We start from the raw sequence: 60948 nt of genomic DNA on the forward strand, positions 1-60948 counted from the left end.
TGGCTATAATAACAATAATTTCAATAATGGAGAACGAAGTCGAAATTCACAAGCACCAAGAGGGTGCAAAAGAGGCAACTCATTGTCAAGGAGTGATAAATCTCACATTAAATGCTACAATTGCAACAAGTATGGTCATTATGCCTCTGAATGTAGATCAAGGAGGGTCGAAGAAAGAGCCAATTTTGTGGAAGACAAAGGTGGAGAAGAAAGAACTTTGTTGCTTGCCTGCAAAGACAAAGATGAAGCTCAAGAAAATAAATGGTATCTTGACACTGGCGCTAGCAATCACATGTACAGAGAAAGAAGAATGTTTGTGGAGCTCAACCAAATGGTAAAAGAGAATATCTCTTTTGGAGATGAATTAAAAGTACTCGTGGAAGGCAAAGGTAAGATTCTTATACGCTTAAAAAATGGAGGCCATCAATTCATCTCAAATGTCTTTGTGCCCAACATGAAAAATAATATTTTAAGTTTGGGTCAATTACTAGAGAAAGGTTATGATATTCACTTAAAATAAAATAACTCTTTCTTAAGAGATGATAAAAGTATTTGATCGCCAAAGTTCCCATTACAAAGAATAGAATGTTTCTCTTAAATATTCAACATGATGTTCTGAAGTGTTTAAAGGCCTGCTACAATGAGTCATCATGGTTTTGGCATCTATGCTTAGAACATCTCAATTTTGGCGGGCTTAAACTCTTAGAGAAGAAGGAGATGGTAAGAGGCCTTCCATGCATCAACCAACCAGATCAACTTTGTGAATGATGTTTGCTTGGAAAGCAATCCCGAAGAAGTTTTCCAAAGGAGTCACAATCAATAGCCATAAAGTCGCTTGAGCTCGTACACACTGATGTTTGTGGCCCAATTAAACCAAACTCATTTGGTAAGAGTAAATACTTCCTCCTCTTTATTGCTGATTTTTCAAGAAAAGTATGGGCTTATTTTTTGAAGGAGAAATCAGAAGTGTTCGAGAACTTCAAGAAATTTAAAGCTCTAGTTGAAAAAGAAAGTGGTCTTCCTATTAAGGCCATGAGATTTGACTGAGGATGAGAGTGCACATCAAATGAGTTCAACAAATACTGTGAGGATCATGGAATTTGTCATCCATTAACAGTGTCAAGATCCCTCCAACAAAATGGAGTGGCAGAGAGGAAGAATCGAACCATACTCAACATGGCTTGCAGCATGCTAAAAAGCAAAAGAATGCTAAAAGAGTTTTGGGCTAAAATGATAGCTTGCGTAGTCTACTTGGTGAATCGCTCTCCAACAAGAAGTGTACATGTAAAGACACCTCAAGAAGCATTGAGTGGAAGAAAACTTGGAATTTCTCACCTCAGAGTCTTTGGAAGTATTGCTTATGTTCATGTTCCCGATCAGAAGAGAACGAAGCTTGATGACAAAAGTGAGAAGTACATCTTCATTGGCTATGATTCAAGATCCAAAGGCTACAAGTTGTACAACCCAATTACTGACAAAACTATCATCAGTCGCGACGTAAAGTTTGATGAAGAAGATTATTGGAATTGGAACACAGAAGTAGACGAGTATGATTTTCTTCTTTTCTTTGAAGAGGAAGATGTAGTGGAGCAACCAAGAATGGAAGAAAAATTTCAAGAACCTATTACTCCACCAATCTCACCAACTAGAAATATACAATAAGATTCAAGTGAGAGCTCAAATGAAAAGATGTCTGATTAATGGTAAAAAATACACAATTATTGGTCTTAAATTTAAAATAAATTTAGTTTAAATTAATATTTTCATGAAATTAATAAAATATATTTTTATATTAAAATATTTTATTAGATTTGATTTATTGTCATTTTATAGGAATTAAAGTGTTGTTATTGAAGGAAAATGAAAAAGAGATAAGAATGAGCAAATATGAAAAAAGAAAGATGAAAAAGGGCAGCCCAGAAAGAATGAAGAAAAGCCCAGCCCAATAGGCCTAGTTCTCTTTTGGACCCCGCCTGCCTCATCACCGCTAGTTGGCGCTATTCAATTGGTTTTCCAGCCCAGTCAGCGCCCGCTTGGCGCTTGTTTCTTCTTCAGCACATGCGACACTTGGCGGATTCTGATTGGTCAACCGCTTCCCCTTCCTTCCCTTCAGCTCTCCACACGTGCGCCACATGGCATCCATATATTGGTTGCAGCTGCTCCCATTTCCTCTCTTCTGCTCCAGCACGTGGAGACTGCCACCCATCAATTAGCCCTTCAATTTCTCTCACACCAAAGCTCCCCTACTGGATTCTACTTGATTGATGCATGCATGTATACGATTAATAAAAAAAAACTTTCCACAATCGACAAACATAATAATCTGACAACTTATAATTTATAGGCTAATTAGTATTTTTGCCCCCTGAACTTTGACATGTACTCATGCCTCCTGAACTTTTAAAGTCATTGAAAATGCCCCATGAACTATTGAGATTGTTGGATTTAAGGACTTTTTTCTAATTTTAGTAAAAAAGTCTAACATGGATGAAAGTTCAGGAGACATAATTTAGTGCATTTCAAAGTTCGAAGGGCATGATTTGGTAGATATCAAAGTTTGGGGAACATGGTTTAGTACAAAAACAATCATTGAAATAGTAAAATTGAATAAAATTAGACAAAAATCCTTAAATCTAACAATCTCAATAGTTCAGGGGCATTTTCAATGGCCTTAAAAGTTTAGGGGGCATGATTTGGTACATGTCAAAGTTCAGGGGATTAAAATCGTAATTAGCCTAATTTATATGAAGTTAACGTGTTGTTGCATCTTTAAAATTATATATTATCATTATTATTATGTATTTTATTTTGTGACCCAAAACTATTATATTTTGCATCGAGGTTGTATAAATAGGAACTTATTGTTAGTTTGTAAGTGTATAATTTTTCAGTGTAATTTTTAGAGTAAAGAAATTATAGCAAAATTTTTCTCTATTTTTTTCTCATCTTTTAATTTTCTTTAGAAATTTTACGAGAATGATTAGCATAATGGTCTAATCTTCATTGGAAGGTTAGGGATGATTCCATAGCAAAGTGAAGTTATTTTGTATCTTTGATTCACTTTTTGTAATTTTTATTTGAGTAATGCAAGTTTTTATTTCACTTTTATTTTTCCAGCTATACTACTATATATACTATTATATACTAAATATATATAGACTGTTGGATATATTTTACCAGGATCTAGATTTACTAACAAGTATGTTTCATTAACATCCTAATATGAATTCTAAAACAATGAAATAAACACATAAGAGTTTAAGAAACCTTACATTGGGTGCAGCGGAATATAATGACTACTTCCGTTCAGATCTCTAGCCCTCGATTCCTTTCTGTAGCAGAGCATCACCAAGATCTGAACCTGGATCTCTTTCTCTCCTTCCTTTGATGCTGAATCTCCTTCTTGTTGGTTGTTTTTCCACAGTCTTACACACTATGATTGAGATACCACTTCATGTGTGTGGGCACTCACTCATTCACTGAAGGATTTCGAAATTATTGAAGAAGAAAAGAGAAGAAGAGGTTTCGGCTATAGAGAATAGATAGAGGCTCAGTTTTTCATCTGACAAAGTTAAGTGTGAATGAGAGTCATCACTATCTATTTATAGGTAACCACCTAGGTTTAAGTTAGAATTATTTGGCATTAAAATAATGAAAAAATAAATGATAAAACCCTATAAGTGTGGCAGGCCATGGGCCTTGGATAATGGGCCTCACTTATGCAATTTTGTTGTTTTATCATTTCTGCATCTCATTTTCTCAAAAACGCTAATTTTCAAATTCAACCATTTAAATGCCAATTCTAATTATTTAATAACTAAAAATTAATTATTAAATAATATTGTCATTTAATATATTTATTAATTAGACATATAAAGTCTCTTAATTAATAAATAAACCTAGAATCTTTTTTCTTTACAATTTCGTCATTGCTTAGTGAAAATTCATAAAGTAGACATAGTCTAACTTTAAAATTATAATAAATTAATCAAAATCAATTAACTGAGTTTTACAAGCAGTATGGTCTCAACTAGTATGGGGACCATGGGTCTATATATCCGAGCTTCCAATAAGTAGATCAAGAATTTATATCTTAAATTCACTGACTTATTAATTCTTTGTTGAATCCACGCATAGAACTTAGAATTGCACTCTCAGTATATAGATCGATCTATATGTTCCACGATATAGACACGTCATTAGTTATCCATTGTTATAACCCTAATGTGATCAATGATCCTCTATATAGATGATTTACACTGTAAAGGGATTAAATTACCGTAACACCCTACAATGTATTTTATCCTTAAAACACTTAACCCTGTATAAATGATATTTCAGCTAAGTGAAATGAGATCTCCACCATTTATTTTCGTTTGGTTAAGCTCGAAGGAAATCATCCTTTACTTTCTATTCGCCAGATAGAAGCTATAGATTCCATATTTATGTTAGCGCTCCCATTCAATTGCACTACCGTGTTCCCAAAATGTACGTATCACCCTGACCCAAAAGTAGGCTTAACTAACAAATCAAAGAACACGAATAACTCTCTTGAGATTGAACCTAATCATATCAGGATTAAGATCATTTGATCTAGGATCAACATGTGATATTGAATTGAATAGATATTACGGTAAATTTTAATATATCTAATCAAAGTTCAATATCGGTCCCTTCCGATGTATACTCCATACATCCGATGCTGGTAAACTTTGCCAATGTCCTGAAAAGGACATACCACTTATCCAAGGTGTAAGAATACCTATCGCTGATTATACCATGTCAGTCTAAATCCAGTGTTCTGACAAATCAGGGAATAAACTTTCGAACATATAATTAAGATTATATTCCATTGTGTTGACAGCACTATAATCATTAACAAATTGATATGTTCTGGACTTAAATAGAATTCATACATTATGTACATATAATCATGAAATAAATCATGTGAACCATGTAACATTAAATGTTATTTCTGATCTATATTAATAAGTAAATCTGATTATATTGAAATGAGTTTTATTTAGGGCATAAAATCCAACATAGACTTAGTCATGCTCTTTCTATATATTTTTATTTAGTGATTATAGTAATGGTAGTATTGCACATTTCTATCTTTTATGTTCATTTTTATGTATTTTTTGTTAAATGATATATAGGTTTAGTCATGCTCTCCCTATGTGTTTAAAAATTAATAAAAATAATATTAATGTTCATTTCCTTCACTATCACCACCATCTCCATATCTATCTCTTTGTAATTATTTTTTTACTAAAAATATATAGGATTAGTCATGCTCTTTCTATGTGTTACCATTTAGTAAAAATAATATTGATGTTTAGTTTTATGTTTAATCTTTTATTGCATTATTGCTTGATGTATAATGTTATTTTTTAGGTTCTACATAAGATTAAATTATTTCTTTTATTTTCAAGAACTTGTATACTCAAAATATAATGAACTTTAATGTTATATTATTTGTGTCAACTTTGTGAATCAAAGGTACAAAATAGCTAAACAAGCATATGGATGATTCTTGAAACATTTCTCTCTTTTACTATTGATTACACCTTTATTTGCTTTCTTTTAATATTTATTAGCAAAACACAAAAAATCCTCAAACTCATTGGTTACTATTGTCACTCTTTATTAACCTTTTGTGTTTATTTTTATACTAACGCTTTTGTCCATAATCACCTCCCTATGGAATTGACCGTCCGATCTATACTACAACTACTGCTAGTGGAAGTCACATTTTCGGCGTTAAATAATGCCACGCTTTAGAAGCTTGGAAGAACTTTATGAGGTAACTAAGAATCAAAATGATATTTGTAATACCCTGGAATTTAGAAATGGATTAGCAAAACTCTAATTAAATAATTATGAATAATTGAGGAATTATATTATTATATAGTTCAATATATGTGAAATTATATGAATTTTAATATGTTAAGACCCCGTTGGTAAGCTAGGGGCATTTTGGTAATTATGACCCGAGAAGGGTAAAATGATGGAATTAATTTAATTACGTGCTTAATAGAACTATATTATTATATAGTATGCCTGTGTTGTCTTTTCAGGTGTGTTTTGACAGGTTGGCACGGTATAGTCACAACCCGGAATTTCGGGCCGAACCGGGTTCGGGCCCGAAATGCAAATTGGATTGATTTAATTGGTATTTTATTTGATGAGTGATAATCTGAAATTAATTGTGAATTATTTATGCATGAAATGGCTAAATTACCCCTGTGAGGGTGTATGTGTATTTAAGCCCTAGGGGCAAAATGGTCATTTGACCATATTTGATTTACATTGAATTAAATGGATTTTTTAGGGAAATAGATGGATTTTTCTGGTTGTTTCATTCTCTCACCTGAACCCGCTCCCTCTCTTACCATCTTGTTTTTCAAAGCTTGATTTATGAGGAATTTGGTTTGATTGGAAGCTAATTTTGGGAGAAAATCTTTGTTCTTGCTTTGTTGTGATTTTGAGGTAATTTTCTATAATCTTGACCTTATTTTTAGTTGCTGAATTATATGATTGAAAGTATGAATTTGATGATAATGATGATAGGTTGCATGTTCTTAGATTTTGTAGTAATTTTGATGAATTAAGTGAGAAAGTTCATGGATTGGTTGGAATCCATGTTTGTGAGCTTAGATTGTAATTACAGGGTATTTTTCTGGTTTGAAATTCATGTTATATTGTTATGTGATTGCTGGAAATTGGTTGAGTTTGAAGCATTCTTAGCTCAAGTTCTTGAGCTTGTGTATAGCTAGTGTAAGGCATGAATTTTGTGTTTATGCAATCTGAATATTGGTTTTTGTTATGGGATTTTGATGCATGAGATATGTGTTTTTGATCTTTTGATATATGCTAGCAGCTCTATTTCATGATTTTGAGATATATGCATGTTTGGGTTGATTTGGGGGTAAGTTTGGCATATTTTCGAAGCTGAAATCTAGGTTTTCTGGGTTTTAAACCCAGTGGTCGCGACCATGGTCGCGACCATGATAATGGCAGATTGTTATTTTTTTTTTTTAAGTTTTTGTTTTTGCCATAACTTTTGACTCGGGACTCCGTTTAGGACGTTCTTTATACCGTTGGAAAGCTCTTTTCGAGCTCTATGTGATTATCTGTGATTTGGATGCCAATTTTATATTTTTGTGGAAGTGGATTTAGGGATTAACCCTATTTGTGTAAATCCTAGTATTGTGACTAGGATTACCGGCACCTGGTCAGGAGCACCCGGGGATTTGGAATCTCTACTATTGCGGGACATCAGGTAAGACAGTAGTTAGCACGTAGAGTTATGCGCGGTGGCGCTTATATTGGAAATGGAATATGTGGGTAATTAATAACCGAGATTAGGGTTATTACCCTAATGTGAGCGGTTTGATAGCCTAGGGTTATTACCCTAGTGATATATGTTGTGAAAATGCTATGCCATGTTATATATATGAATATGTTGAGACTTAGGGTTATGTGTTCAAGGCATAACCAGGTTGGACTCGGTAACTAGAACCGAGAGGAACCATTCTAAGGCCTTATAGTAATTAGACGTGTGAGCGCAACACGTAGGTCTACGCTACGTAGACATAAATAGGCATGTGAGCGTAACATGCAGGTCTGTGTTATACAGGCATATGTGAATGGCATTACTGATTATATAGTGTGATAAATATGTTTATCATTATTTTATACTGTCTTGCTGGGCTTGGCTCACAGGTGCTCTACTGTGCAGGAAAGGGTAAGGCTTTAGCTGATCAGCCATGAGTTTCAGGAGCTGGGCGAAGAATGTACATGTTCATGCCATATCAGACCAAGCGGGTTAAGGGTCTACCAGCGATGAACTTTTGAAATTCCATTTTGCCGCTTAGGTTGGCTAGAAAAGAAAAGACTTGTAATAAAGTTTGTAAATATTTTTGGGATCCCAACTGTTTAAAAGTTTAAATTTATTGCAAGTTTTATTTTCATTCTGTTTAATTTAAAAGTTTAAATTCTGCACTATTTTGATTGCTAATCCCAATTACGGGATTAGGGTTTCATAAGCATTTAGGGTAGCGTGCCTAATTGTTTAGGGCGTTACAATATTTCTCTTACGTGTCTATGGTGATTGTGAACTTCTAAACTACAAAGAAGCAGTAAAAAGCAAGAAATTGAGAGATGCGATGAATAAAGAAATCAATTCAATTACAAAAAAAATGACACATGGGAACCAGCTACTCCTCTACAAGGATACAAGCCAATTGGAGTAAAATAGGTGTACAAGGAAAAGAAGAATGCTGAAGGCGAGGTGGAGAGAGATATAAAGCAAGATTGGTAGTAAAAGGCTATAGTCAAAGGGAAGGCATCGACTATGATGAGGTATTTGCTCTAGTTGCTCGTCTTGAAACTATTAGACTAATAATTTCTTTAGCAGCCCAAAATAGATGGAAGATCCACCAAATGGATGTAAAGTCTGCTTTCTTAAATGGTTTCCTCGAGGAAGAAGTCTACATCGAGCAACCATTGGGCTATGAAGTAAAGGGGCATGAAGGAAAAGTTTTGAAGTTGAAGAAGGCTTTATATGGCCTAAAGCAAGCACCGAGAGCTTGGAATACTTGAATTGACAAGCACTTTCAAGATAAGGATTTCACCAAGTGTCTATACGAGCATGCACTCTATATCAAAATTGAGAATGAAGATATCTTGATTGTATGCTTGTATGTGGATGACTTGATCTTCATGTTGGAAATTATTTTACCAGGATCTAGATTTACTAACAAGTATGTTGGATTAACAACCTAATATGAATTCTAAAACAATGAAAATAAACACATATGAAGTTAGAAAACCTTACAGTGGGTGCAGCGGAATAATATGACTCCTTCCGTTCAGATCTCTAGCCCTTGATTCCTTTCTGTAGCAGAGCATCACCAAGATCTGAACCTGGATCTTCTTTTCTCCTTCTTTGATGCAGAAATTCCATAGTCTTACATACTGTGATTGAGATATCACTTGATGTGTGTGGGCACTACTCATCTCACAAGGATTTCGAAATTTTCTCTCTTTTTCTCTCTTGAATTTCGTGGGTTTAAGCTTACAAGAGAAGAGAACAAAGGTTGTTTTATATAGGGAGAAGGGAGAGCACAACTTTCCAAATAAAACAGTTTCCTTAATTACTGTGTAATCAATTAACTGCCTTATTTAGTGTGATCCACCACTTTCCTATTTTTGCTAGGCTTTGATTAGCAATTACATGGCAATAAAAAATTGAAAATAATAATTGGGAAACTCAAACCATGTGGCCGGCCATAGGGTGAAATGGGCCTCACTTGAATTTTGCAGTTTCCTCAATTTTATTTCTATTTCTCCAAAATTGCCATTTTTCCAATTCTAATCATTTAAATGCCAAAGCTAATTATTTAATAACTAAAATAGATTATTAAATAATATTATCATTTAAAATAATTATTAATTAGACATACAAAGTCTCTTAATTAATAATTAAACCTACAATTTCATCCTTAAACTGTGAGAATTCATAAAGTAGACATAGTCTAACTTTTAGAATTATAATTGATTAATTAAAATCAATTAACTGAGTCTTAAAAGTAGTATGGTCTCAACTAGTATGGGGACCATGGGTCTATATAACCGAGCTTCCAATAAGTTGAACCGAATTTACCAAGTAAATTCCCTAACTTATTAATTCCTCATTGAATCCACACTTAGAACTTGGAATTGCACTCCCAGTCATATAGAAACGCTCTATATGTTCCACGATATAGACACGTCATTAGTTATCCATTGTTATAACCCTAATGTGATCAATGATCCTCTATATAGATGATCTACATTGAAAAGGCACTACTGTTACCGCTACACCTTTAATGTATTTTATCCTTAAAACACTTAACCCTGTATAAATGATATTTCACCTAAGTGAAATGAGATCTCCACCATTTATCTTCATTTGGTTAAGCTCGAAGGAAATCATCCTTTACTTCTATTTGCCAGATAGAAGCTATAGATTCCATATTTATGTTAGCGCTCCCACTCAATTGCACTACCGTGTTCCCAAAATGTAAGTATCACCCTTACCCAAAAGTAGGCTTAACTTAACAAATCAAAGAACACGAATAACACTCTTGAGATTGAACCTAACCATATCAGGATTAAGATCATTTGATCTAGGATCTGTTAGACATTTATATGTATAAACTGAAATATATATGTTTAAGTATAAAGTGCGGAATTAATCAAACATATATACACTATGAATAAGGATCGAAATACCTCCAGCCATTGAATCTTGAGCTTCAAACCCACATAAGCTTTGATCTGCAAAGGAAATTGACTACCATGGGTAATCGGGCTTCCTCGCTCTCTCAATTCTCTTCAGATGGAATTTGCTGTTATGAACAGAATGAGTGAGGAGCTCGGGGACCGAGACCCTATATTTATAGGTGAGATACTCCATCAGTATCTGCGCCACATTAATTGTCAGAATATCTTGACAATTAATTCAGGAAATCAAATCAGATAATAAATATAGAAATCTGACCATATATAGAATATTACATAATTGATTTTGTCCAAATTCAATGAATATAAAATATTCATTTATCAGAAAATCAATTATTTATTTATTTCCTTAAATAGAAATTAATTTCTTTAAATAGAAATATATTTCCTTAAATAAAATATTCTTATATTCTCCAACTTGGTTAGCATTTAGACTAAAACATTCAAACCCAAACGTTCCCCATTATATAATAAACATACGAATCATAGCGACATGTCCTCATTATAAGTCGAGTATTATCTTCCATGTATTACGATATATTTATTATATAACAATGTACTTTATGTGGCAATGTACTTAAGCGAATAAACCCTAACCCTTATGTTTATTCAGGTCCTCTTACGATAATTTTCTCAGATGAAATTAAGGTGCACATAAATATGAGAAAATATCGAAATTAGAGTTTCATTGAATAATTTTTGGTTGTACAAATAAAAAACTGCATATGGGTTAACTGAATCCCACATTTACTTTATGATCCTTGAATTTTTGTTACGGCATGCCTTTAGTCAAGGATATGCGATTACCCAATTCAGTTTGCGTGATTAATGACCACTTATCACGCCTTTTTATGGCTAAATACTTAATGTCGATATGCTAGCTTCGACCAGTACTTTATAGTTATTAGCCATAAATATTGTAGCTGAATTTATCGCAAAATTTTCTTAATGGCCTAATGAAACTGTAATTCTGAACTCTAGGCCTACTATGAAACTCTATAATACATCATACGAGATGTATCCTCAAAACAATAAATGAATGTGACTTCTATAGTGGAAATAACAATCAAGATTCTCCACAATATAACTTATTGGTAATCTTAAGGTTGTAATAAAATATTGACTTACGTGAATTAATATAACCAGTGAAGTGTGGAAGAATCTAATTGGTTAACTATACTTCTAGATGGTCAATTCATCTTAACAAATATGTATGATTATAATTTTTAGTATCTTAAAGACACCTCATCACTTTGTATGAAGAATAAAGTGGTCTTAACTTTAGTTATTCTGATACTACTTACCGATCCTGAAACAAATGTAATGCAAAGTCTTATTCAGACTCTTAGGCATACATTAGGCTTCTAAAATAGAAGCAAATGAATGTTCTTAATTTATTCTCACTCCAGATCATTTTTCAGATGCTGGTTCGAGTTGAATTTATCACACTTAAAGATAAAAGTTATATCAGATGAATAATATATAATTTTATTTAATCAGAGATGCTGTGGCTACTCTCTAATTAATTAAAATTATATATATTATTTATATTCCTTATCTCAAAATAATAATTTGAGATATGAATTATTTCAACTTATATAGAAAACTTTTATCATCATTTGCAAGTAACATATTGTCTACGTATAAAATAAATATTACTCCCACTAACCTTCTGGTATATAATTATTTCCATAATTCTTTTTTCAAACCTAAAGGAAAAGATGATATAATACCAATTTGTGAGATGTTTGTTTTAATCTACAGGTAGACACTTTAAGCTTGCATATGTTCACCACTTATTAGAGGAAAATCTTTATGGAAATCTGTATACCTTCTCCTCTAGTTCACTGTTTTGGAATTGATTAATGAATTAAAACAAGCAACAAATGCCAAGGTCTATAATAGAATCTTTTATAAAAACAAGTGAGAATGTAAATCTCATTTATTACTGATTCTTATTTCAAAATGAACTTCTTAGCAATGAATATTCTTTTATATCTTTATGTTTCTCAATGTTGCCTAATGAATATTATTGGTGAAAAAACTTATGCTTAATTAATGTTCTCCACCCCATTAGGCAACTTTACTAAAGATAAACTTTATTGCTCTTTAAGATATTCATTTCTTCATTCATGGCATGTTGTACTACAACTTCAATTCTTTATCATTCTATAATTTAATTTGTGTCTCAAATTAATATTGTAGTTGAACTCTTATTGTACAAAATGTAATCACTAGAAAACATTGATCTTATTGTTCTAATAAGTCATCTTAAGGATGGACCAACAAACTCTTAAAAGAGCAAATGGTTCAATATGCATGTTATTTTAGAAATTATAAGCAATTACTAAATAACATAACTTATTAGAATTTTATCAATGACTTGTAGACTATTAATGATTAGTTATGAATTCTCAATAACCATTAACCTTAAGGGTTGTTGTACTAAATCATAATTAATCTAATACTTGAGGTGGAAGTTTGAGAAAATATGAATGATTTTTCTCAGAAACTAGGTTCCTAGATTGATCACTCCCACTGATCAAGTCAATTCTTAATTCCACAGTTCTAGTGTTGTGAGATGGATAATAAAATATGTAACCCTTAAACCTTATAGCTTTTCAAATGAAATATGCTCATTTATGGTTTAGGACCCAGATCTTTTCTTTGACAATTGTACTCTAACTATATATGGGTATTTATAAAATGTGTACATGTCATCAAGTCGGTTTTCAACCTTATCACAACTCAAAATATGTTTGAGAAACAACTTTGGTTAGAACACGATTCGATATGTACACCCCATTGAAGAGTATCAATAGACAAAGATTTAGGAAAGATTGGAGTTTGCTATGTAGGCTCCACCCCATGTCCAAAAAATACTTAGTTTCTTAAATCTGTCACACACTATAATTTGGGTGTACCAAGTATATGTATCGGGCAATGAACCCATGCTTTTAAAGAAACTTTGCAAATAGACTGGGAGTTTATCCATACTCACGAATTTTAATGTAGTATTCTCCATTTTATTTTTGATCTCACTATCTTAATATGCAAAATGCACCATTTCTCTACTTAAGATTTAAATGTCTTTGAAACATATAACTCTATACTTTTGTAGAAAAATTATTTATGTGAGTAATCGTTAAAAAAGAGATGCAAAATTTGAGTCCATGTCTTCAAAATTAATTGACTTGTATGATTTCTAATATGATAGAATTCTAGTATGCACCGATTTTGACTTGTTGGAATACATATTTTTAATGAAATTCACACAAGTTCTAAATAAAGTTAGTAAAATCAAGTGTAATGAAATCAAGTGTAATGAATATCCCCACCATTTACTAACATTTATTCTATTTATGGAGATATGTTCCATAATTTTTGGTGCTATAATGTAGAAGAATTCTTATTAATAACACATTTCTTATTGTCAGATTGAACTTGCATATCTGTAACGTCCCCGCTTCAAGCCTCCATTGGGTCCTTACACCCACGGAATGAATGGCTCTTATACACAAGTACGCCACTCTGGCTGCTTCCTGGATTGATGACTAGCCCTACAGACCAACACGAGTGTTTCCAGCGTGCTTTGTCCTCACTCGCACGCTTCCTGGGAAAACTTCCCAGGAGGTCACCCATCCTTAAATTACTCCAGGCCAAGCACGCTTAACTGTGGAGTTCTTTCGTGATGGGCTACCGAAAAACAAGATGCACCTTGTTGATATAGGTAGTACCAATCAATCCATTTAAGCTCTCTTTAACTGTGTAGTCCCATACCTACACAGTCTCAGAATCATCCCACTTGACCTTCCCCAGGCGGTGTGGGATTGCACAGCTTACCCGGTGTTTCCCCTTACGGATCACGGGACTACTGACTGTCACAATCACCCCCCCTTACGGGGTCCGACGTCCTCGTCGACCACACTTCTGGCTGGGTCAAGGCTCTGATACCATTTGTAACGTCCCCGCTTCAAGCCTCCATTGGGTCCTTACACCCACGGAATGAATGGCTCTTATACACAAGTACGCCACTCTGGCTGCTTCCTGGATTGATGACTAGCCCTACAGACCAACACGAGTGTTTCCAGCGTGCTTTGTCCTCACTCGCACGCTTCCTGGGAAAACTTCCCAGGAGGTCACCCATCCTTAAATTACTCCAGGCCAAGCACGCTTAACTGTGGAGTTCTTTCGTGATGGGCTACCGAAAAACAAGATGCACCTTGTTGATATAGGTAGTACCAATCAATCCATTTAAGCTCTCTTTAACTGTGTAGTCCCATACCTACACAGTCTCAGAATCATCCCACTTGACCTTCCCCAGGCGGTGTGGGATTGCACAGCTTACCCGGTGTTTCCCTTTACGGATCACGGGACTACTGACTGTCACAATATCTTTATGAGTGACATCATTTGTAGTAAAGACCTCTAAATGTGTCTAAATCAAGTTTCAATAGAATCTTGGAACATAAAGGTCTTTGCCAATTTTAAAACAAAGCCACTACTATATTGCTTGTTCCTTAAACTTCTAAATGTGAGAACTTATCTTGTCTGTGGATAAGATTTGCTCACGATTCTCGACTTTCTTAGGTTTATTTGTAAACCTTGCAAGAAATTATGAATGTGGAATAACAATCTAAAATAATCCACTATGTGTTAATAATCACATTAACTATATTAGAATGAATTCATACACAATAAATTAAAATTTATTGGTGATAATAAAGTGTGATTTATTTTTCTTAATTATACAGTAAAAATTGTACATTTTAGATTAAGTTATCAGAATAAATTTTTGGAAATTTCTACTGGTATGGAAGAAATTTATGAATAGTGATGTAATAAAATTACATATATAGTTTTGAGGTTTAAATGAATCATGTTTTTACCAATGAATAAACATGCTTACATATGAAATCTTATTAAACAAAAATTGCCTGTGGGCTAAATTTTTAATTTAATAAGATTAGATTTAGATGTAGATTATGATAGATTTACACAATTTATGAAAAACTTAAAGTTTAATATTTCTATCTCAATAAAAGGTATGAAACACTTAATTATTTATAAATGTTTCAAAATTTTATACTTTATGATAAAATTATTAAATTAAATCTACATAATTTCCTGTGGGATAAATTAAGAGAATTTAATTTAACATATTAATTATGTAAATATAATAAAATCCATGTAGGGTAAGATTATTATGTTCACATAATTCATGTCCATTATGTGATCTTAATCCACTTAATATATATAATTTTATATAATTAAGGATGCTGTGGCTACTCCCTAATTATTTAAAATTATGTGGTTCACTAGACACCAAAGTATAAACTGAAGATTAAAATTTTACTAAATTCAAAATTGCCTGTGGGCTAAATTTTAAATTTAATAAAATTAGATGAACCTTATGATAGATTTAATTAAACAATTAGTTTAGGAAAATGAAGGTTTATTATCTATCTTTAATTAAATTTGTGATAACACTATTAAATTAAATCCCCATAACTCTCTGTGGGGTAAATTAAGAGAATTTAATTTAACATATTATCCTAATTAATTATACAAATATAATAAAATCCCTATGGGGTAAAATTATTATACCTATATAATTAATTACAATTTATGTCTATTAAGGTGAATTTTAATTAATATATAATTTTATACAAATAAGGATGCTGTGGCTACTCCCTAATTATATAAAATTATATTTTCACTTTGACATTAGGTATTGGGCTCTACCTAAAAGTAATTTCGTTATTAACATAATAGACAATCACTGAGATTAGTGCTCCTAGTGTGGTCGTCCGAAGATCATTAAAAACCGTTCTAGATATGAGCATTTGTCCCAAGTTCATGTTTTCTTATGTCAAACCAAAAAATTACTTACATTTTATTCATATTTTATTCATTTTAGGAAGTTTTATGAATAATTTTATGAAGTTTTATGAAACTTAATGTGCTATATAAAATATTCAACCTATCTTAATGTTTGAATATTTCTAAATATATCTAGCACTATAAAAGGAATTTATGTATAGCATTTAAATCATACAAATCAAAATTAATTGTATTAAAAATAAGTTTGCCAAATAAATACAAATTAATACCATTATTGTATGATAATAAATTAAATGCTTAATTCCATAATATATAATTAATTATGCATTTATGACCATATAATATCTTAAATATTTGCACTAATAATTAATTTGTATAAATAAGGTAAATATACAAATTAGTACAATTAATTATATGAAATGAATTAAATACAAAATTAAAGAATATACTTAATGGCAGATTTTTTTTTTCAACTTTTATTAATTTAAACAATAAATTACATAAATTTGGTAATGAATAATTAAACGCACAATTATTACATGCCTAAATAAATCATGTAATTAATTACCAATTTAAAACAAATTTCTATTTTCAATTTATACTAAATAACATATTAATTCTAAATATATGTATTAAATTAAAAATGGAAATTGAATGAATGTAATTTATTGACTAAATTAACACAAAATAGGAAAATAATTAATATTCCAAATAAATAAAAATTTGGAATTTTCCTTTTCTTTTTTTTTTTTTGAAAAAAAAACTGCCCCGACCCAATCCCGAACAGGAAAACGAATTCCGACGATAAAAATTCATGGAATCACTCCCATTTGAATCTCCACGCATAAATAAAGAGATTCATGTCGGTTTTAGGCAATTAAAACACGTAAAAATTGGACTTTAATTTTAATAAAAAATTTCTAGTCCGTATGAGTTCTTAAAAAATTAATTTTCAAATTTCAATGATTTTTCACATGTTTAGATTGATCTATAATACTATATGAATATAGTGATGTATATAGAATTCGAAATAAACACCGAAAAAAGAAAAATGAAATAAAACAACCAACGGACCAAAAACTCTAATTTTTTTTTTCCAAATGAATCTAAATGCAAAAATTAAGACATTCATATAGATTTCATGCATCGAAAACACGTAAAACAAAGACTTTAAAATCACCAAAAATTTTCGGTCCGAATTTTTTTTTTTTTTTGAGCTTTCTTTGTTTTTTCAAAATGAGTTTTCATGCTTTAGAACAATCTATATTAATATATGAATGTATTGATTCAGAATGTATAATGTATATATAAACACATATACATATATATATATACAGAAAATAAAATAATGTACCGTATGTATATATATATAATCATGAAATGTATATATGTATATATTTATATATAGCATTTAGGTATATAAACAATATGATATAATGAATATATGAACATATATATATACAATATCTAATGAAATGAAGAAAATATCTATATATATATATAAACAGTATATGAATATATATATAAACTGAATGTATATATAAACAGAATGTATATGAATATATATATAAACTGAATGTATATAAGTATATACGTATGAAAATGTATATATATAATATGAATGTATATACGAACCCGAAAACGAATATATAATATATATATGAACACCGTATATACGTATATATATATTAAACTCAAACTAAATCAAGGCAGAGATATATAATCCGCTCTGATACCAACTGTTAGACATTTATATGTATAAACTGAAATATATATGTTTAAGTATAAAGTGCGGAATTAATCAAACATATATACACTATGAATAAGGATCGAAATACCTCCAGCCATTGAATCTTGAGCTTCAAACCCGCATAAGCTTTGATCTGCAAAGGAAATTGACTACCATGGGTAATCGGGCTTCCTCGCTCTCTCAATTCTCTTTAGATGGAATTTGCTGTTATGAACAGAATGAGTGAGGAGCTCGGGGACCGAGACCCTATATTTATAGGTGAGATACTCCATCAGTATCTGCGCCACATTAATTGTCAGAATATTTTGACAAATAATTCAGGAAATCAAATCAGATAATAAATATAGAAATCTGACCATATATAGAATATTACATAATTGATTTTGTCCAGATTCAATGAATATAAAATATTCATTTATCAGAAAATCAATTATTTATTTATTTCCTTAAATAGAAATTAATTTCTTTAAATAGAAATATATTTCCTTAAATAAAATATTCTTATAGGATCAACAGGTGATATTAAATTGAATAGATATTACGGTAAATTTTAATATATCTAATCAAAGTTCAATATCGGTCCCTTCCGATGTATACTCCATACATCCGATACTGGTAAATTTTGCCAATGTCCTGGAAAGGACATAACACTTTTTCAAGGTGTAAGAATACCTATCGCTGATTATACCATGTCAGTCTAAATCCAGTGTTCTGACAAATCAGGGAATAAACTTTTGAACATATAATTAAGATTATATTCCACTGTGTTGATAATACTATAATCTTTAACCAACTCATATGTTCTGGACTTAAAAAGAATTCATACATTATATACCTATAATCATGAAATAAATCATGTGAACCATGCAACATAAAATGTTATTTCTGATCTTTATTAATAAGTAAATCTGATTATATGAAATGAGTTTTATTTAGGGCATAAAACCCAACACTTCACTGGAAGCAATTTAAGTATGTTTGAGCAGTTAAAGAAAGATTTGGCAAAAGAGTTCAAGATGATAGATATTGGGCTCATGTCTTATTACCTCGGTATTGAGGTGAAGCAAGAAGACGAAGGCATTTTCATCACTCAAGAAGGCTATGCTAAGGAAGTACTTAAGAAGTTCAAGATGGATGATTCTAATCTAGTTAGCACACCATTAGAATGTGGAACAAAATTGTCAAAGCATGACGAAGGAAGAAAAGTGGATCCAACACTTTTTAAAAGCCTTGTTGGAAGTTTGCGCTACCTAATTTGTACAAGGCCGGATATTCTCGATGTTGTTGTAATCGTTAGCCACTTTATGGAAGCTCCAACAATAACTCATTTGAAAATAGTGAAGAGAGTACTTCGGTACATCAAAGGTACGACCAATTATGAGCTATTTTATTCATCTTCTAATAATTATGAGATAGTTGGATATAGTGATAGCGGTTGGAGTGGAGACTTGGACAATAGAAAGAGCACTACTGGATTTGTGTTCTTCATGGGAAACACACCATTTACTTGGATGTCAAAAAAAGCAACCAATCGTTACACTATCGACTTGTGAAGCCGAATACGTTGCTGCAACTTCATACGTTTGTCATGCTATTTGGCTAAGAAAGTTGTTGAAGGATTTGAACGTGCCACAAGAGGAGCTAGCTAAGATTCGTGTTGATAGCAAATCAACAATTGCATTAGCAAAGAATCCAGTCTTTCACGAAAGAAGCAAACACATCGACACCCGCTATCATTACATAAGAGAATGTATTGGAAAAAAAAGTAGTAAGAGTAGAATATGTCAAATTTCAAGATCAAGCAGTAGACATTTTTACAAAGCCACTCAAGAGAGAAACATTCATCAAACTACGAAGTATTATTGGAGTCACAAATCAAGTTTAAAAAGGGTGTTGAAATATTAAACTTGATTTAATATAGTTAATTTCTAGAATTTTCTTGTTGCTACTAAAGTTTCTAGACTATTCTTATAATTACTAAAGTGTCTAGAGTTTTTTTGTTTGTATGAGTATACTTGAATTTTTTAGAATTATCTTTCACTTGTGTTAGTAGAGGAAACTATGTAGAACAATGTAGAAGCTAGCCATTTAATAATGTTTCTAGATTAGTTCATAGAGTCCTATAAATAGAAATATAATCCCATCATTTTATACCAAGTCACAAATCACACAAGTTGAGATATAAAATATAACTTCTTCCGTTCAAGTATTCTTTCCAAAGTTCTTTTTATTTTCCAACAGACCATATGCATTCTTACTCTTGGTCGGGACAAAACAAAGAGAAAAGCTTCACACAGAAGCAGAAAGAAGACATTGAGATAATTCGGGTGAATAGGAGGAGACAATTAATACAGAAGAGATAAAAATTGTGTTTAAATTCTCAAAGCAACAATGTGGCAACCAATAATTATAATAATAATAACAACGAAAGGAGTTTCTACTCACCAAACCAGGTGAGGTGTTGAGCTCCTCATTGACTTCAACCACCTTTCCTTTCCTAATATAGGAGAATAAATATCACTTGATGCCTTAACACTTTCAAATGCACCAAAACTTTCTCTCTACTTCTTTGGTAACTCAACCGAAAAATTTAAACACACAATAAAGAGACACATTTTGTGTATATAGTACTTAAGACAAAACAAGGAACACCCCTGTATTTGAGGAATAGATGGGTTGTGGCCTGAAAATAAAAAACAACCCGTGTGAAATGGAGAGCTAGTGATAACTAATTTCCTATACATACATCTAATATAATAGTAGGGTCTTCTTCTTCTTCAATTTCTAATTCTTCCTTTATCGAAACTGAGGTTGTGGGGTTTTTGAGGGGAAAGTGAATTGGATTTTAATGGAGTCTGAAGACCTAAACCACCGACCGACTCCATCTGCTGATGAAACAATGGGGTTGTTTTTTTAATTTTATTTAGAATAATAAACACGGAGGAAAATAAAATTAAAAACTTAAAGAATGACATTCTAATTTTTTTTTAGAAAACTATGGCATACAAAAAATTATAAAAATATAAACAAAACAAAAAGTTCTCCCCCATTAATATTATTTAATTATGTCATAAAAAATTAAATCCTCAAATTTTTTCATAATTCATGTAATTTCTACTTTAAAAAAAAAATTGTGGACAAAAATATTTTGTAAACAATTCAAAAATAATTTATTGAAAAATTTATGAATGAGCTAAATCTGATATAACCCAATTTTTTTTCAAAAAAATATATTTTGATTAAAAGACTCTATAATAAATTTATTTGTACTAAAAATACGTTTACTTATTTATTATATCTTAAAAAAAAATATTCAAAATAAATAAATTTTAATAAAATAAATAATATTTAAATATTTTTTTTATTTTTTCTTAAAAATATTTTATATTTTATATTTTTAACATTAACATTCTACACCAAGTTAGAATTTTTAATTTTTTTTTTACATGTGATAAAAATATAATTTGAAAATACTATAATTTATTTTTAGCAAATGCATATAAATTTATATTTTTGGGAGAAAATAATAAATATATATAGAAAAAAAAATAAAATTTTATATAACATAAGTTTATATATATTTGTGATTATAATAAACTAGATTATAACATTAGGATTTTTCTAAGGTGGAGAATTTAAGAAATACCCCTTTTGTAGGGCATTTAATAATTTGTTATAATTGGGCAATTGCACTGTAATACTGTGGTCTTGAATACAACATATTTAAACTAAGATTGATTAAAATCTTTTGTCTTTTTTAAAAAATTAATTCAATGAGTAGTGCTAAGGATATTCTCTTTTACACTTTTTTTTGCATTCTCTCTTTATTTTTAGAACAAGTGTTAATTATTAAATGATGTCTATTTTTACTTAATATTTAGTCATAATATTATCATTTTATTACACTTAGGGGGTGTTTGGAATGGGTTAATGCTAATAAGAGAATGGTAATGTGAAACATTACCTTGTTTGTTTTGAGTCTTTAGCCTTGGAATGTTATTCCCTTAGTATTATAACTACCCTTGAGGAGGGTAATGTTAATACTTTAAAAAAGGGTAGGATTGAATCATTACCTTCTATTATATTAATTTGAATAGAATTTTTGAATTAATAAATAAATTTAAATACCAATAATATTATCATTTATTATAAATAAAATATTACGGTATATATTTAGTTTGTGAAATCGATTTTTTTAACTGAGTTATTTTTATATTATTAGCAATAATATATGTATATTCATTATACATAAATTTTATGCGGATGGTGTACATAAATGACATAGCAAACAAAAATAAATAATATAGTGATAAAATATATAGAAATATTCATTTTAATTAATAAAAAATACAATAAATTTAATATGGGTTTTTGCATTTTTACGAAATTCTACATAGAAACTTCTATTGCAACTAACGCTGCGACTTAAATTGCAATAAAAAATCGTATAAAACCCATATTGCAACTAGCGCTGCAACCACTTTAGAAATCCAAACTGTAAATTTGAAAAAAAGTTAAAAAAAACAGTATATGGGTAATTCCCCAATTTAATATTAACTAATTAATAAATAAATTTCTTTAATAAATAATTATTTTATTTTTATATATAATTAATATTAAATAAATATATAAAAAATATTTTTATTTTTATTTTTTCAAATAATATATAAGATTTCTGTACTCAACCAAACAACTTAATTTAATTAACAGGAATATGATTACATATTACCCTACACAACCAAACACAGTTTACACATTTTCCTATAATTATATTCTCCTTCATAATATTCCCTATAATCAAATTATTTTAAACACCTCGTACCAAACGCCCCCTTATGTCATTAACTAAATCACTTCACTAATTTATAAATAACTTTATATTTATGTTTAAAGGTCGCATTTTTTACAGTTTTAAAAAATCACCACCGTATAATACATAAATTATTATAAATTCTCTTAAAAAAATTTAATAGAATACACACATCAAACATGGTTAATATACTATATATATATACAATTATAATAATTCTATACATATAAATGTATATATAAATACTATAATATAGGGGTTTTTACACCACATACTAAAATTTCTAACGTTTTTACTGTGGGGTGGAATTTTTTTCGAAAATGTTGTATTTTTTTTCAAAAATACTATGTAAATTTTATACTGTGTACTGTGTTAAGTTTTTAATGTTGTTCTACGTTGTTTTTTAGTTGTTCCACTGTTATTTTAATTGTTCAGTTTTGTTATTTTATAAAAAGACAGTATTTTTGTAAAAAAATTCCGTGTGACAGTAAATTCTAAATTTTTGCCCAAATTCTAGTATTTTTGTGAAAAATCCTATAATATACCTACTCAAACAGATAATAGGACCAAACAAAAGTCATACTACTAATTAATTCTCTTTGATGAATTTGTCTACTAAGTCAAATGTTAAAAATAAATAATCTAATATTTTAAAAATAAAACAAAACTATTCGTCCTTTTAACATTACATTTAGATATATGATAATTTAAATTATAATTAAATAGTAATAAAGTAATATCATTAAATATTAATATTTAATAATAATTATCAATATATTTATTTAGTGGGATGTTTCAAGACGATTAGAAATTTGTTTTTCAAATTATTGTATGTTGTGACTCATTAAAAATTTGTACTGAAAAACGAAAAAAATTAATTTTTATTAATGTAATATAATTGAAAATATAATTATAAAAAAGTTTAAAACTGTGACTTAAAAAAATAAAAATGTGATATTTTTAAAATGAATATATAATTATTTATAACTAATTTAGTTTTAGCAACTAAAAAAAATAGAAGTGATTAGTTAAAATGGCATAAGTGTAATAAAATGTCAAAATAGTTTTTTAATCAATCTAAAAAAATAACTGTTTTAATTTATTGTGTAATTTTTATAAAAAAAAAATGAGTGTTTTTTTTACATCAATCAAATATAATATTAAATGAGTGGGACTCATGTTAAAAATCAGTTCCAATATCCTACAATACATCATATTTTAGTGGTCATGAACTCCCTTTATATCCACAAAATATAATAAAACTCAATTTATTTTTAAATCCCTATAGATAGTGTATTTTTTAAATCCCCACAGTAGAAGAGTCCTATAACATTATCATTATCATTATAATAGAATCTTAATCACTCACAACACTTTAAAATTTTTAATTTACTAAACACTATGCTCAGCTTTTTTTTTACAGTTCTGCTATAGTTGTTTTTTCTAACAGCACAACTACAACTAAGGGTGGGCATCCGAGCCAATCTAATATTTTTCCTCATCTGATCCAATTTAATTAGACCTCAAAATCCAATCCAATCTAATCCAATTAGTAATTAGATTTGATCAATTTTTTAATTAGATATCCAATGACACCTAAATAATATGAAGAAAAATATGTATTTTATTTAGGTTTAATACTTCATAAACATACTAAAGTTACAAGTGTAATGTAGCCAAAAATTTTAAATAATTAAAACAATAACATTTTTTAGTAATAAAATAAAATAAAACATCATGAAAATAATATACAAAACAGCCAAGTGTTACAAATTCAACATACAAAAAAATATAATAAATATATATTATATTTTTCAATATTTTTTATTATATAAATAATTTTTTAACATATATAAATGCAATTGGATTGGATCGGTTTTTAATTGAATTTGAGATTGACATCCAATAACCGATTCAATCCAATTAGAATCTAACTTTTAGCATCCAATCCAATCCAATTGTAATTGGATATCTAACTTTTTATAATTGGATTAGATTAGAGCGGTTCGATTCAATTGGATTGGACTGAATGATGATCAGGGGCGGAGGTACTCTTTGGGTTGGGGTGACCATGGTCCCCCCTCAATTTTTCAACAAATATTTATGTATTTTGATGATATTATTAATTTGTTAAAAAAACTTTAAAGATACTCTTATTGTGATTCTTTTTTGGAGATATATGATTGAAAATTGTAATTTAGTAAATAGAAAACAGGTTACTCAAATTACATGTAGTACTTTTGTATTCCATATCCAATAGAATTTTTTTTCTTTTATGGAAATTATTATTTTGTAATCTCTATTATGGCTACACAAAATAATCTTTTTGATCTCTCCTTACCGAAATGAAAACAAAAAAAAAAAACAAAATCTTTTTATCTAGAAAAAGAAAATAAAATATATTATACCTCTAACACTTTGCATGAATATTTTTGGAAGGAAAAAGAGTTTTGACTAATTAATTACTAATGTACAATATATTGAAAAATATTTATAAAATTTATTATAATTACTAAAAAAAATTTGTGTTAAATGCTTTTTTTTTTAGAGATTATGTGTTAAATATTAATTATTATATAATATAATTTTTTTATATATATAATTACTAATTATTTTACTAAACAATACAATAAAAATTGATATGTAATTATATTTTTACATATAAATATACAATTTATTTTAAAATATAATATAATTATTAGACCGTTTATTTATGAAATTAATATCATAGTAATTATACAATTATATCCAAACATGTCCTTATTAATAATTTTTGTGATGTGCAATTCTATAAAAATATTTTCTTCAAAATATAAATTTTAAATAATTGGCCCCCCTAAGTATTTCGTTCTGGCTCCGCCCCTGATGATGATCACCCTTAACTACGTGGAAATTACATTGTATACCTACTTTACTTTATTTGTTTTCATTTTTACCTTCAATTTTCATATTCTTTAAAATATACCCACTCTTATAAATGATGTCCCCATTATATCCCTTAGATTAATATAAATCATGTGCTACACTTAAGTGTAGGGCAGTGGTATATTAGGAAATCCACTCATAAAAATGGGTAGATTTTAATGAAATATAATATGAGGGTATTTTTGATTAATTGATACAAAAAAGAGGTATTCCTCAACTTATCCCCTTAACTACAATTTTTTTTCCCACAGTACAGTTGTGTCAAACTGACCCTTAATGTAAAATTTAAAAATATATATTAAAAAAATAAAACTATATTTTTTATCGGGTAAATACCATTTTGGACCCTGTGTTTTGCAAAAGTTACTAATTGGACCCTATGTTTTGTTAAATGACAAAATGGACCATGTATTTTCTAAAATAGTACAAATAGGACCTTGAATTAATTTTTAAAGTTTAATTATAATCCGATCTAAAAGTGCTATGACAAAACTGTTTACATTTTTTGTATCTGTTCATATTAGGAATTTTCTTCAAGTTGGTTGTATTAAAAAAAAAAATTGTCAAAAATTAAGCTCAGTGTCCTATTTTTACCATTTTAGAAAATACAGAGTCCATTTTATCATTTAACAAAACAGAGGGTCCAATCTGTAATTTTTGCAAAACACAGGGTCCAAAATGGTATTTACCCTTTTTTATCTTACAAAGCAATTGCATTTATGATAAAATTATTACAAACATAATTTTATTAAAAAACCACTAACACTAAAAAATATTTTCTTATCATTGTAAAAGAAATTTATTGTTGTAAAAGATTGATTGAAATCAATTACCGTTGGTTGTTAATTTTAGTTTTGATAAAAGTCAAAGTAATAAATAATTTTTATTTATTAATTGTTGATAAAAATGAATTTTTCAATTTCAAATTACACATGGCATTAACATCAAGATAACATATTTATTCTATATAAAGTGTAGTTATGTAACAGAATTTTTGGTTTAACAATATTTTTTTTTATTTTTACGTTAACTTTAATAGAATATTGTATTACTTAACAGAATATTCTTTATTAATATTATAATATTATTATATATATTTAAGAATAAAAATTATATAGATATTTTATATAAATAAATTTTTATTTTAATTTAAAATACCTAAAATATTATTAATATTTTTAATCTTATTTTTAAATTTATTGGTTTAACTTTGAATTAACATAAAATGAAAAATTATGTAAATATTTTATATAAAGAAATTTAAATTTAAAATATTATAAATATTTTTAACCATATTTTTAACTTTATTATTATTTATTTTATATTTTAAATTAAATGCCCACACCATATTTTTCGGAAAGTTTCGAAATAAAAAACCTTTATATCAAATTTACGAATCCAACCTATATATAGACACACTCAAATTTGTTTATGTGAGTTTTGGTTAAGAATAAGTAAATTACAATATATGCATTATCAGATACGTTACCTAATTAAAAAAAATTAAATTTTTTTTAAAAAAATACATATATAATTATATTTAAATGACACACCAATGTAGCAATAGCTAAAAAAAAAATTAAAGATCAAAATCTCAAACTCCATTTCAAAAATTACAAAAAAAATATTACCTAATTAAAAAAAAATTAAACATACATGTATTGCACTTAATATCACCTTATTGAACCGAATTAAAAAAAATTAATTATACGTTCATTGCACGTAAAATAAAACTATATTTTTTATCTTATAAAACAATTGCATTTATAATAAAAAGTATTACAAACATAATTTTATTAAAAAACCACTAACACTAAAAAAAAAATATTTCCTTATACATAATTTTATTGTTGTAAAAGATTGATTGAAATCAATTACCGTTGGCTGTTAATTTTTGTTTTGACAAAAGTCAAAGTAATAAATAATTTTTATTTATTAATTGTTGACAAAAAAATGAATTTTTTTAATTTTAAATTACCCATGGCATTAACATCAAACATGAGATAATATAAATATATATATATACTAGGTAGGAGTTACGTGCCGAGGCACGTAAATGTTAGTTTTAGGTAAAGTTTAATTTTTTTTTCCCTTCTTATTTAGATTGTATGTGAAGGTATGATTATACGAATGATTTGTTTTAGCAAATTAATATTTGTGCTATTATAATTGGTTGGTAAAATATAATTAGGTATATATAAATTATAATAAAATGATACTTATTATTTACTTCTAGAAAATTGGGTATATGAAATACTTGCATACAATACTCCATGTAAATCCATAAATAACAAGTCAATAGAAAGTGAAAGAAGCTCGGCACCAAGAAAAGTCTTAACACTAAATAAAATAAAATTACTGTAAAAAAAAAAAGGTAACTTCTGCCTAATCTTCCATTGGTTCAACTGCTTGAATGGTGAACTGATTGTACTTTGAACTCATTGTTCGGTTTGCATCTACGTACAACTGAATTCTCCATTTTTTGGCTGATAATTGCTTTGTAGTTTTTTGGACAAACAACTTATGTTTCCGAAGAAAAAAAAATGATTAGTTATAAGTTTTAATGTATTTCTATGTACGAAAATGTATAAATTTTACATATTTATTTTTTTATAGTTCCCTCGTCCGAATATGATCTTAATTGAACTGCAGTACATGAGAATATGTTTTCTGCAACATCACAGCATCTAGCAACTCTGTACCATCGTCGAGTTGTACATATGTCCTTGCACTAATAATTTATACAGAATATGTAACGGTTAGTATGAATATGCAAGAAGTTCAAATATTAATTTAGTTATAATGTGCTTACCGTGGTGTAGGAAGACATCTTTTTCTGCATTTTGGATTTTCACAATCTGTTTCTTCGTTGTCGTTTTAGAACATAAGTTTCTTATTACAAAAATCACACGACATGTAATAAAAATCTTGGTTGATATTTTTTAATATGATTTCAGCTTCAATCCAATAATATGCTTTCTGCAAAAAAAAAAAAAAATAATAATAAACTACATATGTAATAGAATTCAATATTATATTAAGTACAAAAAAATCAATGTTTTTTAATTAATTTTTTGTGTATATTAATTACAAAATAAATCAATGATTTTTAATTAATTCAATATTATTAAGCTCTTAAAACACCTAAAACAAATAAATAACTATACTAATTATAAAGTCTGAATTGGTTAGTAATAAAAACAAAAATCAAGATAGTAATTAGTAATTACTAAGCAATATATATTATACATTTAAAAGTATTAAGTAGTACTATATATTTTCTTTTTACCTGAGTTGGTTTTAATTGCTTTACCAAATCGGTAACTTCGTTGTTCTTAACATATTCTCGTTTTGCAGCAGATGAATTTGGAGAATACTGAGATGTAGGTGCTTGAATAGTAATATTATTTATGTCTGCTTTGTTATTTTCAGCCCTTGACATTGTAATTTAAATGTTAGCTTACTTATTAAAGTAATAAACAATCAATATTATTTAATCAAAAAATGATATTTAATGAAGGTAAATCAATTTGTTTAAGAGTTGTACCATTGATGAAGAGTAGTTGCTTCGTAATTGTCAGGATTGATTTCGATTGTACTTGATTCACGGCTTGACAACGACAGTCCTGTAGGAAAATAATATTTTCAGCATATTTAAATGTACGAAATTGATAGAAATATATACGGTGGTAGTTAGTATATAAGTACCTCTCTTAGTTTGAACAATCATCTTTGTTTCCATTATTATTGGGTTGTTTCCAGTAACTTCAGACAATTTTTCACTAATATCTTGTACCAAAGCACCCCACAGAGTTAAACATATCGGGTGGAAGCTACAACTGTAATTGAAAATAGTAATGGTAATTATTAGTTTTGCTATGTATCATAATTTTTAATCCATATGAAATTATTATGAGTGCTCCAATGAAGATTATCATTATGTATTTGTATGTTATATTATATATACCTGTCATCGATTAGATAAATTTCTTGTATGGTTCGCTGTCCATACACTGTGTTCACCACTTTTGTTGGGTTTATTTTGACAAACTTACTCCTATGATATCTAAAAATTGAATGTGATGTTAGTTAAAACTTCGTAAATCATTTGTCATGTTGGTATATTGTTGGGATCCGAAGTTACCTTGTGGTGTGTTGGAGTATTTGTCAGATGACAAGTTCTTAAACGAAACGAACTCATGGACTGGCTTAGAAATTTGTTTGTCTTCTTCTTGGACTTCAACAACTTGTGTTTTTTAGTTCAGTGTCCAGCTAAAATGGTAATTTGTGCCATTTTTAAGGTATCTGGCAGGGGTTCTGTTGACACGGGCATCACTGATGTGGTAGGTGTGTAACTCATGCAAAGTGTCCTCCAAAGCTTCAATATCTTCAGCGAAAATTACTGCATCTACTCTCGTCCCCTGTGTGAAGTTTATCAATATAAGACATGCAATTAGATTTTGTATTAGATAACTATTTAAATTAAAACTTGTCTAGCAATGTGCAACTAATATTATTGAAAAAAAGAGGAATAAATTTACCTTTGGATCAGATAAAAACAGCTTCTGATATCGGACTGGTGAACTCATGCTTGTTCGTGGTGGAAATTTTTGTAGAACTGTCATTTTTATTTTCCATCCAACTGTGGTTGGAGTGATGTCATCAACTGATTGGTGTAGAGTCGGCATCTGAAATGCACATTTAATAATTATATTTCGTTAATTGTTAATTAAATAATATTAAAAATTATTGTGTATAAGTAGCATTTCAAATGTAATAAATTATTACTGCAATATAATGTTAATATGGTAGCAATTATAATTCATATGAAAAAAGCACTTAGATTGATATGCATGAGTTTAGGATAGCTAATTACTCGGTCACTTTGCATGTTGTTTGAAGAGATTAACTTAAACAAGATAATGCTAATAACTCTGTGTACACGATGTTTTTAGTCGAGTTCTTATCTTGTTGCGAAGTTGACACAGGTCGGATCAGGACTCTAACTGTTGATGACATCTTTGCTCGTGATATTGCTACATATAACTGACCGTGTGAAAAAACAGGTTGTGGTAAATAGATCCCAACGTAATCCAATGTTTGTCCCTGGGACTTATTTATAGTCATTGCAAAACTCAATCTGATCGGGAATTGCGTTCGTTTGAATGGAAAACCACTATTTTCATCCACATTTGGCAGGAATGGTATTCTTGGAATGAACACTTTTTTTCCGATATGGTGTCCCTCAGCAATTTCAGCATCTATGACATTTTGGTCGAATGCCCGACATATTAAACGTGTTCCATTGCATAAACCTTCAGAAGGATTAATGTTTCTAAGCAGCATTATGGGATAATTTTTTTTGAGTTTTAATTCATGTGGGGGTAATCCATTCGGAGTTAGAGTGTTCAAGAAGTCCTCCATTACCGATTGCTCAGTATTATCTACCGTCTCATCCCTACTATAATATAGGTGGACTTCTCCTGGGAACCGTCCAATTAACAACGAATTTATTTCATCGACAAAGCTGTTCTTTGGTGTCAGTATTGCACGGTTCATCATGGTAGACACATTTTCTGGATATTGCTGAATGTTGTGGAAAACGTCTTCTATCAAGATATTTAAGGAACTGATGTCGTCAACATACGGTACAAGCATTTCATTTGGAATTTTTATTATGTATATTTATGAGCATAACTAAAAATATTCAGTTTCTTATTCATGATGATATTTATGAGCATAACTAAAAATATCCAGCTTCTTAAAAAAAAAAAAATATTAACAATAATTTGAATAACATTCAAATAACTTTTAAATAGGAAACACATGTATATTTATATTTATTTAATATACACGTATATTATTTTATTTTAAATTCATATTTAAACAAAAAAAAAAAAACAGAAAAATCTAACTAAATGGAACATTCCATTAGATAATGTGATCAGTTGCACAAAAACAAATTAATATAGTATTATAATGTGGCAAATAATGATACTGTTCGGTAACCTTTAAAGAAGTAATTTTTTATGCAATCATAAATCTGAAAACAACAAATCAAAATTGTTTATAGTGGCTGTTCGAAAAGGGAGAAAAATATGAATAAAAACAACAAATATAACATAGTGAAATCGAATATATATTTTATACTAAGAAATCTGAAACAACAAATATAACATAGTGAAATCGAATAAAAACAAACTCCACCCAACACAAATGATACCCAAAACGTAAATGACTCATACAAAGAACACATAACTTATACAAATTCCAACATAAATGCTCAAAAGACATGGCACAACATCAGTGAATATGAGAATAATATACTGACCTGAAAAGAGGTAAATTGACTTGAAAATGCTTGACACCCTGTGACTTGGTGATGTACTTGGCTTTCCTTCTTCTTCCCTGTAAATAAAATCACACAAAGGTCATTCTTGCACCCATCTACATTAAAAAGATAGTACGAAGCTTAAATAATAAATTCCTATAATGACAAAGCTAGTATTTGGGCAAAATTTCATTTCAGAAGTCAACAATTCACCACTACTCGATAAATACTAAAACCACGTAACAAAAAATAAATTAAGATAAGTATGTATGTATGAGCAGTAAAATCTGAAATTGCAGAATACCCTTTATTGATGAAAATAATAATTTGAAATGTTGGTATATATACCAAGCTTTGGTCTTCAAATAAAAGCTTTGTTGATGAAAAATGATGGCCAAGTGTGGATTACTAACTTGCACAGGGAGAAAGAGAGAGCGAGAGAAGAATAAGAAGTTTCAGAGTCTTAGATACAAAGAATGCGTATAAAAGATTTTCAAATTAAAACTGCTTCCTTATTTCATGATGATATTTATGAGCATAACTAAAAATATCCAGTTTCTTAAAAAAAAAAAAATAACAATAATTTGAATAACATTCAAATAACTTTTAAATAGGAAACACATGTATATTTATATTTATTTAATATACACGTATATTACTTTAATTCAAATTCATATTTAAACAAAAAAAAAATAACAGAAAAATCTATCTAAATGGAACATTCCATTAGATAATGTGATCAGTTGCACAAAAATAAATTAATATAATATTATAATGTGGCAAATAATAATACTGTTCGGTAACCTTTAAAGAAGTAATTTTTTATGCAATCATAAATCTGAAAACAACAAATCAAAATTGTTTATATACCATACTTTTAGCACTTAGATAATATTCTTCTTGATTTTACTCGTCAAAATATTAAGATGGATATCACTCATATATGATAGTTTATGTTAACCTTGAATAATAGTACAGTATTTTCACCATATATAATTAAAGGTGTGGAAAGGCCCAAATCAATGTTGATTGCCAGTAATCTCAACTATATATGACAGTTTATGTTAATATCGGCTAAAAATAAAAAATTTAACCCTAATAAACAATCTGATGACCACCCGGAATGACCAAAAAAAAAGTCAGGTATATGTCACTGCAAATATACCAATTGCTACTGCTATATATTCTCCTCTAAAGTCAGGTATAAGTATGTATGTATGAGCAGGAAAATCTGAAATTGCAGAATACCCTTTATTTTTGAAAATGAAGAGTTTGGAAGAAAGCTAAAACCATCAATTTCATCAATTTCTTTTGATTGATCTCCTCGGTCACTTTAATTAACAAAAAACTAAATTATTTTCTGTAGTTTTGTAGGCCATACCCTGCCTAATTAAATTAGAAAAATTTACAAGCACACATAAACATATATATATACATAGTGAATGAAATGGATGAATATATACGCTGAGTAAAATTTCCTACATAATTTTTTTTTTCTGCAATGCCTGGATGAGAAATATGTGGGTTGAGAGACACAAGCATTGAAATTGATCGTTGATTGCTTGTTTTAACTTCAATATTGAAATCAATCAAAACCTCAACTCATTCATATTCCCGGTACTGAAAATTTGGATTTCCAATCAACATCGCTGAAATCGATCGACGGGCTCTGGATCTTGATGTCGGCGAGATCTAGAGATGAAAAGTCCCAAGAACACTTCCTTTGCCGTCTCTAATCCAGCTGTTCCCGCAGCCTGAAAGTAAGCCTCCACAGAAGATACCCAAACGCTCTCCGGAATCCCCTTATTCACCACCATTCCCCTCAGCTCTTTCTCTGCCTCAGCAAACCTTCGCAAACCCAACCACGCCTTCAAGGCAAGCACAGGCAAGCTAGGATGACGGTCCTCATTGTCACCTTCTCTCAACACCTTCACACACTTAATAACACTCTCAAACTCACCCATCTGCAGATGAACTGCTGAGATGAATCGGAGAGTCTTCAATTTCAATTCCTTAAGCTCGAGCATGCATTCCCGAGTTCTCGCTGCGTGCAGTCCCTTCTCATACAAATCCAGAGCCTCGTTCATAAGCCTCAAGGCTTCGTTCAAAGCACTGGTTCCATTCTTAGATAGCACGCTCTTTCCGAACTCCGAGTACTGATTCGCAAGAGCTTTGTGATGCTCAGGCGATCCGAACAACAATGTCTTGGCCCGATTTAGCAACGCGATCGCAACATTTCGATCCGAGACTTCCCATGCAGTTCTAGGCCTCGCGATACTAAGATCCAACAATAGCTTTCTCTCTCCTGCATTCGTTATCAAATTAGTATCAACCTTTGATACAATATGGCAGTTTTAAGTTTTAACCATGGTTGTCTCTTCGAGAAGAGTGAAAAGTCTGAAACGATTGAGATGAATGTTTTTTTTTATATATATTTTTATAAGAAAAAAGTTAACGGCGTTAAAAGAACCCGTTTAAAAAAAAATAAAAATTATTTTTTTGGCGTTAAAAAAAAAATCGTTAAACCAAGAATTGTCGTTAAATAGGCACTTTTAATATATAAAGATATATATGATGGAATATAAAATTATCTTTAACAGAAATCTTATATTAGCACTTAGGTTGGGGAAATTTTTAATAGATAAGTGTTACTCTTAATTTTCTATTTCAATCTCTTAGGGCCCGTTTGGCACAGCTTTTGGAAAAGCTAAAAGCTGCTTTTCAAAAAAGTTGTGACAAAAAGGTGTTTGGTAAGCCGTTAAATAACAGCTTATTGAAGAATTTATGGAAAAGCTACAGCTAAAAGCTACAGCTAAAAGCTAAAGCTGGTACAACCCAACTTTTAGAAGAAGTTGTTTTGATTAAAAGACTATAATAAATTATTTTTACTAAAAATTTATTTAATTATTTATTATATATTATAAAAAATAAAAATATTTTTTTAAATGAAAAAATATTTAAAAATAAATAATATTGAAATTTCTAATTTTTTATTTTATTTTAAAAAATAATTTATATTTATATTTTTATTATTAACAAACAATATCAATTTATGTTTCTTATAAACTACAATTTTATCTTTTGCAAGTGATAAAAATATAATTTAAAAATATTAAAAATTATTTTTATCAAATGCATATAAATTTATACTATAGAAAAAAATAATTAAAAATATATAAAAAAAATAAATATAATTATATAACATATTTTTATATATATTTGTGATTATAATGAACTAGATTAAAATATTATCATTATTATAATGGAATCTTAACAACTCACAGCACTTTAAAAATTATAATTTACCAAACACTCAGCTCAGCTTTTTTCCACAGTTCTGCTACAGCTACTTTTTCCCACAGCACAGCTACAGCTACTTTTCCCCACAGCATAGCTGTGCCAAACTGGCTCTTAGTCAAGCTGTGGCCTCAAAACATATGTTTGAATTTTTTTTATTTTTATTTTCAAATTCATTTTTATGGCAATGTTCGTTATAGAAATAATATCAAGCTTGTAAATTTTTTTAAAAAATTGAATAATTTAAAGTATCGACAATAGAGTTTTTGATATTATGATTTACCAAACGTGTTAAAATTTGTTTTTGGCACTATTAAATATTTAGAGAAAATTAAAAATTTATAGAAATTATATTGTAAACGAATATCGTTATAAAAAATATATATATTTCCACGTGTATTTGGTGGTTGATTAAGAGACTATAATAAGAAATTGTAATTATCACTCGTCTTTTTAATATGAAAGAAAATTTAGAGGGTACAAGTAATAATTTTTGGGGCATGCAAATATCCTAATAATTACCTTCAATATATATATATATATATATATAAATTAAGAAACAAACCGTGCTTCGTGTGCGATTTATAAATATTTTCAATTATTTATATAAAATTATTTTAGTAACATTTAACATTTTTATCTTAATTCACAATATTATTATTATTATAATAATAATAATAATAATAATAATAATAATTTACTCAATTGATTTTATAAATATGCCCCTGACTACAATAATTTTACTATTATTAGATTATTTATAAATTGTGTTTCCTAACCTATGCATAAAGTTTTTTTAGTACTGTTACGAATTTTATGATTACTACGCAAGTATACGCAATCAAGTAGTATCTCACGCAAGTAAGGTCGAACCACAGGGAATTGGATTAAGTACTACTAAACTATACTTGTGATTCTATTTGGTAAAACAAATATTTTGCAATTTTAAAGAAAATAACTCAGAAAATTTAAAGGAAAATAAACGACGATTAATCAAGATGAGAGATTAGGGAGGTGAATCCTGTTGATAAGTTACCAATGTTAATACCTAATTACTATCATTATCTTAATGTGAATGACAGATTATAAATTAACCTAACTCTTTTCAAATCTTTTAGGTTCTAAATCTTATGTTCTCTAATTAACTTCTTAATTAAATCAACACAAAATCAGCATTAAGCAATAATCTATTTGTCACAAAGGCTATGCAAATACTTTCGTTTCACATCGAAACCTAGACTATCCAATTTTAGCATTCTCAATTCTCACTTTTTAGATTTCGAATTGAGATCATTAAACATGTAAAAGGTGATCAATCTTGCACATGGAATTAAACACAAATATAGATAGTATTCACAAACAAGATGAAGGAATGGCAATTATTTATTAACTAGGCATAAACTTAAACAACATTCATCATCCTCCCTTAATGGGAAATTTAGTTCATCACAACTTTAAAAACATCCATGATTAATTCAGAAACAAAACTAAACATAAAAGAAGGAATTAAGGGTAAAAGAAAGAAACTAGAAGGTGATATCGCTCCGAGTCTTCAAGATAGCTTCCTCTCAACCTTCATCCACTTTTTAGGTCTTTTTCTACTTAGGTTGACCTTCAGAGTCGTATTCCTTATATAGGGATGAGAGGTGTGCTTCCAATTGAGAGAAAAATCAAAATTAGGTCAAAACTGCGATTTCCATACCTAGTCGCGACTAGCCTTTAAGCTGGTCGCGACTATAGGCAAAACTCGAAAAACCGAGTTTCTACCAAATCTCGAAGTTGCGACCAGAGTTGCGACCATGAAAAAGGGTCGCGACCTAGCTCTTGTTGGAAATTATTTTACCAGGATCTTAGATCTACTCACAAGTATGTTTATTAACACCCTAAATATGAACTTTCTAAAACGATGAAATAAACACATAGAAAGTTTAGGAAACCTTACATTGGGTGCAGCGGAATAATATGACTCCTTCCGTTCAGATATCTAGCCCTTGATTCCTTTCTGTAGCAGAGCATTATCAATATCTGAACCTGGATCTCTTTCTCTGAATCTTTGATGCTGAACCTCCTTTGCTGATGATCTTTCTTCACGATCTTCCTCACTATGATTGAGGTATCACTTGCTGTGTGTGGGCACTACTCATACACTAAGGATTTCAAAATTTGAGAGGGAAGAAAGAGAGAGTGGGTTCAGCCAAAGATAGGAAGAGAGAAGGCTCAGGTTTTTCTCTGAAGGAAAAATAGAAAATTTAAGTGTAATTTTCCTGAAGCCTTCACTATCTATTTATAGCATTCCACTAGGGTTAGGTTTGAATTATTTGGCATTAAAATAATGAAAATATCAGTTTAAATTTCCTACAAAAGTGGCAGGCCCTATACTAGTGGATTTGGGCCTCACTTTTTGCAATTTTGCAGTTTTACCTTTTCTGCATCTGATTTTTTCAAAAACGCCAATTTTCTAATTCAACCATTTAAATGCCAATTCTAACTATTTAATAACTATAAATAATGATTAAATAATATTGTCATTTATCATATTTATTAATTGAACCATACAAAGTATCATAATTAACAAATATGCCCCTAAAACTCTTTCTTTACAATTTCACCCTTACTTAGTGAAAAATTCACAAATAGACATAGTCTAATTTGAGAATTATAATTGATTAATCAAAACCAATTACATGAGTCTTACAAGCAATATTATCTCAACTAGTGGGGGGACCATGGGTCTATATAACCGAGCTTCCAATAAGTAGATCAAGAATTTAGCACTAAAATTCACTAACTTATTAATTCTTCGTTGAAGCCACGCATAGAACTTAGAATTGCACTCTCAGTATATAGAATGCTCTATATGTTCCACCATATAGACACATCATTAGTTATCCATTGTTATAATCCTAATGTGATCAATGATCCTCTATATGAATGATTTACACTGTAAAGGGATTAAATTACCGTTACACCCTAAAATGTATTTATTCCTTAAAACACTTGACCCCGTATAAATGATATTTCAACTTATGTGAAATGAGTACTCCACCATTTATGTTCGTTTGGTCAAGCTCGAAGGAGATCATCCTTTGCTTACTATTCGCCAGATAGAAGCTATAGATTCCATGTTTATGCTAGCGCTCCCACTCAATTGCACTACCGTGTTCCCAAAATGTACGTATCACCCTGACCTAAAAGTAGGCTTAACTAACAAATCAAAGAACACGAATAGCCTTTCAAGATTGAGCCTAATCATAACAGGATTAAGATCATTTGATCTAGGATCAACTAGGCGATATTGACTTGAATAGATTTTACGGTAAGTTTAATCAAATCTAAGTCAAAGTTCAATATCGGTCCCTTCCGATGCATACTCCATGCATCCAACCTGAGCTTTACTTTAACCAATGCTCTGGAAAGAACATAGCACTTCTCCAAATGCAAGTAAACTCTTGTTGTAGATTATCATATCAGTAAAACCCTATGTCTGATAAATCTAGGAAACTTTATTCACATAGTCATGTTTACTTTCCAATGTGTCGATCGCACAATAAACAAAAGATCAAGTATGTGAAAAGGGTTTCAGATGAATTTATACATTATGTACATATAATCATGAAATAAATCATGTGAACCATGCAACATTAAATGTTATTTCTGATCTATATTAATAAGTAAATCTGATTATATTGAAATGAGTTTTATTTAGGGCACAAAACCCAACAAACTCCCACTTGCACTAATATAAAACAAAAAGTGTGTTTCAAATAATCTCAACACCTTGATATACAAAACAAGTGTAGTAGTAGTAAACTCCTCGTAATAGGATCTGAAAGGTTGAATTAACCACAACATTTTCTCCACTATTACTCTTCCTTAATCACAAAATCATTGATAATGTGAAATTCCTCTCTATATGTCTACTCTCTTGGGATACTAGATTCTATATCCTTGGCAACTACTTTTGGTTAATCAGGAAATTAACACTAGTAGTTTAAGGCAATTTGGAATGGTGCCAACACTACTACAAAATTCACTATTCACGTCTATTTTTAAGTGTCACTTAAAGAATTTACGTCGGTTTATAAAACCGACGTATATACCGTAGTCGCAAATAGTTTTTTATTAGCGTCATTTTCAAAACGACGCAAAAAAACAATTTCGACATTTATAAACCGACGCTAAATACTTACTTTTCTATTTTATTTTAAGCGTCGGTTTAAAAATGACGCTAAATGTTTCATGGCATTTTAAAACTATCATAAAAAACTTATTCTGTCGGTTTAAAAATATCATATCTATTACGAAAATACTTTTTTTTTACCTATTGCGTCACTTATAAAATGAAGCACAAATATAAGTAAGGGAAAATTGCAAATTTTTCATGCAATTTTCCCCACCTGCATTATCAAATTTTAGAATAATACAAAAAAAAAAAATTAACTTATATAAAACTTAAAATAATATTTTTAAAACTTATATAAAATTAGTAATCGATTCTATTAACTAATCACACAATACCAAAATTGTTAATAAAATCGATTCTAAAACTTAAATTCCATGTATATCGTAAACTAAATATAAACTAATAACATTTGCAAAAGATAACAATAATCATAAAACTTGTTACTCATGTATTATAACAAAAGTTTAGTAACCTTAAGTATTTAATCTATAATCAAAGGCTTCACAAATTCGGCCCACTCATCCCGTACGACATTGATCTCCTCGTTACTATAGCGAGCGTCTAACTTGAACTGTAAAACAAAAGATAAAAAACATTAATCATTATATTAAAAGTATATATAATTAAAATACAAACTAAATAAAGAAGAGTAGTTATTCATGTTTACATGATTTTTCAAAAAACTTGCAGGATTAACAACCGTCATGAAACTCTGGATAATTTTCATAACATAATAACCACATTGTACTCTATCCGGCTGGATAATCTTCCTCCAATCTCTATCCATTTCGAAACTTCTAACAAAACAACAATTTAATTAACCTAATTAATATAATAAAATAATTCTATTTCAACTTAACCTAATTAATTCAATAAAATACTAATCCTATTGGAAATTTCGGCAGCATAACATCTATAATTCGGACGTTCCCGAAAATTTTAAACATGCAATTAATCTATTAAAACATCCACAATAATACAAAGAAACAAAATTATAATTAACAGTACAAATATTACCACCCATCCGACCGCAGTCATGCAATCCCATAACTTACTTCACTATGGATGAATATCTAGGATTCAAACTCTTCTAGGATTTATAAAATATAAAGAAATAAATTAGCTTACCAATTCCAAGCTAGCGTTCAAGCAATTTCTTCAAAAGATACTACCACAATTGAAAAGCTGCATTGTGAATAAAAGTAGTGATGTGAAAAATTACAAAAACCAAATAAAGCCTCTCTTCGGAGTGTGAACATTAATAATAATCAATATTGTACAAGATGATGATTATTATGATTATTATTATGTTCCTCCCAAATCTTTGAACAATCTAAACTGATCGAGTACATATAAATTATTTGATTTGGATGATCATTTTTCTTTTTCTGGCTTAGAATCAGTATTTTACATATACTAATACGATATCTCTAAAGATGCCTACAATTAAGATCAGCACATATACTAATACGATATTTAACTGTCTCTCTCTCTCCCTCTCTCTCTATATATATATATATATATATTCGATCTAATAACTATAAAACAATATTTTTCTAATCCTAGGAAAAGATACTTGCTATTATTCTTTCTGTTAATAAAAAGGGGTCATCTCCTTATATAAATCCATAAAGACATAATCAAAATAAAGCACATTTTCAACAAACAATGGTGAAGAGATGACTATATCTAGACTGAACTCTTGCAAACAGGTATTTTTCTTTCAATAATCTCTTCATTCTGTTTTTGGCTGAAATTTGGGACTGGTGAAGGGTTGAAGAGAGATTGATGACAAGTAATGAGTATGAACTTAACACATGAATCAGCCCTCATATTTGAAATGGTTATTATCTTTAATGAGACATAATAATGTATACAGCACTAGAAATTGATTTACATATTTAGCTATAAAATACAATATTATTCAGATATTGCTAGCCAAGATATATTTGACTAGTGAATAAGAATGGTATAGGTTCATGCTATCAATGCAGACAGATAATCTCACCCAAACCCCACAACAAATCTCTACCAGCACTGCACCTTAAACATTACATACCTTCATGAAAAGCTTGTTTCTCAACTGAAAATTTTGTTTTTTGTTTTAAGTACTGCCCACTTCATATTATCTCCTTAATACAATATAACTCATCTTCTTGAACTTGATTGGTATGCCCAGAAATAATCATTGAACCAAAACTATATCTATATATATATATGGTTGTGTTTATATTCAGTTGATGTTGGAGTATGTACGTGGTATTATATATAAATATTTATAATGTACTATATATTAACATTTATATATGATCTAGCCACATTATTCTACAAGTTGCCAACTTCGTTGGTAGTGTGAACTGCGTGATGATATAATTTTTTCTTGTACCATCTAAGTCATCTTTAAATTTATCTAAAGATTTACTCAAACTTAGACACAGCAAGGAACTGAAAAACCTTTCTCCTCCTATTACCAAATCCTACACTATATTCTCAATAAACATCAATAGACAATAGAAAGAAAAAATACCCTCAAACACAGCCTTCTTCCATAATTTTTTCTAACAAACACTCCATCAAACAGTTTACAGGCATGATTCTCAAACAAGAAATATAGCATAATAATAGCCAGAAAAACAGTTTGAGTGAATGAAATGAGAAAGAGAGAAAGAGAAAGACCTTGGGATTGGTGGAGTGAGAGTTCTTGCGGATCTGAGAAGCGATGGTGGAACGGAGCTGGGAGACAGTTACGACGTCGTCGAGATTGTAGATGTCGATGATGGAAGGAATGGATCTAGCACAAACAAACATTTATTGAATACAAATCATATTATTCCAAATGAGCGAAATTAAAGTAGATGTACATGATGATATGAACTGTACGTCCATTAATGATTTTTCTCAACAAGTTCTAACCTACCACAAGTCCATTACTCAAAAAAATATTGGCCTCACCATACAAAGTAATGTAATCACTACATAATAGATATATATTAAAGGGAATTTTTTTTTAAGTGAAGTTTATACACAGTCTGTTTGTGAATAGATTAATATGATGTGATGTGTAGTGTAATCGCGAAAGGGAGACTGAGAGAGAGATTAGTTGAGAGAAAGCAAGAGAGAAAGATAGGGAAAGAGAGAGACTTACGAAGGTGGGAGAGGAGACCTACGCCAGTGAGCGAAATCGCGAGCCCTTCAGAGTTGAGGATGCGCGAGCCCTTCAGAGCAAAACCGCATGAGAGCTTAGGATGCCTACTGTTCGAAAATGAATAGTCGGATGTTTGGGGGTAAGTGAATAATAGGAGAATTTGCGTCGTTTTTCCACACTCGCAATCTCTTTACCGTCGGTTTAAAAACGTCACGCAAAGAATTCGTGAGCCTTTAAAAACGTCGCTAAATGTTTGTATTTTTTTTTAATTTTTTGACTTTTACCGTCGGTTGGGTAATTAGTGAGGGATATGGAACCGACGCAAATTGTTTATTTTTTGTGTCATTTTTCAAACGACGAATATAATGAATAGGATACTATTCACGTCGGTCAACGCGATGAACAGTCGCGTTGACCGACGTGAATAGTGAATTTTGTAGTAGTGCAAAGATGTATAGAACTTTCCTTAGACTGAATAAGTACCTTTCCTGCAGCTTTAACATTCAGTCTCTCTCTGGTAGACCTAGAGACTTCACATAGGTTTTTACACTTCTCCAAAATCACTATTCCACCCCCAGAGTAATCACCATCTTATCAGAAAGATTTACTAGCACAAAGGCAAATTTCAAAATCTGATATGGTGTATTCTAAGAGTTTTAAACACACCCTTATAGACTAACATATAGTTCCTCTTCTTAATCTTAAGATTTACTTGATTGTCTTCCAATGTTCTTCTCCTGGATTAATCTGATACCTACTCATTACTCCCACTCAACAGTAGGTGTCTGGTCTAAGGCATACAAAAGCATATCTAAGACCTCTCACTGTTGATGTAAGAAATTCTTTCATGGCTTTATCTTTTCTGGAATAGTTAAGACTTTTCCTTAGATAAAATCTATGCCTAAGAAGTTGTGAAGCTTCTATAGATTGCCATTAGAAAGAAAATGCTTCAGCATCTTACTAAAGTAAGTTGCTTGCATTAGAGTAAGTAATTACCAGGTGTACCACAAGCCATAGGTTTAGATAAACTCAAACCTATAATACTAGGAACAGGAAGTTTTGTTAAGTCCATTGAATGGACTTATAAACGAAAATTTCCTTTTATGTCCTTGTAATAGAAAACTTTAGGTTACTCCATGTGAATGGATTAAACCATAGTTCTATTGGCTTTCTTCTTAGTTTCTTATCTTGACAATCCATTACTTGTTTAAACTCACAATGGATTTTAATCACTAGTGTCTCCTAAGTCATAAGAAGGTGAGTTCCTAGAAACTCTCCCACTACGACAAGGTACCGTGAATTATGTCGAAGAAACTAAATGGTATTAACCTCTTTGGTTGTGACAAGACAACAAAGGCAGTGGGATCATCATATATTAAATAAGATGATAGAACACTTTTGGAATCAAGAATTAAATATCTCCTTTATTTGCTACTTGTTTTCAGACTTAGTCATTATCTTAGAAAAGTAGTATTTGTTTGAACAAACACTTTCTTATCTATTGACAATGGGATGGTCCACCCCTAATCACTTAGAATAGCTAACAAACCATGGTTAACAGTTCTAGCTTTTCTTAAGTTTTTGATTAGGTCATCCATGAATCTAGTAATGATTTACATTAAGTATACAACCATTACATCATTCTGAAATTGTATTACCATAGAAGGATTTAGGCAATGACTAGTAACTAATCATCAACATGCAACTCAAAATTTCTGGGGAGGTAAGTTTGGATATAATTCAAAAATCAATTTAATGATCTTTGAACTGCATATCTACTAACTATTTCTCCACCCCTATCAGTTCGCAAGATCTTTAACCACTTACCTTAATGGTTTTAACCATTGCTAGAAATTAATGAAATTTTTCAAACATTTCAAATTTCTTTGCATAAGGTATAATCTAGAGTGATCGTTTTAAGAATACAACGAAAAACTCATATCCACCCCTGAATGTACATCCATCTGCGAATGAGATGAACTACTTTCAGTGGATATAGGCATATTAACTCTTTGCAGAGATTGATCTTGTCAAATCCACTATGAACAAGATACAAATGCCATAGATTAAAAAAATGTGGTAGTGTCTTTAGATGACTTAGGTATAGTTAAATCAACGAGTTCATAGAATACTGCAAGTGGATCCTGGTCACAGAATACCTAACTCATATTCCATACAGTTTGAATCCATTAATAAAATATGGATATTAAACACTTGAGAAAGTGTAATTGTATTGTATCTGGAATTAGAAATATAAGAAAATTTTTGTTTGGATTCTAAAATTGAAGTCAAAGACTTAAATTCAACCAAATATAATGAGTAATTCTTTCTTGGACCACCACTACTAATACAAACTCTAAGTCAGATTTGCCCATACAAGTAGGAGATTTCTAAGATTGAGGATTTATATCAATTGGGAATAGAATTTCGGGATTATAATCATATGCGTCATTTAATTTCTTAAGAGAAAATATAATGACATGAAATGATTTATAGACCATTCATCCAATGATATGTTTTGAAGCTAATTCGAAATGAATAAGCTAAGAGGAATTAGGATAATTTCATTTATAAATAAGAATCCAACGATGCTTCGATTAGCGAAAGACAAAGTAATCTTTATTATGTAATCTTCTTGTTTCATATTGTAAAAATACTAGTCTAAGGTGCCATCAATTGATGAACAGTAGATGTCGCATATACAATACTTATCTTTCGAGATCTTACACTATTATGTATGTCTAATGGTGAAAATCCATTAGGGATTTATCTCATTAGAAAAACAAACATGTTAGACCAACAATGAAGATTCAAAATTAAACTACAACTTAATAACAGAAAATAACATGGTTCATTATAAATTCATACACAATTCAGAAATTATAAACATATAGCAAGTAGGAATGACTAGTGAAAATACTAAAACATACAATCCTAAATAATTTCCAAGGTTTTCAACAAACTGATACAAAGGTCCCTAAGAGTAGGCGAGAGTCAAAGCATCATTTATTGAATAGAGTTGTCAGCTCTTCTAAAATAGAAACCATTCTAGCAACCTTTTATTCGATCAAAATAAGAATCCAACGTTGTCCCGGTAGACGAGAGTCAAGGTTATTCTCATTTTATGAGCTTCCACCATTGTTTCATGTTTTATGAGTTTATCTCTAAGTAGTCACCGTAGGGGAGAGTCTAAATAGAGACGAAAACTCACAAAACACTTATCAAATGAAATCTTACGGTGTTAAATGCGTTCAACGAATAACCATCCATAGGGGGACGCAGTCTAGCGTCTCGAGGTTATATTGAAAACATTTAACTTTTGTAAGACTAACAATGGAGATCGAATATCTTAATAATAATCAAGCTCATTATTTAAAGTGAGCTGTATTTTCTTTGATTCTCTTTATTTATTCTATTTATTTTAAATATATATTTAATTAATTAAAATTTCCAATTTAGAATGAAAAATTCCAAATATAAATTTTAATTTAATATTTATAAATTTTACTTAGATGGATATGAAAATAACATGAATTATTTCCATCTTAGTAATAATTTCCAATAAATATTTAGAAAAATATTCAATTTAAGTTGTTACAAAATTAAATTAAATTAATTTACAACTCAAATTTAATTTTCTATAAATATATATTGCATTTCGAAAAATTAAAGTATATAAGAATACAATTTTCGAAAAATGCATATTAAAATAAAAAATAAATCATGGAAAAATTATTCTAATTTAATGTTGGCCCAAAATTAATTAATAAAATTAATTTACAACAAAAAATATAATTTTCCTATTTAATTAAATATATAAGAAAAATTTCAAATATTTAAGTATGATGATGAAAATCAACTTAAATATTAATTTTCTATTTAATTAAATACACTAGAAAAATACTTCAAGCAAAAATATCATCTATCTAGATTTTCCTTTGACTAATTAATTCAATTTCTAATAATATACTTTAATTCAATTTATTTTAAATTAATCAATAAATGAAAAAATCATTGATTTAAGTTGATCCAAGAATTAATTAAAATAATTAATTTACAACTTAATCTATTTTTCAAGATAAAATTCGAAATTCTACCATTTAAGAAATGCAATTTTGATAATTGATTAATAAAATAAAGAAAATATATTTTGAAAATTATTTAAATTTAGTTGAAAAATTAAATTTCAACTAAAAATAATTTTCTATTTAATTAAGTGTCATGAAAAAGAAATATTTAAGTATCATGATGAAAATAAACTTAGATATTTAATTTCCAAATTAATTAAATGTATTAAATTCAAGAAATAAATAATTAAGTGTAGAGAAGGCTTAATTATTAATCTCTAGTTTAATACTAGGAAAAATAGACCTAAAATAAATTGTACCAAAATTAATTATATAAATAATTAATTTCACAATGTATAATATTTTCCTATTTAATATTAGAAATAATAAGTAGTCTAGAAATAACTATCTAGAAAATATCTTATTTGACTAAGTATCTTTTCCACAAAATTTGAAAAAATATCTAATTTAAGTTGTATTAGAAAAAATCTAGAACTTAAATATTTTAAAATTTAAATTTAATTAAATATCAAAAATTAAGTTGTAACCACTTAATTTAAAATATTCCATTTTAAGTTAATATTCGAAAAGATATTAACTTAAAAAATATCTAAAGAATCTTAATAACCAATGCCTAAAATTCCTCAACTTAATTTTGAAATTTGAAATTCAAAAGATATTCAGATTTAAGTTGGTTAGTTGTAGATAACTAAATATCAACTTAAATAAGAATATTTAATGAAAAATTTAAATTAAGTTCCAGAAAGAATCTAGATGGTTATAATTCTATATTTAATTAAATACAAGAAAATACATATAGTTTAGCTTAGAATAAAGAATTCTTTAAACTATAATTTTCTTAAATTAATTTCAAAATAAATGAAATTAATTATGTTGCTAATCAATTTTATTAGGTTAAACTAGTGTAATTAACCTAGTACAGTTGTTCAAATCAGGCAAATGGGCCTTCACAATTGGGGTGGTTCATGTGAGGGGGTGCTGGGTTCAGTATGTCGTACCCACTTCTATGGCTCCCAACTCTCACACAAGGCCCAAAAGAGAGGAATTTAACCTTAATAAGAACAACTGTTATTAATTGAATAGGCCCAAGAACTAAATGGGCCTAAATAAATTCTATCAAGAACTATGATAATTTATTTTAGCAACAACAACCTATATGTATCTATAATCAAATTAAACACATAGGCTCACACAGGCACACTTTGGATGGGTCCTATCATGTTGCTAGGTCATACACAGATGAAAGAAGATTGTAAATATACCTGTTACAAATTATTAACTTGACCAAGGGAGCCATCAGATCATTAGATCTGGCAAAAAGTAACCATGGCTATTTGCAATCAAGTAATAATAGGTTTTGAAAACTTACACATAAGCTAAAACACATACTCCTGCAACAAGGTTAGCTGGATAGTTGGATGTAGGATTTATTTAATTTTATATTAAATTATTAATTTCGAAATAATTAATTAAATAAATAAAATATTTATTTTAGGAAAAAAAAAATTTGAAAATTTAAAATTAAACCTACAATTTTTGAAAAATTAGGTTTCAACCAACCTAAATATCATTTCAAAAATTTGCTAACTACTTTTAAATTTTAAATGTTATTTTATAAATAAAAATTAAATAAAAAAAATAAGAAAAGATAAATGAAATATCTTTTCAGATTTTAAATTTAATTTAAATAAATAAAATAACAAAATTTAAAAGTTAGCAAAATATCTTATGTCTATTTAAAATTACATGATTATAAATATCTTATTTTAAATTTAAATAAGGTCAAAATATCTAAAAAGATTTAATTTAAAAAAAATCTTAAAAGATAAGATATAATTAAAAATATCTTAAAAGATAAGATATCTTAAAAATATCTTAAAAGATTTTATAAATATCTTATAAAATCTGACCTTAAATTTAAAAAAAAAAAGATATAATCAAATTTAAAAATAAGATAGATTTTTAAGCAAGAAGATAGATACTAATTCTATTCAAATTCAAATTACACTAATATCTTGAATTAAATTTAAAAAATATTAAATTAATTCAAAATGATAATTAGAATTGAATTAGGAATAGTGATAGTATAAATACAAAACTATACCAAAAATCGGAAGATAATTCCATGAAAAAGCATGAAAATCGAAGAAAAACAAAAAAAAAATTGAAACTGTACGGACAGATTTGCGATCGCAGGAAAATATCAGCACAGCCCCGATTTTTTCAAATCTTCAAAAAATCATAACTAATTCAAATAAAATCCAAATTAAGTTCTGTAAAAGGCTAACTTGCTTAATTTTTTCCATACTATCCAATAAAAATAATTCCAGAGATAAAATCGCAATTATTTTTCACGAAAATTTCACAAACATCAATCAATCATCAAATAACACTCAATACAACATGATACTATCCAAAGAACATACAAAGAATCGTTTTAAAGTCCAAATTTCTTGCAAGTAAATCAATTACCATGGCTCTAAGGCCAGTTGTTGGAAATTATTTTACCAGGATCTTAGATCTACTCACAAGTATGTTTATTAACACCCTAAATATGAACTTTCTAAAACGATGAAATAAACACATATAAAGTTTAGGAAACCTTACATTGGGTGCAGCGGAATAATATGACTCCTTCCGTTCAGATATCTAGCCCTTGATTCCTTTTTGTAGCAGAGCATTATAAATATCTGAACCTGGATCTCTTTCTCTGAATCTTTGATGCTGAACCTCCTTTGCTGATGATCTTTCTTCACGATCTTCCTCACTATGATTGAGGTATCACTTGCTGTGTGTGGGCACTACTCATACACTAAGGATTTCGAAATTTGAGAGGGAAGAAAGAGAGAGTGGGTTCAACCAAAGATAGGGAGAGAGAAGGCTCAGGTTTTTCTCTGAAGGAAAAATAGAAAATTTAAGTGTAATTTTCCTGAAGCCTTCACTATCTATTTATAGCATTCCACTAGGGTTAGGTTTGAATTATTTGGCATTAAAATAATGAAAATATCAGTTTAAATTTCCTACAAAAGTGGCAGGCCCTATACTAGTGGATTTGGGCCTCACTTTTTGCAATTTTGCAGTTTTACCTTTTCTGCATCTGATTTTTTCAAAAACGCCAATTTTCTAATTCAACCATTTAAATGCCAATTCTAACTATTTAATAACTATAAATAATTATTAAATAATATTGTCATTTATCATATTTATTAATTGAACCATACAAAGTATCATAATTAACAAATATGCCCCTAAAACTCTTTCTTTACAATTTCGCCCTTACTTAGTGAAAAATTCACAAATAGACATAGTCTAATTTGAGAATTATAATTGATTAATCAAAACCAATTACATGAGTCTTACAAGCAATATTATCTCAACTAGTGGGGGGACCATGGGTCTATATAACCGAGCTTCCAATAAGTAGATCAAGAATTTAGCACTAAAATTCACTAACTTATTAATTCTTCGTTGAATCCACGCATAGAACTTAGAATTGCACTCTCAGTATATAGAACGCTCTATATGTTCCACCATAATGACACATCATTAGTTATCCATTGTTATAATCCTAATGTGATCAATGATCCTCTATATGAATGATCTACACTGTAAAGGGATTAAATTACCGTTACACCCTACAATGTATTTATTCCTTAAAACACTTGACCCCGTATAAATGATATTTCAACTTATGTGAAATGAGTACTCCACCATTTATGTTCGTTTGGTCAAGCTCGAAGGAGATCATCCTTTGCTTACTATTCGCCAGATAGAAGCTATAGATTCCATGTTTATGCTAGCGCTCCCACTCAATTGCACTACCGTGTTCCCAAAATGTACGTATCACCCTGACCTAAAAGTAGGCTTAACTAACAAATCAAAGAACACGAATAGCCTTTCAAGATTGAGCCTAATCATAACAGGATTAAGAACATTTGATCTAGGATCAACTAGGCGATATTGACTTGAATAGATTTTACGGTAAGTTTAATCAAATCTAAGTCAAAGTTCAATATCGGTCCCTTCCGATGCATACTCCATGCATCCAACCTGAGCTTTACTTTAACCAATGCTCTGGAAAGAACATAGCACTTCTCCAAATGCAAGTAAACTCTTGTTGTAGATTATCATATCAGTAAAACCCTATGTCTGATAAATCTAGGAAACTTTATTCACATAGTCATGTTTACTTTCCAATGTGTTGACGGCACAATAAACAGGATCAAGTATGTGAAAAGGGTTTCAGATGAATTTATACATTATGTACATATAATCATGAAATAAATCATGTGAACCATGCAACATTAAATGTTATTTCTGATCTATATTAATAAGTAAATATGATTATATTGAAATGAGTTTTATTTAGGGCACAAAACCCAACAGCTCTATGGAGGTCGCGACTACTGACGCGTCTGGAGCCGATTTTTCCAATTTTTTTGCCAGTTTGTCCCGTCTTTTCACCATTTGACTGAATTTGAACTTTAAAACCCATGAACCTGAAACAATGAAAATCAAGCGTAAAACTGCTCCAAAAGACACCAATAGACGAGAAAATGCTAACTTTACAGACCCAAAACATAGGTTAAATATAACCTAACAAAATTCCCCCAAACTAGACTCTTACTCGCCCCCGAGTAAGGGAAAAAAAACTACCTACGCTATCAGATAATCACTACACTGCTGACTCATGCTCTGCTTTCTTCCTTGCATAAACTAGAATTTCGATCCTACTAACTCTAACAATTAACTCAGATGCTCAATTCATAACACTCTGTACAACCACAAAATTTATTCATATGTGAAATATTGTTATAAAAGTTTTACTCTTTCCAACAGTTCCACAGCCCGATAACTCATAAGCTTGCATGCTTACCTTTCTCCACTAATGTTGACAGTATCCTTTGGAATCATTAGGTCTTTTTAAGGTTTAGGAAATATGGCTCAGATATTCAGGGATAAACAAAAGACAATTTTTGGCTCAAGATATCATAAGCACACAAACAGAACCCACAAGCTTCTTACTTTTTTTTTTTTTTCAAAACCCCATAATGTTCCTGCATTTATCAAGATTGAGAGAATTTCCAACATCACTGAATTTTTTTCCAAACACATTCTTACTTTTTATTCGTTTTCTCATCATTTTTTTTTTCAGTGACATTGAATTACACATTTTTTCTCTTCTCAATCTTTCAAGTTCTTCTCCCTTTCACTATTTTCTCACACTAAATATTTCTCCTCCCCCTAACTAATTATGTAGCTTATGATATCATGGATAACATGGTGAAGAAAAATTAATAGTGTGGTTACAATTTTTCGAGTCAATGGGTGAAAAACATAATAGATTTAGACTCAAAAGGTTAACTAGGGATACACATTATTACGGTAGACTTGAAAGGCTCAAACTATCCAACAAATGCCTAAGTCATATTCCAATTGAACATTATCAAGGATTTCATCTCAAAAGAATAAACATACAAGTTCTAAGCTATCCTGTCAATCTTACCACAAACCATAGTAAAACAATTATAACAATTTTCACAGATTGAGTAATTGCAGATATACACAGGTTTCTAAGCATCTAAACTAATCCAAGGAGTTAACAGAATCAAGCACACAGTTATTTTACAATTTCAGATCACATCACACTAATCAGCAGTATACAACTATCTTCTAGCTTATTTCCATTCCTTAACTAAAACAAAAACTAAAACAGAAAATTAAAGTGCAGAAAATTTAAAATTTTTAAGTCTCTCCCCCCAAACTAAATATGACATTGTCCCCAATGTATACAATAAAATGCAGAGAAAAGAGACTTACCTGAGACCCTCTCAGAAAGGGTTGGGTGGACCCTTTTCATCCAAAAGAGCCCTCATACTAAATGAAGAAAATTGACCACCAATAGTGTTGATTTCAGAGTTTTGCACAAGAGTAAGCTCACTTTCAGAATTACCACACATCAATCTTTTCCAACGCCGCCGAATCGTTCGAAGTCGCTCTTTAGGCTTTGCTCTCTTCTTATCGGCTTTAACAAAAGAACCCTTCACCATCTCAATCTTGCAACAAGTAGGAATTTCGGTTGGGGCAAAAACATTAAAACTGACCTCTTCATCTTGCACTCGCAACTTTAACTCCCCCTTTTGAACATCTATTAAAGCTCGGCCCGTGGCTAAGAATGGTCTTCCCAAAATAATGGGAATAGTTGAATCTTCCTCCATATCAAGAATTAGGAAATCAGCAGGGAAGATAAACTTACCAACCTTCACCAGTACATCTTCAATTATCCCACGAGGATGAGTCAAAGAACGATCCGCTAGTTGTAAAGTCACTGTTGTCGGCTTTGCTTTTCCCAATACTAGCCTTTTGAAGACAGACAAGGGCATTAGATTAATGCTTGCTCCTAGATCACAGAGAGCTTTAGTTTCCACTGAACCCCCTATAGAGCATGGAATATTGAAACTACCCGGATTAGGAAATCAGCAGGGAAGATAAACTTACCAACCTTCACCAGTACATCTTCAATTATCCCACGAGGATGAGTCAAAGAACGATCCGCTAGTTGTAAAGTCACTGTTGTCGGCTTTGCTTTTCCCAATACTAGCCTTTTGAAGACAGACAAGGGCATTAGATTAATGCTTGCTCCTAGATCACAGAGAGCTTTAGTTTCCACTGAACCCCCTATAGAGCATGGAATATTGAAACTACCCGGATCTTTAAGCTTGGGCGGGAGTTTCTTTTGCAAAATGGCGCTACACTCCTCAGTTAATGCCACTGTTTCATAGTCCTCCATTTTCCTCTTCTTAGACAATATCTCCTTCATGAACTTCACATAACGGGGCATTTGTTCCAAGGCTTCAGCAAAGGGAATGTTGATGTGTAGTCTTTTGAAAACCTCTAGAAATTTGGTGAACTGCTTGTCTAGATTGGTCTTACGGAGTCTCTGAGGATAAGGTATCCTTACATGATGATCAATACTGATTGGTGGAGACTGTTGTGGTGGTGCAGGGCAATCAATAGCCTTCTTTTCTGTTGATGTTGGGATTGGAACTGGTTGACCTTTAATCTCTTCCTCCACGGGTCGTATCATCTCAGGCCCATCATATTTCTTACCGCTCCTCAGGGTAATTGCGTTGCAGTTTTCTTTAGGATTAACTTCAGTTGTACTAGGAAAATTTTCTTGAGGATAGGTTGCTACCTGAGTTGCTAGTTGGCCCATCTGAGTCTGCAAGTCTTTAATGGAAGATCTAGTTTCAGTCATAAATTGTAGCAATAAATCTGTCTGCAAACCAGAATTTCCACTGGAGCTTTGTTGCTGAGTATACTGCTGGTTCTGTGTCTAGTTCTGATTTCGTTGCTGATAGAACCCACTGTTTCTTCGGTTACCACCTTGGTTGAACTCAAAATTGTTGTTGTTGTTCTGCGAAAAATTTCCAATGGCTTTTGCTTCATCCATTGGCAAATCATCCACATCTTCTTGACACTCTGAAAAGTGATGATTTCCTCCACATATCTCACAAACAACTTGGGCTTGTTTAGCTTGCCCTGCAATTAGCTTTGTCAATGCCTCAACCTGAGATGTCAACTTTGTAATGGCATCAACCTCTAACACACAAGCTACTTTCTTAGTTTGACTCCTTTCAGTTGGCCACTGTTGATTGTTTAGAGCCATCTCCTCCAATAGATCGTAAGCCTCATTAGAACTCTTTCTCATAAAGGCTCCACCAGCTGCTGCATCTATCAGAGTTCTAGTGTTACCTACCAACCCGTTGTAGAAATTGTGGACCAGCATCCACTTCTCTATACCATGATGAAGGCACTTTCTGATCAGATCTTTAAACCTCTCCCAAGACTCATGGAGAGATTCATTATCTTGTTGGCAGAAGTTGTTGATTTCTCCTCGCAGCTTGGCAGACTTTGCTGGAGGAAAGAACTTTAACAAGAATTTCGTGGCCAGATCATTCCAGGTGGCAATAGAGTTGGGTGGCAAGGAGTTTAACCAACTCTTGGCTCGTTCTTTGAGCGAGAATGGGAACAGTCTCAGTCGAATGGCATCATCACTAACTCCATTAACTTTAAAAGTTTCACAAAGTTCCATGAAGTTAGAGAGATGCAGATTAGGATCTTCAGAAGGGAGGCCACCAAACTGAACTGAAGACTGCACCATTTGAAGTATGGCAGGTTTGATCTCAAAGTTATTCGCATCCACTGCCGGTGGCCTGATACATGACGGCACTCCCGTTAGAGTAGGGAGTATGTAATCTCTCAAGCTACGGCCATTAGCTTGATCTTCCACGGCACCACCATTACTACCGTTGTTTGCAGCACTCGCATTTACATTAGCAGCCATGGTTTCTGTTGTTTCAGAAGTTGCTGAAACTCCTTCTTGCCTCTTGTTCCTTTGGTTTCTCCTACAAGTCTTCTCAATTTCAGGGTCAATGGGTCGTATAACTGCTTGCCCTTGGCGGCGCATGCACTCAAAATACCTGAAATAGATAAGAACAGTTTTGCAAGAGAAAGGTTAAAAATTCAGCAAGATAAAATATACCAAAGTAGAAGTTAGTATAATTTTGTGTAATATTAATCTTTAAAAAATTCCCCGGCAACGGCGCCAAAAACTTGTTACGAATTTTATGATTACTACGCAAGTATACGCAATCAAGTAGTATCTCACGCAAGTGAGGTCGAACCACAGGGAATTAGATTAAGTACTACTAAACTATACTTGTGATTCTATTTGGTAAAACAAATATTTTGCAATTTTAAAGAAAATAACTCAGAAAATTTAAAGGAAAATAAACGACGATTAATCAAGATAAGAGATTAGGGAGGTGAATCCTGTTGATAAGTTACCAATGTTAATACCTAATTGCTATCCTTATCTTAATGTGAATGACAGATTATAAATTAACCTAACTCTTTTCAGATCTTTTAGGTTCTAAATCTTATGTTCTCTAATTAACTTCTTAATTAAATCAACACAAAATCAGCATTAAGCAATAATCTATTTGTCACAAAGGCTATGCAAATACTTTCGTTTCACATCAAAACCTAGACTATCCAATTTTAGCATTCTTAATTCTCACTTTTTAGATTTCGAATTGAGATCATTAAACATGTAAAAGGTGATCAATCTTGCACATGGAATTAAACACAAATATAGATAGTATTCACAAACAAGATGAAGGAATGTCAATTATTTATTAACTAGGCATAAACTTAAACAACATTCATCATCCTCCCTTAATGGGAAATTTAGTTCATCACAACTTTAATAACATCCATGATTAATTCAGAAACAAAACTAAACATAAAAGAAGGAATTAAGGGTAAAAGAAAGAAACTGGAAGGTGATATCGCTCCGGGTTTTCAAGATAGCTTCCTCTCCACCTTCATCCACTTTTTAGGTCTTTTTCTGCTTAGGTTGACCTTCAGAGTCGTATTCCTTATATAGGGATGAGAGGTGTGCCTCCAATTGAGAGAGAAATCAAAATTAAGTCAAAACTGCGATTTCCGTACCTAGTCGCGACTAGCCTTTAAGTTGGTTGCGACTATAGGCAAAACTCGAAAAACCGAGTTTCTGCCAAATATCGAAGTCGCGACCAGAGTCGCGACCATGAAAAAGGGTTGCGACCTGGCTCTATGGAGGTCGCGACTACTGTACTGACGCGTCTGGAGTCGATTTTTCCAATTTTTTTGCCAGTTTGTCCCGTCTTTTCACCATTTGACTGAATTTGAACTTTAACACCCCGGGAACCTGAAACAATGAAAATCAAGCGTAAAACTGCTCCAAAAGACACCAATAGACGAGAAAATGCTAACTTTACAGACTCGAAACATTGGCTAAATATAACCTAACAAGTACAATGAGTATAGACATGTGTAAAATAATAATAATTATAATGTAAAATGAGAAAAATAATACAAAAAATATCTAGAATAATAAATAGGATATTTTTTCTAGAACTATGCTTTTCTGAACTTTTTTTTTTTTTGAATTTTTTTTCCATAACTATAACTATCATTGCAATTTGCAAATGCAATCTTTATTTATTTCTATTCATTTTCTTAAATAATTTACTAACATAATACTAATGTGATCTACTAACTTAGGATACTAATAGATCTAAACTAAGAAAAAATTGATATATTTATATAAAAGAAAAATTTTACCATAAAAAACAAAAATGGAGAAATCATCTAAAAATGGGGAAATCTAAAAAAATGAGGAAAATCAAAACTCACCATAAAGATTAAAAATATTGTCTAATCTAAAGAATAAATATGCTAAATATTATAAGAACGAAAGATTAAAAATTAAAAAAATTATAAAGAACTCACTTAAAAGAATTTAATCTAAAAAAAAACTTTAAGAAATGAGAAAATTATAAATTCTCCATAAAATATTGAATTAATAAAATAGATATATAGTATGAAGATGTTATAATAAAAAAACCATTAATAATTAAAAATGAAATTTTCAAATATTAAGAAAGAATAAATGTAGTAAACTAAAATTTAAATAATAAGTGGTAAGTATGAAATATAAAATATTTTTCTTATTTGAATTTTGTTCTCATGAAATATAAAATAATTTTCTTATTTGAATTTTTATCAATAGATAAAAATTTGAATCTAAAATAAATATTTAATAAAGTAGTTTACGTTTTTTTTAGATTGTTTTTATTTGAATTTTGTTTTTATGAAATATAAAATAATTTTCTCATTTGAATTTTATTTTTTGAATCATCAATTAATCAAAATTTGAATTTGAAAAAAATAGTTTAGGCACTTTTTTTTTTGTCTGAGATTGTTCTTAATAAAATATTTAATATTTAAGATATATATTTTTGAAATGAAATGGTAATTTAATATAATTTTTTTGAATAATTAAAATAAATTGACAATAAATAAAATAAACCATAATATTGTAATAATTTTATTATGAGGATGGTTATGCTGTTTAGCTAGTAATATTTTTTGTTTATTATTAATTAATATAAATTATAAAAAGAGAAGAAAAAAAAGGCTAATTAGTAATTTTTCCCCTGAACTTTGACATATACCTAATCGTCCCCCTGAACTTTTTTGGCCGTTAAAAATTCCACTCGAACTATTGAGATTGTTAAATTTAAGGACTTTTGTCTAATTTCATTCAATTTTACTATTTCAGTGATTGTTTATGTACTAAATCATGCTCCCTAGACTTTGATATTTACCAAATCATGTCCCTTAAACTTTGATATGTACTAAATCATGCCCCTTGAACTTTCATCCATGTTAGAATTTTTTTACTAAAATTAGACAAAAGTCTTTAAATCTAACAATCTCAATAGTTCAGGGGGAATTTTTAACGGCCAAAAGTTTCGGAGGGGGGAATTACTAATTAGCCAAATAAACAAAAAAAGAAAGAATTTATGAAATTTAGTTAGAATTGTTTTTTATTAATTGAAATTTAATAAAAAAAACTAGAATATTTAAAACTAAGATTGTTATGTTATGTACCTTCAAATCAATATATATATTGTTGTTGAATCTGAATTAGAATATTAGTGGACTTTTGGAATTTAATAATATGGTAATTAATAAAAAATTGTAACTAAATTATTATAAAAATAAGTACAATAGGCTGTTCAAACAAATCATCCTAATTTAATATGAAATAAATAGACTTAATATTATACACACTATTGTTTTAGAGTGAGGAATCTTTACGTAAGTTGGTTATTTCTCCCTTAATGCTGGTTGTAATCAATATTACGAAACTTCATTTCTAATGACACATATAAATGTAGTAAAACTGCAGCTATTAGATAAGGTAGGGTCAATTATTATCTCTAATAAAATAACTATAAATAAATAGACTAATTTGTATGTAAGACCATTTGATACTGAAAGCAAACATTTTTATTTTTTATAAATCATGACGAAGAAACACAAATTAATTTATTGTATAGATACATGAAGAAACAAACCGTACGTATAAATATTACAATACAACATTAATTAATAGTAAATTATAACATTTATATATATATATATGTATATAAATATATGCATTTAGAGAAATCGTGGAGATAAAGGTGGAATGCTCTGTTCGTTCCTAAAGAAATTAGTCGGGTCAACCTTGGTTTTCACTTGAACTAATTTCTTAAAATTTTTATTGAAGTACTTTTTCCCCCAAATGCTTGCTTGTTCATAACTTACAGGACCTTTTTCATTATTTGCTCCCAAATCTAGGTCTCTATAATTAATATATGAAGCTCTTGGATTTTCGGACACGTATGGAGTCATGTAATTATAAACACTTCGAACCCAATTCATATGCCTTTCACTTTCTTCTTCTTTTTCCCACTGAGACCAATATAAAATTTTGTACATAACTCCAGCTCTATGTGGGAATGGAATTGCAGATTCAGGAATCTCGCTCATTTTACCACCATAAGGGTACATTTGAATATATGCCAATCCTACATCTTCTTCATATAACTTTTCCAAAAGTTTGACCATAACAATTTCTGAAATTGGCTTCCTAACGTAGTCTAGTTTCCCCTTGAAATAACCCTTTACTACATTTGTTGGATCGAGCAAAACCTCCAATTTATCTTCACTTGAGAATTCATTGAAGAAAAAGATCATTTCAATCCAACTCGTTTCAAAACAATCTTTTCTTACTACACCCAACTCAGGAAAGTTAGTTTGCATCAAGGAAAGAAAATTATCCACTCTACCAAGAAAAATAGAAAAGAATGTAGCTTGTATTGTTGTCATATTCTTCCCATGCTCATCAGTAGAATTCACAGTTAAGAACCTAACTACCATTAACAAATCTTGGTCAAACTTGTGAGCAATATTTTGCCACTTATTATAAATTTTCACAGTTTCATTTATCGGCAAGTTCTTACTAACTGATAATACAGTAACCTTAGATGGCACAGGAACCAATCTAATTTTCCAAGCGAGAACAATTCCAAAGCTTGCTCCACCACCACCACGAATGGCCCAAAACAAATCTTCTCCCATAGATTTTCGGTCAACGAATTCTCCATCAGCGTTGACTAAGTGAGCATCAATGACATTATCAGCTGCAAGGCCATATTTTCGCATCAATGCTCCATAGCCTCCTCCACTGAAATGCCCACCAACCCCAACACTATGGCAATAGCCACCGGGAAAACTAAGATTCTCATTTTTCTCAGCGATTCTATAATAAAGTTCTCCAAGGGTAGCTCCAGATTCAACCCATGCAGTTTTGTTATCTACGTCTACAGTGATTGAACGTAGATTTCTCATATCTAATATCACAAATGGGACTTTAGACACATAGGAGACACCCTCAAAGTCATGGCCGCCGCTTCGAGTTCGAATCTGTAAGCCATATTTCTTGGAACATAAAACACAGGCTTGGACATGGGATGTATTTGAAGGTGTGATGATAACTAGTGGTTTTGGTGTTGGAGAAGTGAATCTAAGGTTTTGTATGGTTGAATTTAGAAGGGAGATATATGAAAAGTCATTTGGAGTGTGTATGAGTTTGGCAAGTGATGTATTGTTGTTGGAGATATGTTTGGAGAAGCATTGAAGAAAGTTGTTGTGAGGATTAGCTTGAGAAGTTTGGATAGAGAATGAAAGAAGATAAACTAATATTTGGCAAAGAAACCAAGACACTGATGAGTACTTCATTTTCTTAAGCCTTATATGTTTTGCATTAGCATGAATTGAGATCTTTCTTATATACAACTTCATGCAAGGAAAAGTATACAAATCATTTTTTCTTATATATATAAAAAATTAAAAATCAGGAAGCAGCTTACACCTTTCATTCGTGAATGATTTCTCTTATTTATTTTATTTTTAAAACAATATGAGTTCGTTTGGTATGCATTGTATAAGATTATATTAAATTGTATTTCATGTAATATTTTTATGTAAAACTATATGTGGTATTGACTTTTATGTGCACCTAAATATATAATATTTTAATATAAATTAAAGTTTAACATAGTATTATATAAAAATATATATAATTTAATGTAATACAATACAATATAACTTAATACAACGTACCACACGAACCCTAAATAAAGTATATGATACAACTTCGTTGAATTTCAAACTTTATTATAATAATTTTTTTTCTTTGACTAATTTTAAAAATTGAATTTTTCACAAATATTATAAAATTTTCTCTTTATATTTTAATCACTACCGCCGTTGCCCAATTTGATCTCATCAAACTCACGAAAAGAAAATGAATATTATGACTTCAGTGTGGTTCGGAAAAAAAA

At 29.9% G+C, this 60948-nt stretch overlaps 4 protein-coding genes, 1 long non-coding RNA gene and 1 other non-coding gene across 6 annotated transcripts; 1 reads left to right on the top strand and 5 right to left on the bottom strand.

Moving 5' to 3' along the window:
• Positions 1 to 28234: 28234 nt before the first annotated feature.
• On the bottom strand, positions 28235 to 29661 carry LOC115708359 (uncharacterized). Its single transcript, XM_061108985.1, has 5 exons — positions 29587 to 29661; positions 29328 to 29458; positions 29167 to 29245; positions 28909 to 29053; positions 28235 to 28598 (listed from the first exon to the last, which is right to left on the bottom strand). The coding sequence occupies exons 2-5, from the start codon at positions 29359 to 29361 to the stop codon at positions 28497 to 28499; spliced, it is 360 nt and encodes a 119-aa protein (XP_060964968.1). The 5' UTR covers positions 29362 to 29458; positions 29587 to 29661; the 3' UTR covers positions 28235 to 28496.
• A 48-nt stretch (positions 29662 to 29709) lies between these two features.
• LOC133034775 (uncharacterized) lies at positions 29710 to 30395 on the bottom strand. The gene is made up of 2 exons (XM_061110164.1): positions 30161 to 30395; positions 29710 to 30040 (listed from the first exon to the last, which is right to left on the bottom strand). The coding sequence occupies exons 1-2, from the start codon at positions 30305 to 30307 to the stop codon at positions 29876 to 29878; spliced, it is 312 nt and encodes a 103-aa protein (XP_060966147.1). The 5' UTR covers positions 30308 to 30395; the 3' UTR covers positions 29710 to 29875.
• A 129-nt stretch (positions 30396 to 30524) lies between these two features.
• Positions 30525 to 31277, bottom strand: LOC133034145 (uncharacterized). Its single transcript, XM_061109175.1, has one exon. The coding sequence runs from the start codon at positions 31275 to 31277 to the stop codon at positions 30525 to 30527; it is 753 nt and encodes a 250-aa protein (XP_060965158.1).
• Positions 31278 to 39770: 8493 nt separating this feature from the next.
• On the bottom strand, positions 39771 to 42730 carry LOC133034776 (uncharacterized). Its single transcript, XR_009686131.1, has 5 exons — positions 42576 to 42730; positions 42107 to 42221; positions 40559 to 40615; positions 40098 to 40227; positions 39771 to 40001 (listed from the first exon to the last, which is right to left on the bottom strand). It is a non-coding gene; the product is annotated as an uncharacterized LOC133034776 (long non-coding RNA).
• Positions 42731 to 54462: 11732 nt separating this feature from the next.
• LOC115708407 (small nucleolar RNA R71) lies at positions 54463 to 54569 on the top strand. Its single transcript, XR_004009909.2, has one exon. It is a non-coding gene; the product is annotated as a small nucleolar RNA R71 (small nucleolar RNA).
• A 3975-nt stretch (positions 54570 to 58544) lies between these two features.
• Positions 58545 to 60358, bottom strand: LOC115720716 (tetrahydrocannabinolic acid synthase-like). Its single transcript, XM_030649882.2, has one exon. It carries the CDS (start codon positions 60341 to 60343, stop codon positions 58721 to 58723), a length of 1623 nt encoding a protein of 540 aa, XP_030505742.2. The 5' UTR covers positions 60344 to 60358; the 3' UTR covers positions 58545 to 58720.
• Between the last annotated feature and the right edge of the window lie 590 nt (positions 60359 to 60948).

The sequence above is a fragment of the Cannabis sativa genome, chromosome 2, assembly GCF_029168945.1.
Source record: "Cannabis sativa cultivar Pink pepper isolate KNU-18-1 chromosome 2, ASM2916894v1, whole genome shotgun sequence".
Taxonomy (NCBI): Eukaryota; Viridiplantae; Streptophyta; class Magnoliopsida; order Rosales; family Cannabaceae; genus Cannabis; species Cannabis sativa.

Bases quoted from the DNA above. Each gene is read 5' to 3' on its own strand.
- LOC115708359 (XM_061108985.1), bottom strand. From the start codon at position 29,361: ATGGAAACAAAGATGATTGTTCAAACTAAGAGAG. The intron at 29,054-29,166 runs GTACAACTCTTA...TACAATGTCAAG, and splicing joins GCAACTACTCTTCATCAATG to GGCTGAAAATAACAAAGCAG. The intron at 28,599-28,908 runs GTAAAAAGAAAA...TTTTTTTTGCAG, and splicing joins AGCAATTAAAACCAACTCAG to AAAGCATATTATTGGATTGA.
- LOC115720716 (XM_030649882.2), bottom strand. From the start codon at position 60,343: ATGAAGTACTCATCAGTGTCTTGGTTTCTTTGCCAAATATTAGTTTAT.
- LOC133034775 (XM_061110164.1), bottom strand. From the start codon at position 30,307: ATGCCGACTCTACACCAATCAGTTGATGACATCACTCCAACCACAGTT. The intron at 30,041-30,160 runs GTAAATTTATTC...AACTTCACACAG, and splicing joins TGTTTTTATCTGATCCAAAG to GGGACGAGAGTAGATGCAGT.
- LOC133034145 (XM_061109175.1), bottom strand. From the start codon at position 31,277: ATGCTTGTACCGTATGTTGACGACATCAGTTCCTTAAATATCTTGATA.